Genomic DNA, 72,089 nt, shown 5'->3' with positions numbered 1-72,089 from the left:
GTGGCCCAAGAGGAAAAGAGACTTGCCAAGTGACATCAGGCACTACCATTCGTTCCAGGAGGAAATGAGTTTCCAGGACGGCATCGTTTTCCGAGGAGAAAGAGCCGTGATACCAGATGCACTCAGGGGTGACATCACATACAGGATCCACTCCTCTCATCTGGGAGTAGAAGGATGTCTGAGGCGAGCGAGGGAGTGTGTATACTGGCATGGGATGAACGAGGAGATAAAGACCTTCATCGCTAAATGTGGTATATGCAGGTCAGTGGACCCAAGGCAACAGAGGGAGACACTACACCCACATGACATGGCCAGCAGACCCTGGGCCAAGGTAGGGACAGACCTTTTCTCGTTCCACAACAAAGACTACCTGATCACTGTAGACTACTTCTCTAACTTTTGGGAGGTTGACTATCTGTCTGACACTAAGAGCAACACAGTAATCAGAAAACTCAAGGCCCACTTTGCCAGGCAAGGGATACCTGATGTCGTTATTTCTGATAACGGGCCACAGTATGCATCACAAGAGTTTCGACACTTCAGTCAGAAGTGGGGTTTTGAACACAGGACATCTTCGCCGGGATACCCACAGAGTAACGGGAAGGCGGAGTCGGCGGTAAAGACAGCCAAGGGCCTGATGCTGAAGGCTGCAGCGGCGAGAGAGGATCCGTACCTGGCTATGTTGGACCATCGTAACACGCCGAGCCAGGGCCTCAACACAAGTCCAGCACAGAGACTCCTAAGTAGGAGGACCAGAACCCTGCTTCCTACAAAAGACACTCTGCTGGAGCCAGTGGTAACGGACAATGACCAGGGACTGAAACGCAACAGACAGAGACAGGAAAAATACTACAATCGCACAGCAAAGGACATGGACACTCTGAAAAGAGGAGACAGTGTGAGAGTACAGCCTGGTGACACACACAGGACTTGGAGAGTGGCAAAGGTGATCCAACCAGTGAGCCACAGATCATATGAGGTGGAGTTAGAGTCGGGAGGTGTTCTGAGAAGAAATCGTCGCCACCTCAGACACGATCACACCACTATAGACACACCAGGTACAATCACACCTGCGTCACCAGTGACTGAGAAGGCCGGCCCGCCAGTCAACCCGGCAGGGAGCCAAGGTACGGTCACTACCAGGTCTGGTCGACAGGTTGTCAGGCCTCAATACCTGAAGGACTATACTTCGTGATTAGAGAATGGACTGGAGAGAGAGGGGGAAAAAAAGGAAAAATAATAGTGAAATGGGTTATGTGTGCACAATCATGTTGTTTGGATCTGGGGTAAGTAAGTAGAACACAGGTTAAGTAGCTGTAAGTTAAATATCGAGATTCTGTATATATCTGTACTTGGAAAAAGAAAAAGAAAGATGTAACAATAGGATTGTTCTATTTAAGTGCTGTTGCACGTAGGACTCTTTTAGAGGTGACACCGAGGGTTCACCTGGGGTGGAACCAAGCTTATGTTGTAACCATAACAACTGTGAATGAAGGACAAGTAAGCAAGTCTGCTTTAACCCTTCATTGTGTACAGTCGGGACACGGACAGAACACATTGAAACAGTATTCACTGACCTTTGGGAAGTATTTTGACATGTACATGGGTACCTTGGTCGCGTAGTGTATCTTGTAGACCAGGCCCATTGCAAGTTGCTGTACTCTGTCGTCTACTCTAAGCCATCCTAGGTTGTCAAAGTGGGCAGGGGTGAGGTGGGTTCTAGGAGTCAGGTCAAGCAGTAGTCTGATTAGCTTGTTTTGAGATGTTTGTAATTTGTTTTTTAGTGCCTTTGAGGTGCTTTGGTACCATGAGGTGCAAGCATAGTCGTAGTACCCTTGAATGAGTGCTCCTGCCAGAGTCTTCAGGGTATTCTTGTTTACCAGAGAGGAGATCCGGTACAAGAATCGAGTTCGTTGGTTCACTTTTTTTATTACATTGGATGCCATTTTGTCACAGGAAAGATTAGCCTCTAGGATGGAACCCAGGTAGGTAATTTCATCTTTCCTTGTGACAATATTGTCACCCACTGTAACCGAGAAGCCGTCGGTCTTGCTGAGTTTGTTATTTGAACCGAAGAGAATGGACTCTGTTTTGCCCATGTGTAATGATAGTTTGTTGTCGGCGAGCCATATGCAGATTTTGCCTAATTCTGAGCTGAGCTGTCATAAATGTTATGATGAATTGAAAATGGGGGACCCAGATGTAAACAAGACGAAAGTCTTTCTCTGGTCTGCATCCCCTTAACAATTGTTGTACTGTATTGTACCCATTCTTGATAGGTATATTCAGTTCAATCTGTTAATACAGTTTTCAATAAATTATTACGGATCTCTCTCTCTCTCTCTCTCTCCCTAACGGTTACCCTACACACACATTTATTTGTGTTGTACCTGCTCCCCTTAGGGCCTATACTTCGAAAACATGGCGTCTCCTCTCACTGCTACGCAGATGACAGCCAGATTTACATGGCATTGAAAAGAAACACTAGCAACCCGGTAAAACCACTGCTAGCATGCCTTGACGATGTTAAGGCATGGCTGGCATCAAACTGTCTTTGTCTCAATGACAGTAAAACAGAGGTCATGGTGTTTGGTCCCAGCAATGGTCATGTGCCTCCTCCTGGTGACTTGGGCCCTCTTGGGCTTTTTGTGAAGCCAACAGTCACCAACATAGGGGTAACATTTGATTGTGACCTAAAGTTGGACAAGCAGATCAATACTGTGGTGGGAAGGAGCTTTTTCCAACTTAGGAGGCTGTCCAAGGTCAAACCTTTTTTATCCCGTTCCATTTTTGAAACGGTTATCCATGCTTTTATGACCTCTCGCCTTGATTACTAATGCCCTGTACGTGGGCGTCAGTCAGGCCTCCCTCTCTCGTTTGCAGTTGGTGCAAAACGCCGCTGCCTGTCTGCTGACGGGAACGCGAAAGTGGGAGCACATTTCCCCTGTGCTGGCTGCCCTCCACTGGCTTCCTGTGCGTTTTAGGATTGATTTTAAGGTTTTACTGTTTGTTTTTAAATGTTTGAACGGCTTGGCACCGGGTTACCTCTCAGACCTGCTGTAACCCTATGTTCCTCCAAGGTCCCTCAGGTCCTCTGACCAGCTCCTCTTGGCCGTTCCAAACTCCAGGCTGAAGCTTAGGGGGGACCGTGCTTTTGCAGTGGCAGCCCCAAAGCTCTGGAATGAGCTGCCACTGCATGTTAGGCAGGCCCCCACTCTGCAGGTGTTTAAATCACGCCTCAAAACACACTTATTTGCTCTGGCTTTTGTTTTTTAAACCGTTTTTGAGAGACTGGCCTTTTTTATGTGACACATTGTACTGTCTTATTGTGTGCTTTTATTCAATTTTTTATGTTTTATGTTTTATCCTATGTTTGTGGACTTGTACAGCACTTTGGTCAACTTTGTTGTTTTAAATGTGCTATATAAATAAAGTGGATTGGATTGGATTGGATTCATATTACATACGTGGTGTTCAGCTCCACACTAAATGTGTGGAAAATTGTTTGTGGAAAAATAAAAAAAATTAAACAAAGTTTTTCCCTGTGTACCTTCCCTGTCTGTCTCCACCTTGTTTCATTTATATATTTCAAGACAAACATGATTTATTCCATTCATATCTTGATATCTCTTATCTTATAATGGATTATTTTCTCATTATGAACATCTGTTAACTTGTTAATCAAGTATTTTGACATAGATTGTTATGGCTTTATTCGCAAAAAAATATATAAAAAAATCGGAATACTGGTGGGTCCACCAGTCCCGCAAATATTGGGCAAGTGACAAAACACAGATCTTTGGCCGTTAAGTTGTATGAAATACTTGGAAGCTTTAGACAGGCAGCAAACAGGGATTCAGGTGTCACAAAACCCAAACCGTTTTAAGTTCCACAACACAACATGCAGGCAAAGGGTTTCCAACACAAAACCACAGTCCTCCTGCATTTAGATGTATTGATTACAGCTGTGTTACCTGTGAATCAGCTCCAGGGCGTAGTAATACACTGGCTTTTTTCAAGGAAAAGAGTGCTGCAGGACAATGATTTTGTGTTTAAAAACAGGTCACCCTTTTGCCTGCATGTCCTCACTTTCACTTTCAGAGCACTTCACGGTCAGGCCCCTATCTACATCACTGAACTCATCCATCCCTACACCAACACCCGCTCACTCAGATCTGCCGATCAGCACCTCCTGGTGGTCCCCAGGTCCAGGCTGAAAACAAGGGGTGATCGAGCCTTCGAGGTGACAGCACCAAGGCTCTGGATGGCTCTCCCCCTGGACCTGCGAACTGCCCCCTCTGAAAACTCTTTTAAAAAACAACCAAAAACACATTTGTTCAGACAGGCCTTTGGTCATACATAGGCACGTTTTCTTGTCCTCACTGTTCTATAGTTTTGTTTTAATTAGTGACTCATGATTTTATCCAAATTCTTTTATTCTACTTTTTCTATCTGGTTCACTGTTTTTAACTGCTGTTTGTTGTTGTTGTCATTTATTTCTGATTTTGTTTTATTGTGTTTTTATATTAAGCTGTAGTGTAAAGCACCCTGTGCATTTGTGCTGTGAAGGGTGCTACAGTATATAAATAAAGGTCATTCATTCATTCATGTTCTGGTGTGGATTAAAACGTTTTGGTTTTGTGACCCGGTTGGCTTCCAAAAATGTCCAAGAATCCACACTACCGTTGCTGCTATACCTACCTGTGCACGCTGGGAGGGGCAGGGACACTAGGCCTGTCCAACATGCTTGCTCGTGGGCATTTGTATCAGCGCTTCCTCGCCAAGTTCCCTATCCTCACCACGCCTACATTCTCCTCGGCAGTCGCCAAGCACGGCGTGGAGCACTGTATGGCCACCGTCGCCTCCCCCGGTCTATGCACGTGCTCGCCGCCTTGACCCAGCTATAAGCTCTCCATTGCCACCATGGAACACCTTGGCATTGTGCGTGGTTCGGACAGCCCGTGGGCCTCCCCCCTGCATGTGGTCACTAAGGCTGACGGCGGGTGGCCCCCTGAGGCGATTTCCGACTCCTGAACAATGCCACGACCCCTGACCGGTACGCGTGAATACTTTTGACAACAAATGTTTGTTTCCGCGTTCGAGTTTTGCGCTCTGATTGGCCAGGTCATGTGACATGTGCGCCAATCGTGGGACAGCAAGTTCGGCGCCTATTTCCGGGTCTAACAGCCTGCAAACTACCTGGCGTTCTATCGCCATGCTCTAAGACAAACTCTAACCTTAACCAACTTCGAAAGAGTGCCTAAGCTTAACCGTCGAAAGAAGGGCAGGCGTTCTATCGCCATGCTCTAAGACAGAGGTCAGCAACCTTTTTGACATGGAGTGCCTGTTTGAAATATAGTTGTAACTAGTGTGCCTCAACAATATTCCATGCATCGTACATTTTATTCTCATAATCAGGTCTTTTTAATGAACATTTTTACATTATTACATTATTATTGTTATTATTAACAATATTATTATGATGGTTGTATCAACCCTAAATCTGAGTTGGGGGGGGGGGGGGAATGCAATGCAGACAAACAGCTGCATACAGTGCGACCATTTCACTCACATTTGCCCATCCATTTTTGGACACATCACACCATCGGTGTGTACTGTACGTGTGCTGTCATAGCTCCACCTACAGGCCTAATGGAGAACACCAGGAGAACACCAGGATGTGAATGGAGGGTGAATGTGAGGTATATCGTATAAATACGGTTTGATTGATCGCAAGACTACACTGTAAAAAATTTTATAATAATAAGTTACCACAACTTTAAAATATTGAGTTCAGTTACTGTGCATTAAGATTTTCAGTTTTCAATCCATAATAAGTTAACAGAAAAATAAGTACACAACCACATTATTTCAACCTAATAAAACTATGTTTATTGTCATTGTTTTAAGAACACAAGTTGACTTGGTAATACTCACATTTTGAGTAAAAAAAATGGCTTTTAACATGTGCAATGTTCAATGAAATAGAAAAATAAATAATACAATTTGTTGATTAATCCCACTGGTCACAATGGTGACCGTAATAATGTTTTTGTTATAAGGCTCTGCAAATGTTACTGAATGATGTAGCAATGTATTTCCAGCTAAATTGAAATAATAAACAAATAAAGGGTCTCAATTAAATATGTGGTAGTATTGTCACCAGCTTGGCTGGCCGTTCACACTAATACAATTGGCAGTATTAGAGGGTGGGAAAGCTGGAGGGGTGGGTCCGGGTCGTTGTAAACAGCGACTCCTACAGTTCGGTCGGGGCGCCTGCTCAGCGCGGATAGGATCTAAGGGGGGTAGTGTGATCCTTCCACACGTTACACCCTCTCAGTGAGAGTCCGCCAGGTGAAAAGAAGCGGTTGATTGGCTAGACGTGTGTCGGAGGAAGCACGTGATAGCCTCCACTCTCCCAGACCGACTGTGGGGGGTAAGTGCGCAGCGACCAGGAAGGGGATTGGGAATTGGCATAACGACTAACATTGGGATGGGAGAAAATCGGAGGAAAAAGGAGAAAAAAAATAAAAAAAAAATATATGTGGTAGTAAAAAGAACCTGTGGGAGGATTTCAACAAGATAAATGCGACAACAGTGCAAAATATTTCACTATAATATTTCAAAGCAAAAAAAAATATATATATATATATTGTTTTTATGCTGCCCCCTGTGCCTATGAAAATGCCCCCGCGTGCCTATGCAGGCACGTGTGCCTAGGGTTGCCTACCCCTGCGCGTGAATATTTTAGGCAACCAACTTGTGTTTAGCGTTTCTCTGATTGGCCACTACGCCCATGTGACCGCGGCAGCGCGAGAGAGCTGCAGCGCGGAAATAGGCTGTCTATTGCCATTCTCTAAGACAAACTCTAACCATAACCAGCTCCTTAACAGCGCCTAAACTTAACCCTTCTAACCTTAACCAACTCCGAAACAATGCCTAACCTTAACCTTAACCAACTCCGAAACAATGCCTAACCTTAACCTTAACCATAACCAACTCCGAAAGAATATTGCCATTCTCTAAGACAAACTCTAACCTTAACCAGCTCCTTAACAGCGCCTAAACTTAACCCTTCTAACCTTAACCAACTCCAAAACAATGCCTAACCTTAACCTTAACCAACTCCGAAACAATGCTTAAAGTTAACACTATGATCGCAGGGAACGAGTTTTCACGTCATTCAGAGCCATGCTCATTCTGCCGAAGACGCCGTAACTCGTCTTTGATGTCAATATTTAAAAAATCTGTCATCGAAATCATATTTCCTTTCCGGAGCCCTGAGAACCAGTGCAAAGCTCCACTCAACTCTCTAGCGGTTCAAGAGCGCCATCTGGTGGCCGATCGGCAGATCGCCAGCCGGAAATTAACCTTTGAACCGGTAGTACTCATCCATATGTGGTCCGGCCACTCGCTATAGCTCCCGTGACTCCATCTTGAAACACTGGATAATAGATCGCTCGCCCTAACTCAATAAACAACGTTATTTGGACGTATATACTATTATACAACCTGGAAATGGATCGGGCATTTCTACATCCCATAATAGAAAAAAATCTGTTCCACGCTCATCTGCCAGCGGCGCGAGGAAGCCACGGTAAGATTCAGCGTTATTTTCTAAAGTCTTCTATACTAACTGATCTGGTGATGACCCACTCTGGATGAATCATCTAACGCTGCCCATGGAATTATAAACAATCCCCCGCCCATCCGGTCATCATCAGATGATGCGTAGAAACGTCTAGAACCACGTCCAGTTGAAACTTTTTATCTCGCACAGATTCCTACCAAACTGTATTTGATCATCAATATAATGCATTTGGGGCTATAAATCACGTTCTGAAGAAAACTGCAGAAAACGATAAAAACATACTTATACTTTAGACCATATTTTAGTATGAATATGTGAATGAAAAAGTTTAACGTTGCTACACCCTGAACAATACATATAGGACATTGAATGGGCCATAATAATGGCAATTTAGCAATAGAATTTAAAAAGTTATAGCCCTGTAAAGAAGGGGAACTTCTCCATAGACAAATAGAGCTGGCGAGGGATGGTAAATTATGAATTTAACCCATGGCGATCAAAGTGTTAACATGCCTAAACTTAACCGGCGAAAGAATGCACGTTAAAAAAAAAAAAAAATTTAAGGGAATCGAACTTGTCACCAACGGACCGCAGGATCCACAGCAAGGCAGCGCTACCAGTTGAGCTAGTCGATGTTAAAAAAGTTTGGTCAATGTCAGACCTTGCAATACACTGTAAGGCACTGTAAGGCTCTAACCCTCCCCCACTTCCAGTGATGAAGCTAAGCTATGCTAACGGAGCGTCTATTCCCAAAGCTAAAATGCACGCACAGAGACAAAAAAGGTATGTATCTTCTTGTCTAACTCCAGGGAAGATGTTAAATAAGCTAATTTCCCAAAATGTTGGAGTTCCCCTTTAACCAGTGTAGAAACTTGCGGTCCCACGATTGGCGCACATGTCACATGACCAGAAACGCACAGGCCAATCAGAGACGCGGAAACAAACATTTGTTGTCTAAAGTATTCAGGCGACCAGTACCCTGTCCCGCATATAGTACAGGACTTCTCCGCCCACCTGGCGGGGGACCACCATCTTTTCCAAGGTAGACTTGGTGTGGCGCTACCACCAGGTGCCGGTTCATCCACGGGACGTACCCAACATGGCGGTCATCACTCACGTTTGGACTCTTCACGTCCCTGCGTATGCCCTTCGGCCTCAAGGGGGCGGCGCAGACATTCCAGTGGCTGATGGACTTGGCGTTCTTGTTTGTGTATTTGGATGACATTCTCGTAGCCAGCACGTCTGCAGAGGAGCACCTGACATTGTCAACCCGGCCAAGTGCCAGTTCGACTTCCTCGGACACAGTGTCTCAGCAGAGCGAGCCGGTCCGTTCCCTGCCAGGGTGGACACCGTCGCCAGTTTTCCACGCCCCGCACCGTGAAGTCCCTGCAGGACAACAGGTTAATTCCCCTTGCTGCTCACCTGCTCACCTCATGCGGCTCTGCGGGTAAGGACCCCAAGGCTGATTTGGACTGGTCCCCGGGTACCGACAAGGCCTTTATGGGCGCCAAAACTGCGATGACCAACGCCGCTTTACTGGCACACCCATCTCCTACTGCCCCTATCGCCGTCACAACTACGCAGTGGGGGCAGTGTATGAACAGTGGGTGGGCGGGGCCTGGCAACCACTCGCTTTTGTTACAGCACCGTTGACCCTGAGCTTCTAGGTCTCTTCCTTGCCATCCGGCATTTCAGATTCCTGCTGGAGGGCCGACGTTTCACTGTCTTTGTGGACCACAAGCCACTCACCTTCGCCATTGCCAAGACTACTGAGCTGTGATCGGGGTGCCAGCAGCCTCAACTCTCCGCCATCTCCGAGTTCACCACAGACATACAGCATGTTGCGGTAGGGCGGGCCATACTTTTGTGCAAACATGAATTTTAAGGAAATCCTAACATGAGGGGTGTCTAAAATATGTGTTTTTTTGTGGGGAATTCAAATATGGGCTTATTTATCAGATAGGATAACTCTAACCTACATCATTTTGGATTTCAAATGGCCGATTTGACCATTTGTAACCCCTTGGCCATACATGGGTGCCAACATGAATCTGAAGGAAATCCTATCATGCAAGGTGTCTAAATTATGTGTTTCTTAATGGGGAATTCAAATATGAGTTCATTTTGGGGATAGGATAACTCATAGGATAAATCATTTTGTATTTCTAAATTGCCACATTCAAATCCCTTTTGAAGATTTTAAAAGATATGGGAAATCATTTATAATGACAAAGCCATAAAATGTATTAACAAGTGAACTGCATATAACTGGATACAACTCCAAAGTCTTTCAATCAATCAATCCCTTCAACCCTGCTCCTGTCAAACCTGCTCTTTCCATTCCCTCCATCATGTCCCCCCTTTCTGATGAATATTTCCTGCACTTAAGAGTCAGACACACATTCCTAGTAGTTGAGCTGTGATGAATGAAAACTTTATTTAACAGATTGCAGAATGGGTACAGTACAGTACGGCTCAATACATGCAATTGTTAAGGGGATGCAGACCAGAGAAAGACTTTCGTCTTGTTTACATCAGGGTCCCCCATTTTCAATTCATCATTCAGTATAACCTAGACCAGCCCAACCCAGCATCTTTCACTGCCCAGTTCAGCCCAACCCAGTCCAGAATAGTTCCCTCTTTCATGTTAATATGTGATTTAATGATGTAATATTTTGAAGAGTAGAGACAGTGTGATTAATTTACTATGATTGAAAATCAATTTAGACGAAGACGTACAAAGAAGTAATTATCACAATTAGCGATTTTTTTTGTCTGGTAAAAAATCTATTTGGCTGGTAAAAAAAATCAGATACCCGCCAGTTGGCTGGTAAGCCAAAAAGTTAGTTTCCTCCCCTGTCCAAAGATCAATAATAATAATATTACCAATAATAAATTGTATTTGTAATGCTCACAAAAATCTAAGTGCTAAATCTCTCATTTAATCGCCTGACTTCTTGAACTTTTGCCAGGTTTCAATGTCTTGCTTGGACTCATTCTTGGACAGCAAAGTCTTGCTGGTCTCTTACTGTACTGCTTTAGCCATCAACCTACAAACACAAACTTAAAGTCAACGTCAGCCATAAATAAGGGCATGGACAACTTTGTCGTTGACTGCCTCTCCCAGCCGCGTCTATATTAATCCCAGCCGAAGAGTGCAAGAGCGCTTCCGCATTCTTCCCCATTCGCCGGTAAGCAATGCGCATTTCCTTTTCCTTCGCCCAGGTGCTCGCCGCGCATGCGCATGAGGTCCTCGCTTGGTTCAGATCCCCATTCAACACGGTTAATCACAGATGCCAGAACGCTGGTCGCAACGCTGGTCAATCACATTAACAGGGAAAGCTTCAAGTACAGGAAGGAGACATTAGACTAATTGCAACACAGTCAGTCACGCAGGTTTCCATAGGCATATATGTCACACTGCTATAGTACGTAGCATCAATGGACTTGGAACTCCTATTGTACATTTGACTGCTTTTAATCCTTGCCAACTATTTACTGACTCATTTCTGTCTGTGTGACCCATTGTCTGGCAGTCAGTCCTGCTGAATATTTAGCTCTGCAAACACATGTTTACAAAGTACAGTTGCACGTTACAATGTACAGTTGACAGCTGGGCTACAATGTACAGTCGCGCGAAATAACGTTATGAATGCCCGAAATAACATAACGTTACAAAGTACAGTTGACAGCTGCGTTGTGTTAATGTACAGTGAAATAACGTTATGGCGTTATGAAAGTACAGTTGACAGCTGCGTTGTGTTAATGTACAGCGAAATAACGTTATGGCGTTATGTGGTCCTCGTTTGGATAATATGTAAAGTACAGTTGACAGCTGCGTTGTGTTAACGTTGCAATGTACAGGGAAATAACGTTATGGCGTTGCGAGTGAATCTGGTCCGCGTTGCGATAATATACATGTATTCCATTTCGGCGTCTGAGCGGGGAAAAAGAAAATGCGCATTTGGAGGGCGTTACCGGGGCCAATCAGAGCAAAATGCGGAAGCGCTCTTGCACTCTTCGGCTGGGATTAATATAGACGCCTCCCAGCCGGTGGTGGGGGCCGTCCACTTGGGACTTGACTATGGCTGCCAACCACGCCATTGACAAAGACATACAGGCCTACCGAACGGCCTACCGAACGGCCGATACTGGACTAAGGGTAGAGGATGTGGGGTTTGATAAGGCTCCCTGATCTGCTACCTCATCTCAGACTGTGCTCCGGGACGGCACCGGTGCCTTCACCCTTTAACCTCTAAACGTTCGGGGGCTCACATACGGGTCGTCGTTGCGTGCACATCGCAACACTTTGCCCTCGTCTGCCGGCTCAGGGCTGCGTTTCACCCGATCATTCAATACATTGTTGGAAAGTTGAATTTGCCGCCTTTCGATCGTCACCACACTCAACCTATTGTGTGCTTATTATGGGATGAGGTTGAGGTCAAACTTGGTAATATGATTAATTTGCATTAAGGTTTCCAGATTAATCAGGAGTGTTAACATTGACATTGCTAGTTAGTATACATGTATTGTTAAAATAAGTTGTTAAGTTGTACCTTTATTAATCCCCTAAACCTAGGGGAAGGTGGTCCTATGTGTTTGACCCATCCTAACGTTAGGAGCAGTGGGCAGCCACACGGGCAGGTGCCTGGGGGGGCAACTCCCAGCTGTAGTGCCAGTACTGCAGCAAACCTAGCAACCGTGTTACCTCTTGTGTGTGGTAGATAAACCTTATCAGTGGAATTCCGTTGCTAGGGGAACAGCTTGGGCCAAAGTACAGAGTACAGCAACTTGCAATGGGCCTGGTCTACAAGATACACTACACGACCAACATGTCAAAATACTTCCCAAAGGTCAGTGAATACCACGATCACAACACCAGAGGGAGCTCCACAAATCATGTTAAACCCAGATTCGGCTCAAACAAGGGACTAAACACGTTTAGCAATTATGCCACATCAATGTGGAACGCCCTACCCACAGCTGTAAAGGAATGTGAATCACTACCCACTTTCAAAAACACTCTAAAAAAACACCTACGGGAGACTGCAATTCGAAACTGGCCCCTGTAAATGTCCTAACCCAACCCAATGTACAGTAAATGACCAAGTATGGTTGTCAATATTCCAATGTACAGTTTTGCTTGTACAGTTGTACAGTGTCCCCCCACCCCACCCACCCAACCACCTCCAATCTACAGTCCCCCCCCCCCCACCCCCCCCTCCAAATGTACAGTTTCGACGTCAAATGTATATACTCTCTTTTCTGGACTCTTTTTGTATCACAAACAGTACTGTATTTGCAAATCTGATATGTCATAAATGTATAGATGTAGCAGTACTGTCTATCTGTATCTCGTGCATGTCATATATGTTATGATGAATTGAAAATGGGGGACCCTGATGTAAACAAGACAAAAGTCTTTCTCTGGTCTGCATCCCCTTAACAATTGTATGTATTGAGCTGTACTGTACTGTACCCATTCTGTAATCTGTTAATAAAGTTTTCAATCAATCAATCAAGTGTATTTCTTGTCAGCTATTGATATTGGCCATGGTCAAGTTTGAAAATGTCTATTCTGCAGTTTTGTGCATAATACAATAAATACTATAGATATAGAAAGTTTCACTACAGTACAGTACTACAGATAACAAACTATCATTACACCTGGGTAAAACAGAGTCCATTCTCTTCGGTTCAAATAACAAACTCAGCAAGACCGACGGCTTCTCAGTTACAGTGGGTGACAATATTTTCACAAGGAAAGATGAAATTACATACCTGGGTTCCATCCTAGAGGTAAATCTTTCCTGTGACAAAATGACATCCAATGTAATAAAAAAAGTCAACCAACGAACTAGATTCCTGTACCGGATCTCCTCTCTAAGAATACCCTGAAGACTCTGGCAGGAGCACTCATTCGAGGGTACTACGACTATGCTTGCACCTCATGGTACCAAAGTACCTCAAAGGCGCTAAAAACAAAATTACAAACATCACAAAACAAACTGGTCAGACTACTGCTTGACCTTACTCCTAGAACCCACCTCACCCCTGCCCACTTTGACAACCTAGGATGGCTTAGAGTAGACGACAGAGTACAGCAACTTGCAATGGGGGACCCTGATGGAAACAAGACAAAAGTCTTTCTCTGGTCTGCATCCCCTTAACAATTGTATGTATTGAGCCGTACTGTATTGTACCCATTCTGCAATCTGTTAAATAAAGTTTTCATTCATTCATTCATTCATTCATTCATTCATTCATTCATTCATTCATTCATTCATTCATTCATTCATTAATTCATTCATTCATTCATTCATTCATTCATTCATGGGCCTGGTATACAAGATACATTACACCACTAAGGTACCCATGTACATGTCAATACTTCCCAAAGGTCAGTGAATACCACGACCACAACACCAGAGGGAGCTCCACAAATCATGTTAAACCCAGATTTGGCTCAAACAAGGGACTAAACACGTTTCACAATTATGCCACATCAATGTGGAACGCCCTACCCACAGCTGTAAAGGAATGTGAATCACTACCCACTTTCAAAACTACTCTCAAAGAGCACCTACGGGAGACTGCAATTCGAAACTGGCCCCTGTAAATGCCCAATGTCCAGTTTCCCCCAGCCCACCTACCCAACCGCCCACTCCACCCACCTCCAATGTACAGTTTCCCACCCCACCTACCCAACCCCCCCACCCCACCTACCCAACCTCCTCCAATGTACAGTTTCTTCCCCCTCAAATGTATATACTCTCTTTTCAGACTCCTTTTGTACACATAAACAGTACTGTATATTTGTAGATCTGGTATGTCATAAATGTCTAGATGCAACAGTACTGTCTACCTGTATGTCATGTATGTCATATATGTTATGATGAATTGAAAATGGGGGACCCTGATGTAAACAAGACGAAAGTCTTTCTCTGGTCTGCATCCCCTTAACAATTGTGTGTATTGAGCCGTACTGTATTGTACCCATTCTGCAATCTGTTAATACAATTTTCAATCAATCAGTACCTGCTATTACCATTCCCTACATCATAGAGTAGAGCGTAATACAGTAAATACTATAGATATAGACAATTTAACTACAGTACCTACTATTACCATTCCCTACATCATACAGTAAATACTATAGATATAGACCATTTCACCACAGTACCTGCTATTACCATCCCCTACATCATACAGTAGAGCCTTAATCCATAGTATGATCTCAGCTCTGATAAATCAATGTATTTTTCTACACCCCGTCGGCATTATTGAACAGCTTGGCCTAATTAGGCCCTACAGCCTTTTACGCAACATTAGTTTTTCCAATATTAAAACCCAAGTTGAATCCCTCTGTATTTGACATGCTCAGGGAAGCACAGTGTACAAGCCGATAGCTACAGTGACTTACAGTACATTCCAATGTTACAACACTGCGTTTTGACAGTCTGTCAACGGGGAGGGGTGGGGATAGGGGTGATGGAGACTGTGGATAAGGTTTAACCCTTTCACTACCGCACTACGGCGACCGTCGGTTGTGTGATAGTAAAGGGTTAACCTTCTGTCGTGTGGCAGTGAAAGGGTCAAAGGAAGGCAACGGCGTAAGACAAAATGCATCTCTGTAGGCGAGCCAATCAACTACTAGAGAATAAAAACATTTCTCCACGTTTTTTTTTTTTAAATTTATTTATAAATATTATTGTTGGTGGTGGGGCTACCCACTTGTTTACGTTTGGATCACTGGTCGAGCCTTTAATCTACGATCTATAGTAGAAGCTGAGGGAAGTCCACTTCACAAGCTTTAGCCAGTGGGTGCGTTTTTTACATGCACGTTAATACTCTGATAACCATCTGGGATACTGTAGTATTCTTATATTCTTAATTTTTTTTTAATCTTTTCCCCCCTCCTTTTTCCGTTTTTCTCCCATCCCAATGTTAGTCGTTATGCCAATTCCCAATCCCCTTCCTGGTCGTTGCGCACCTACCCCCTACAGTCGGTCTGGGAGAGTGGAGGCCATCACATGCTTCCTCCGACACATGTGTAGCCAATCAGCCGCTTCTTTTCACCTGGCAGCGCGGACTCTCACTGGGAGAGTGTAACGTGTGGAAGGATCACACTACCTCCCCCAGGTTTCTCCCTCGCTGTGCAGGCGCCCCGACCGAACTGTAGGAGTCGCTGTTTACAACGACCAGGACCCACCCTCGCCGGGTTTCCCACCCTCTAACACTGCCAATTGTGTTAGTGTGGACGGTCGACCCCAACAGCTGGATTCGATCCCACTGTCTCTGTGGTGGTGGGCAGACGCTTAGTCCGCTGCGCCACCCGGCCGCCCCCGATACTGTAGTATTCTATGTATGAATCGGCACATGAAATGTTGTCTCCTGAGATAATTTCGTATAATAAAAGTCAGGATATGATAGCTGGGACACTCATAGGCATGTAAACTCTTTATATTGCGTTTACTGTCGAGTTTTATGGTCTGTGGTGGTTCAGTTTCCATGGTTCCACTCATATAATCCTTGCACTCGTGTATGTACATGGCCCTTCCAAAAGCTACTGTAAGCAGGGCTAGAGGTATAATTTTTATTATTAAGAGTAGATCTAATTTTCTTGTTGGACGACGTACTACTGCTAAGACACTGACATTGATCAACAAAAATATGAGGGGGAGGACACGGGAAAGTGCCTTTTGGACACGTCTTAACTCCACTGTTAAGTCAGCAGGAACCAGGAAGGATACTGGATATAGATTGTATATACTGTATATATGTATATTGAACATTTTTGTTTTGTTTACGTACTTGACTTTCTATTTTATACTTATTTTATACTATCTTTTTATTTTATCTAGCACACTCTCAGGAGCAAAACAGAAAGAAGCATTTCATACAAAGTATTCTGTATTTCTGTATGACAACTAATAAAGAAACTTGAAACTACAACTCTGGCAGCTAAGTAACGATGTTCATCAAAGTCTGAAGGGGGCGGGAGGCTGGCGGCTGGCAGGGTCCCTCTCCATGATACTTGGTAGGTGAAACCGTGGTATTTTAGCCCAATGTTATCATACCATCAAAATGTCATACCGGCACATGCCTAGTGTAGACTACCGCATGCTGCGCTACTGTCTGGCTAGGGAGGGTGTAGACTACCGCATGCTGCCCTACTGTCGGGCTAGGGAGGGTGTAGACTACCACATGCTGCCCTACTGTTGACCTGGGGAGGGTGTAGACTACCACATGCTGCCCTACTGTCAGTCTGGGGAGGGTGTAGACTACCACATGCTGCCCTACTGTTGGGCTAGGGAGGGTGTAGACTACCGCATGCTGCGCTACTGTCTGGTTAGGGAGGGTGTAGACTACCACATGCTGCGCTACTGTCTGGCTAGGGAGGGTGTAGACTACCACATGCTGCCCTACTGTTGGGCTAGGGAGGGTGTAGACTACCGCATGCTGCGCTACTGTCTGGTTAGGGAGGGTGTAGACTACCACATGCTGCGCTACTGTCTGGCTAGGGAGGGTGTAGACTACCACATGCTGCCCTACTGTTGGGCTAGGGAGGGTGTAGACTACCGCATGCTGCGCTACTGTCTGGCTAGGGAGGGTGTAGACTACCACATGCTGCGCTACTGTCGGGCTAGGGAGGGTGTAGACTACCACATGCTGCCCTACTGTGGGTCTGGGGAGGGTGTAGACTACCACATGCTGCCCTACTGTCTGGCTAGGGAGGGTGTAGACTACCGCATGCTGCCCTACTGTCAGTCTGGGGAGGGTGTAGACTATGCTGCCCTACTATCAGTCTGGGGAGGGTGTAGACTACCACATGCTGCCCTACTGTCTGGCTAGGGAGGGTGTAGACTATGCTGCCCTACTGTCAGTCTGGGGAGGGTGTAGACTACCACATGCTGCCCTACTGTCTGGCTAGGGAGGGTGTAGACTATGCTGCCCTACTGTCGGGCTAGGGAGGGTGTAGACTACCGCATGCTGCGCTACTGTCGGGCTAGGGAGGGTGTAGACTACCACATGCTGCGCTACTGTCTGGCTAGGGAGGGTGTAGACTACCGCATGCTGCGCTACTGTCGGGCTAGGGAGGGTGTAGACTACCACATGCTGCGCTACTGTCAGGCTAGGGAGGGTGTAGACTACCACATGCTGCGCTACTGTCGGGCTAGGGAGGGTGTAGACTACCACATGCTGCCCTACTGTCAGTCTGGGGAGGGTGTAGACCAGTGGTCAGCAACCTCAGGCACGAGTGCCACCATTGGCACGCGGCATCTAAACCAATGGCACACTAGCAAGTGTGTAAGAGAGGAACCATTTTAGAAATGTTGAAGTGTCCTCTCATCCTTTCACAGCCACTGGCACAGTCTGTTATTTATGGTAGGTTGACCGACATCAGGGATATTTCAGGGTCAGAGCCAATCAGAAGGGTCAGTCTGTTCGTTGTTTGCCGAACATTGAGTGTTAAACGCCATTTTGACACCAAACATGAGAAAACTTTAAAAGCTGATGCAGACAAGGCTGAATGTGTCCAGGTACAGCAAGCAAGCATCTCATAAAGACGGCAGCATTATTGTATAGCATTCTTATATAATGAGGACAATTGTTAATAAAACTATTCCTATGCACGTTGCTTATATGGATGGAATAGAATTACAGATCTGTTGGAGATTTACATTTTGATGTGGTGTCATAATTGAACTTAATGCCAACCTTAATGTTGATATGGCACACTGATTAACGAGAACATTTTAAAATAGCACTTCATATCAAAAAGGTTGCTGACCCCTGGTGTAGACTACCGCATGCTGCCCAGAATATGCTTGTTTTTCAACAACTCCCGTTCCTTCCACCCCCTGGTTTTCAGACTCCTCCCATTCGATTGTGTAAGACTCATAATTATCTTAAAACACACCCATTCCCCAGAGACTTGGACAGTGGAGTTCCGGATCACTGGTTAAGCTGATGAAGCTAATAGTAGAGAGGCTGACTATCAGTCCTAGCTTGGACCGATCAATGTGTGTGAGAGAGGGAGAGAGAGGGAGGGGAGAGAGAGAGAGAGGGGAGAGAGAGAGGGGAGAGCGTGTGTGTGAGAGAATCCCAGCTTTACTTGGCTGCGTGACCTCTTTAGTAGGGTAGTGTGGTTACCTACCTTGGAAGAAGTTGAAGATTGTATGGGAATCCAGGGCAACCGGTCTAAAGAGAACTGTTGTTTCAATAAGAGGGGACTGGACTCTGCTCTGACGGGTCTCCATGCGCCAAGGGCCTCATTTATCAAAGTGTTCTTTGACTTCATCCCAGGTCCCTTCATACAATCTTTTTTTTTTTAAATAGAATTGATATTTTGGGAGTTAATTGACTTTTTCTTTTTGCTTTTGATATAACAGAACATTTGAGAAAATGTATGTAAACCTCTCATTTTGAAATCAAGATAACCTGGTAAATAAATCACAGCTTTGGATTGTATTTGTTCATAAGCACACAATTAGTTTAAGAACCTTTTTTAGAAATGTTAATTGATCTATAATCAGGGGTGACAGTGGCTCAGGAAGTAGAGCGGTCATCTAGTAATCAGAAAGTTTGTGGTTCGATTCCGGCTCCTCCCGGCAACGTGTCGGAAGTGTCCTTGAGCAAGACACTGAACCGATGAGCAGGTCGGCACCTTGCATGGTCGCCTCTACCGTCTGTGTGTGAACGTTTCAGTTTCCCGCTTGCTATGACTCCAGTTTCCTAGAGTGCTGAAATCTGATGCAGTGTTTTATTAGCCTGTTAAATTAACAATTGGGGGGTAGTCCCAAATCCCTATTGAAGATATTAACTGAATTTGACTACTTGAATTTGCAGTATGACTACTACCATAGTGTCTTTATACCTGTATCACTGTACATATTAATACTACAACTCTGTACATCTAGCACTATAGTATAAATTTATATATTTTATACCCGGTTTAATCATCTGTACATTGTATATTACTATTGCACTTTACTGTTACATTTGTTCTCTGGTTGGATGCCAAACTTCCTTTCCTTGTACTGTCTGTACTTGTGCTGTATAATGATGATACATTTTAATCTAATCAGCCAAATATATCAAATGTAGGACCTATGATCTGTGCCGACCATGAGCTGAAAACATTTAATACATTTTTAGTCATGTAGCTGATGCTTTTATCCAAAGCGACTTACAAGGTCTGTACGACGAGTCAGCAGGAAGGGTACAACTCTTAGCGGAGTAACAATGTTCATCAAACAGTGCTGAAACTTGGGTGCTGCAGTGTTGAGGGCATAGTGATATATTAGTAAAGTAGGAAGAGTGCATGATAGTAGAAGATGGTAAGAAGGTTAGTGTTTTTACATCAACTCATATCTCAAATTTGTGAAATTTAAAGCCACTGGTTGCTCTTAATATTATTTGTTGCTAGTAAAATGTTGGGGAGGACTACTCTAGCCAGCCTCACAACTCCTTAAGAGCTCTAGTCACTTATCGTGTGGCTTTGGCATTGTCACTATCCGCATTAACAGGGCCTGGGTCTGTTCAGGTTGAATTCTAGAAATGTTGTTGCTGTATTTTATTTTGTAGTAGTATTGCTGGCAGACAAGGAAACTATAAAAGAAGGAAGTGTCATCACGTCAGAATACCAGTGTTGTATGCTCTGCTTGGTGCCAGATCTATTGAAGTCTGTATTAAAATTCTAAATATACAATCTAGCGGACTAAGCGTCTGTCTACCACCACAGAGCTAGTGGGATCGAATCCAGCTGTGGTGCTTCCGGGTTGGCCGACCGTCCATACTAACACCCGGCGAGGGTGGGTCCTGGTCGTTGTAAACAGCGACTCCTACAGTTCGGTCGGGGCGCCTGCACAGCGAGGGAAGGATCTAGGAGAGGTAGTGTGACTTTCCACACCTTACACTCTCCCAGTGAGAGTCCGCGCTGCCAGGTGAAAAGAAGCGGTGGGCTGGGTACACATGTGTCGGAGGAAGCATGTTATAGTCTCTGCCCTCCCGGACCGACGGTAGTGGGTAGAGTGCGCAACGACCAGGAAGGGGATTGGGAATTGGCATAACGACTAACATTGGGATGGGAGATAAATCGGAAAAAGATCATTCAAAAATAAAAGAGGGGATGGCTGATCCCATTCAACTCAATGTCGGGCAAAAAGTTATATAAAGGGGACAGAAAAGCAAATACCACTGTCAACACAATTACAAAACATCAAATAAAAGGCATTATTTGATGTGTCAAATGTTATTGATCAGGTCAGAATCAGAAATATAGCTGAGATGCAACAGAATGTTCATGTTTTTAATGTCACCTAAACAAACTGACATAATACATATCAGGGTATGCAACATTTATATAGATTGAATACCATTAACATACAGTAGGAATCAAAAAGCCCAAAAGCAATTATCATAACATGTCAAATTCACACAATCCAAAAAGAGATGCCAAAATAAAGTGTCAAAAAGGTCTAAAGCAATTTATCAAATAAAAATTAAAATAACATTTTTAAATACAATATCAGTATCACTTTTGCATTATTTGTCATTCATTTTGTATTAATCATCCTGAAAAACGGTTTGTGATTGCAGTCGAAAAATATTCCCCTGATCGGACAATTCGTTATAAGGTCATTATCATTATATGGAGAACTCATTTTAAATGGCATCCAAGATGGCTATATCCAAATGACTATTCACCCTAGAAAGTTGGTTTTGGTGTCTAACTTTAGGCCTCAAGGAATATGATTGAATCAGTGAAATTACCATCAGTTCATTATTTACTGACAAATTCAAGATGGCGCCATTTAATGTAGTCAATAGCCTACAGTATTATCCACAAAAAGTGTATTCAGTCAATAAAAATAAAATTGGACACATCGTCCATAGCATATAAACAAGAAAGTAATTACAGAACACATACTGAACTAGCAAAGCAACATATTGGCATGAGCTTCAACACTGCCGCTAAATATCTCTGTTATCCATCTAATCATCAGTGAGAAAATGGCCATGGTATTTTATTTTCACAATATCACAAACTTGATGTCCTATACTCTATACCAGGACACAGTTTAACCATGAATACAACATATCAGTGTAATATTTATAAATTATTTAAAAAGAATACATGTTTACCTAAATAACCACAAAGTAATCAGATAAGCCAGGTGTACCAGCCAATTAGGCATTTGTTGTGTCCTTGCACGTGTGTCTATGGGCATAACTACTGTAAGTAGCTATAGACCTTTTCTAACTTAACAACATACAGTAAACATTCTAAATGGGCCCCCTTGTATTTCCTGTTGTAATGTTTGTCAATACAGTAACTGACGGGGCGCCCTCGTGAGTCGTGGCGCACCGCAGAGTGCCTCGCACACCCATGCGGCCGCCCTGTGGGATCATTTGTCGCATGTCTTCCCAACCTCCTCTCCCGTTCACCCTCTCCTCCTCTGTCGGTCATGTCTGACCATGAAGAAAGCTGGAAAAACGCTAAAAATACAGTAACTGACAGGAAATAAACGGGGGCCAGAGCTATTCCCATAGCAACAGAATACTTCTGAAAAGGTCTATACCGGCTGATTTTTAAAGTGTTACAGAACGTTCAGATACAATACAAAGAGAAGTATTGTCTTGCTTTACTCACATGAATGAATGAATTGTTTATTTCGAACAACAAAAGAATCAAGAAATAATGTAAAAAAAGAAAATCAAAAGATAATTTGCTGTGAAAAATAATCGCTTTACTCAGCTTGAGTTGCTAACTACTGTAGCAAAAGTGGTGTGAAAACATGCTAGTGCATTTGATGTAGTGCTAGTAGCATTGTTGACATGACCATTTCTAAATGTAACTTACAGTATTAAATGTATATGCCACAGAGCATTCATAGCAGTATAATTTCCTATTCATTGTTAAATTGACTCGTTCACAGCCAACAACCACCAGTTCTAGAAAAGGGAAACAATATGTCACTCAACTTGACAAATCTTCATTAGCCCTCTCCTAACTCTCGTCCATTTTCTCGTCTTGGAACAGTTCATACAGATATGGGTTCTTCTTTACCTCCTCGTCAACTTTCTCCAAAAGCTCTACTTGTCCGTTTGCCTTCAGCTTCCTCATAAATTCTCTATTATCGAAGTCAGAGGGTGGGCAAACTCAATTACACTGTCAACATCGGGAAAGCCAGCGGTGTGCAAACCAAACACACAACCTTTATCATCAAATACTGGAGAGCCAGAAGAACCATGATACATAAAGGTTTTGTAGGTCACAACCTCTTTCTCTTTGTCCCCTCCCTTCATAATGTTGTTAATGCCATCCGTCATGATCAACTTATTGCTGATTGCCCACAACATTAAGAACTCGTCCTTGTGGCGCTTTCTTAAATCTCTTGCCACGCTCTCCTCCCTCATCTCTGCCTCAATGACACACGTCAGATCCAATTTTTTCAACTCTCCTTTTGGGTGTCCAATTATGCAAACCCCACCACTCGTGGGCACTGGCCCACATTTGCTGAAGAGACCTTCTGGAATGTTTTCTGTTTGATCAAGCTCAAGTATGGCGTAATCCAGTTCTTGTTTTTTGAAATCATCAGTAAAATTGCAGTCAATGATTACATTCTTTGCTTTCAACACATTCATCTCTGAAGATTCCTTTTCAAAATTGAATATTGCCTCTACTTCTGAAGTCAGCTGCCACTGATTGTTCAAAAGCTGCACACAGTCTTTGACGAGATGTGCATTTGTCAGGATGAAGTTATCAAACAGAACAAAGCCTGTACCACACATGTCTAAAACCTTGTCTCCCTGTGTGACTCCTTTGACTTTGAGTTGGCAAACTGATTTGCCCCGTTCAAGCAACTGTCTGAGTCTGTGAACTTCTGAGAATGCCTGTTGGATCTCTGGAAATTCCTCCCTCTTTGATTCCACAGCATCTTGAAATGTATTATTTGGGAATCTACTCAGCAGCAACTCCTTCAGAGCTGGACACTGTTTGCGTAACTGCTCTAAAACTTCCTCTAGAAATTGCTCCCTCTGTGATTCCACAGCATCCTGAAATGTATTATTTGGGAATCTACTCCGCAGCAACTCCTTCAGAGCTGGATACTGTATGCGTAACTGCTCTAAAACTTCCTCTAGATCTTCTGTGTTTTCAGGCACCCCGCAGTTTCTTTTCTGCCTTGTGTCTGTGCTCATTTTGGCTTTTGTTTTCGTAGCACTAACGGGTGGACCGTTGTTTTGATCATCTCTGACTTTTTTCTTCAATGAGATTCCACGAGGAATACATATATCAAAATGTTTACCATTGTGTTCGTCAACATCTTGAGCACAGTCAACACTGCAATCACTCTTTGACTCATCATACAGGCTGAACTCGCCATCAGTAATATATTCAAGAAAGCGGCCATCTCTTTTTAAGGCATCTCTCAGTGTGGTCCCTTTCTCTGCATAGACACATACAGATGTAAACTTTTTCAAGGTTGGATTTCTAAACAGACTTTTTGATCTTGAATCTGTTCCACCCTCTTTGTTAATGTGGAAAGTTACACAACTTGTCCTTTGGGGTTCACGAGGTTGTGCATTTTCAACCTCTTTAGATGCAAATGATATGGTGAGTGTTTCATCTTTCCTAATCAAATGACAAGGGAAGTGTGTGGCTATAACGCTACTGTCGTTTGCTTTTCCCATTTTAATAATGGGATATTTTTCACCTTTACCTTCATTACCCTTCAAATAATTACATCTTTGAAGTGCCTCCAGGACTGTGCCAGGATCCTTGCAGGTAACACTTTTTTTCCCCTGTTCTTTCTCAAATTTAAAGAAGAAGCTGTGAGAATGTTCCTCCTGTAGAAAATGTAATAGAAGCAGATCAAGTGAAACATGTTATAATACGGTTAAAGAATCCTTTCCGGTATTTTTTCAACCGGGACCCTATTTTTCCATAATAATTGTTTACGTCAGATGTTATGTCATGTCATGTTTATGACAGTGTTATGTAAAGCGTTATGAACACCCCTTCAAATAAAGTGTTACCAAACTGTGTGGCCTGCTTACTTGGTTAGAAGTGTCCTCTTTCTTCACTTGCACAGGATAGGCTGTATCATTGGCCTGAGAGGTGGGTGAGGTAAAACATACAAAACATTACACATGGGCATATTAAATTAATTATAGCCACCAAACTGTGTGGCCTGCTTACTTGGTTAGAAGTGTCCTCTTTCTTCACTTTCACACGATAGGCTGCATCATTGGCCTGAGAGGTGGGTGAGGTAAAACATACAAAACATTACACATGGGCATATTAAATTAATTATAGCCCTCATCTAGAATTCATTTGAATTATTATGACAGATTTGATACAGTGTCCGACAGTAAATGAAAATAAACAGCAACGTGAGGCAGATTGTTTGGCATCAAGCTAAAGAAAAAGGTAAATCAAACATATGTCAGGTTACCTGGCTTCTGCTCGCCTCTGCCATGTCTTGGGCTCTGGTAATTTCACCTTTTTTGTAGAGAAATTAGAAAAGGGGCAATAAGAGAATCCCATAGACCAGCAATATCACTAACTCACGCAGTAATTCTTTCATTCATTCATTCAGGAATTCATTCACAGCTCACAGGCATGACAAAGTTCATGCCAATCTCGGGTTGACAACGTTTGATAACAAACATACTTCTGCGTACAATCCTTACATAGCATGTGTTTAACATTATAGGTGAAGTATTCTTAAGTTTACTTCTGTGGGAACTCACCAAACAGGACAGGACACAATATAATTCAAATCCGGAGGAGGAAGTGGAAGTGGATAGGTCACACACTCCGAAGAAAGAAATCAATCACAAAGCGGGCGCTGACATGGAACCCACAGGGCAGGAGGAAGAGAGGCAGACCGAGAACCACCTGGAGAAGAACCACAGAACAGGAGATGAAGAAAGAAGGGTTGTCCTGGCAAGATCTGGAGCGGAGGGCACAAGACCGGAGAGGATGGAGGAGCTTCGTCGATGGCCTACAGCAGTGATTCCCAACCTGGGGTCCGCGGACCCCCTGGGGGTCCGCCAGGGGGCGCAGGGGGTCCGCCAGACCACAGATGGATTTTTTTTTTATTATTATTAAAAAAAATAAAAAAAATCAGATAAATATTTAATTAGCATATTTTTATCATCAGAAGCATGAATAGTCTCTCCACTACAATAAAAAATAAAGATAAATAAATAAACATCTAGACATGATTTTTGAACGTTAACAGTAGGCTACCGGGTAGCCGCTAAAACGCGAATCAGTTGACTATCAATTTCCATAGCTAGCCTAGCACGCTAGTTAACTTTCTCGGCTTGTCTGCAGTCAGCCGCCAGAGGCGAAAATGTGTGACAAACGAAAAGGAGATGACGGCAGCTCATCTGCAAAAAAAGTTAGGACCTACAGCAATCGCGAATATTACATCACCATGGGCTTCACTGAGGGACCAGACAAACGACCTGAGTGTGTGATTTGTGGAGAAAAGTTGGCAAACTCGAGCCTGAAGCCCAGCAAGCTGAAGAGACATCAGGCGTCTAAGCACCCAGAAACCATTGGGAAGGATCCGGACTTTTGCCGGACAAAGCTGATGAGTTGTGCCCTTCCTGATGGCTTGTCGTACAGAACTTGTAAGTCGCTTTGGATAAAAGCGTCAGCTAAATGACTAAATGTAAATGTATTCCCCTTCAAATGTATATACTCTATTATTACTAGATCTGGTATGTCATAAATGTCTAGATGTAACATTACTGTCTATGTACCTATAAGTCGCTTTGGATAAAAGCGTCAGCTAAATGACTAAATGTAAATGTATTCCCCCTCAAATGTATATACTCTATTATTACTAGATCTGGTATGTCATAAATGTCTAGATGTAACATTACTGTCTATGTACCTATGTAAACGAGACGAAAGTTAAGTTGAAAATGGGGGATCTATGTAAATGAGACGAAAGTGAAGTTGAAAATGGGGGACCCTGATGTAAACGAGACGAAAGTTAAGTTGTGTGTGTGTCGTAAACGAGAGAGGGAGCGAGCGAGAGAGCCCCCCCCCCCATCCGCGCAGTAGTGCAAATACTTGTCCAGGTCACTAATACTTGTCTACGCCACGAAGCCCCGCCTCAAACCCGTCCACGCCTGGCTGCGTGTAGCATAATGACAAGCAAGCAGTGCAAAAATGCGGAAGCATTCGTCACCGCACGCCACTACGGTAAAGCGCCTTTCTTTTCAGGCCCGCTTTGGGAGCTGTCGCGCGGAAATAGGCTGTCTATTGCCATTCTCTTTGACAAACTCTAACCTTAACCAGCTCCTTAACAGCGCCTAAACTTAACCGTTCTAACCTTAACCAACTCCGAAACAATGCCTAACCTTAACCTTAACCATGCCTAACCTTAACCATAGAAAGAATATTGCCATTCTCTTTGACAAACTCTAACCTTAACCAGCTCCTTAACAGCGCCTAAACTTAACCGTTCTAACCTTAACCAACTCCGAAACAATGCCTAACCTTAACCTTAACCATGCCTAACCTTAACCATAGAAAGAATATTGCCATTCTCTTTGACAAACTCTAACCTTAACCAGCTCCTTAACAGCGCCTAAACTTAACCGTTCTAACCTTAACCAACTCCGAAACAATGCCTAACCTTAACCGGCGAAAGAATACATGTTAAAAAAAAAAATCACGTTAAAAAAATCATATTTGATGGGATTCGAACTCGCCAGCAACGAGCCGTAGGATCCACAGCCATGCAGTCTTGCCAATTGAGCTATTTCTGGATACTGAATAAGGGGCGGTTTCTGGCATCCGCTCGTGTCGAACCAAGGCGGGATCTCATGCGCATGCGCGGGCACCTCGCGAGCACGCCGGCGCACGCACGCACCTGAGCGAGCACGCCGCCGGCGGTGCACGCACCTGGGCGCTGGGCGAAGGAAAATGAAAGGCGCATTACCGCACGCCACTACGGTACCTGCGGTGACGAATGCTTCCGCATTCTTGCACTGCTTGCTTGACATTAAGGAATAGGCCGCCTGGCTCTGCGGCTCTGCAGATACCCCCTACTCCTTCTGTCTGGTTGAGCTTCATCGTAGAGTAGAGGTACGAGAAACCGTCATCCAAAACATAACAAGGAGAAAATGTGCGCAAAATCTCTTTTGCTTACTGTATTGACGAGGGCTCCGGGAGCTCAGGAATTTGTTCAACGGTGGTTTAACAGAAATGATTTATATTTCGAACGGGATTCATTCATTCACTAGTTAGATGACATGTTGCGCATGTTATTATCACTTTGAACGTCTGCCATGGCGGAGTATCGAAAGCCAATGCAAGGCTTTATCGACATTCAAACTTTGTAAACAAAACAGTTAGCACGGCAGCATACCAGAACACACACATTTCCCTTTTCAGGTTTACAAGGACTAGCCCAACAAATTCCCACAAAATAATATGATAAAGCTGTAGCTGAAGTCCTAAACTAACGTGCCACTTACCGATAATTCCACATGAAAGGCTATTGACGAAGATGTTGTAGAGCAGCTCAACACCCTGTCGTCTTCATGTTTGAGGATGGCATGAATGATGGTAGATAAGACAACCGAAGCCCAATATAATAGAAGCTGACTCACTGACACGCTGCCCGGGCATGTTCTCTACTAAAAGGGAAGTTGCCTAGTTAATGAGTCCTTATGTCTAAACAGACTTCCTTCTTCTCCTTCTTCCCTTTCAGATTTAAATATATAGATATATATCTATGTTTAAATACGCCGTCCTCCCTCTCCTGCTCTCCTCCCTTTCCTCTCTCTCCTTTCCTCCGCTCAGTTATTGTTAGTTAGTTAGTTAGTTTGATTGATTGAAAACTTTATTAACAGATTGCAGAATGGGTACAATACAGTACAGCTCAATACATACAATTCTTAAGGGGATGCAGACCAGAGAAAGACTTTCGTCTTGTTTACATCAGGGTCCCCCATTTTCAATTCATCATAACATATATGACACACATGACATACAGATAGACAGTACTGCTACATCTATACATTTATGACATACCAGATTTGCAAATACAGTACTGTTTGTGATACAAAAGTGTCCAGAAAAAGAGTGTATATACATTTGACTTAAAAACTGTACATTGGAGGAGGTTGGGTGGGTGGGGGCTGTACATTGGAGGGGGGGGGGGGGGTTGGGTAGGGGGGGGGGGCACTGTACATTGGAATACTGACAAAGCCATACTTGGTCATTTACTGTACAACTGAGTTAGGACATTTGTAGGGACCAGTTTCGAATTGCAGTCTCCCGTAGGTGTTTTTTGAGAGTGTTTTTGAAAGTGGGTAGTGATTCACATTCCTTTACAGCTTTGGGTAGGGCGTTCCACATTGATGTGGCATAATTGCGAAACGTGTTTAGTCCCTTGTTTGAGCCGAATCTGGGTTTAACATGATTTGTGGAGCTCCCTCTGGTGTTGTGATCGTGGTATTTGTAACAATAGGATTGTTCTATTTAAGTGCTGTTGCACGTAGGACTCTTTTAGAGGTGACACCGAGGGTTCACTTGGGGTGGAACCAAGCTTATGTTGTAACCATAACAACTGTGAATAAAGTACAAGTAAGCAAGTCTGCTTTAACCCTTCATTGTGTACAGTCGGGACACGGACAGAACACATTGAAACATGGTGACAGCTGGGTACAGATCGGGAAAGTAATTCGCGCGGTAGCTGGAGAAGTAAAGAGTTTAGCTGGCAAGCTGTGGCTAACACGGACTTCGGGGAGAAAACTCTTACTAGCTATCGGCGATGGAAGGGCTAAATGCGCTGAGACCTCCTGGTCTACTACTTTTGGACTCCAGCAACTTGGCGAAGGCATGGAAAAGTTGGAAGGAGGAGTTCACATTGTATACAGATCTTACCATGCCCGACGCCGAAGAGACAACAAAAGTCAAGCTATTTAAATATCTCGTCGGAGAAAAGGGCAGAGAATTATGGTCAACTCTGCCGAGTCCGTCGGCGAAGACAACAGTGACAACTATCATCAAGCAGTTTGACGAGTACTGCAATCCAAAGGTAAATGAAACAGTGGAAAGATACAGATTCTTTATCAGGAACCAAGGATTGGATGAAAACGTGGACAGCTATGTAACAGACTTAAGAATGCTTGCTAGTAGTTGCAGCTTTGAGGACATTAGAGATTCCCTGATCAGAGATCGAATTGTATGTGGTACAAATAGCTCAGAACTGAGAGAGAGACTGCTCAGGGACGATAGGCTGACTCTGGAAACATGCCTGAAAATATGTAGAGCGTATGAGCTGTCAAGGGCTAATAGCAGGACACTGCAACAAGAACAGGCAGTGGAAGAAGTACATGCGCTAAAACAGTCAGAAGAGTGGAAAACAGACAGAGAGGTTGACTGCATGTTTTGTGGGAAAACACATGAGGAACAAGAAGAAATGCCCAGCTTTTGGAAAAAAGTGTAAAAAGTGTGGGAGAGAAAATCACTTTGCGGCTAAATGCAAATCAAAACAGGAGAGCAGCAAGAAAACTAGGAAAGTGCATGCAGTAGCAGAACAGCACAGTGATAGTGATTCTTATGAGGAAGACCTCTGCTGCATAACAGAAGTAAATAGAGAGGATGAAAATGTTAATCAGGTAAAAGACAGCCACAGGCAGGGCCAACAGCTTTTTGCAGGGATGATGTTGGGGGAAACTATAGTTAACTTCCAAATAGACTGTGGGGCCACCTGTAATGTCATCCCCATACATTTGTTAAACCCTGACACACAGCTAGAACACACTGAGAAAGTGCTGGTGATGTATAATAAGACTAGGGTGATTCCTCTGGGTACATGTAAGGTTAAGACAGAAACCCCAGAAACAACAAGCGTTACAGGCTAGAGTTTCAAGTGGTAGACCAGAGTAGCAGAATCCCTTTACTGGGCAGGAAAGACAGTGAGGCTATGAAGTTGATAAAGGTACAGTACGAAAATATCCTAGCTATAGACAGCATAGTGAGGAAAGAGCAGAGTCCAGTGACAGGGGGAGAAAGTGACAGTCACATGACAAGGGACAGAATAAATGCTGAGTTTGGGGATGTGTTCACCGGAGATGGATGCATGGAGGGGGAGTATAAAATAGAGATAGATGACAGAGTGCCGCCAGTGAAACTGCCAAAGCGCAGAGTGCCTGTAGCTATGATCATACCGATACAGGAGGAACTCAAGGATCTGGAGAGAAGAGGGATTATCACACCAGTGGAACGCAGCACTGACTAAGGCTGTGCATAGACCCGAAACCTCTGAATCGGGCACTAAAGAGAAGTCACTATCCACTCCCGACATCCATAGATGACATCCTGCCGGAGATGTCAAAGGCAAAAGTATTCACAGTCTGCGACGTGAAGCACGGTTTCTGGCACGTCAAGCTAGAAGAGGAGTCAAGCTACCTGACCACATTCGCCACTCCATTTGGTCGCTACCGTTGGCTCCGGATGCCGATGGGAATAAGCCCAGCACCGGAAGTGTTCCAAAGAAAGCTCATGCAGGCCCTAGAGGGCCTACCAGGAGTCTACGTCATAGCAGATGATATGTTAATCACAGGGGAAGGAGCAACGCAGGAGGAGGCAGAAAAGGACCACGACAAGAAACTCAGAGGCTTTCTAACCAGATGCAGGGAGCGCAACATCAAGCTGAACGCGGATAAGTTCAAGCTTCGACAAAAAGAGGTGCCCTACATAGGTCATCTGCTCACGGCTAAGGGGCTGAGAATTGACCCGGAGAAAGTACGGGCGGTCAGAGAGATGCCGAAGCCAACAGATGTAAAAGGAGTACAAAGACTGGTTGGGATGGTCAACTACCGAAGTTCTTTGACCACCTGTCAGATGACTGCGAGATTCTTAGACAACTCACACGGAAGGAAAACATGTGGGAATGGGCAGATGTCCAAGAGGAAGCGTTTCAAAGGCTGAAAGACAAAATAGCCAAAGCACCAGTCCTACAGTATTACAACAGAGAAGAGGAGTTGACGCTACAATGTGATGCGTCCGACACAGGACTGGGGGCCGCCCTGACACAGAAAGGTAAGCCTGTAGCATTTAGTAGTAGGGCGCTCACACCAACTGAAAAGGGCTATGCCCAAATAGAGAAAGAGTGTTTAGCCATAGTGTTTGGTATGGAAAAGTTCCATCAATATACGTATGGTAGACCGGTGACCGTTCAAAGCGACCACAAGCCTCTAGAAAATATCCACTGCAAGCCACTGCTTAGTGCACCGAAGAGATTACAAAGGATGCTACTCAGACTGCAGCACTATGATATTAGTGTGACATATGTGCCAGGAAGGGATATGTTGCTTGCAGACACGTTGAGTAGAGCATACTTGCCAGAGAGCACTAAGGGAGACAGTGAGACAGAGGTAGAGACGGTAAACATGGTTAGCTATTTGCCCATCTCAGCAGAGAGGCTGAGCGCTATCAGAGCTGCAACAAAGGATGACCTAAAGTTACAGAGTGTGGCAAATAGAATACTGTCAGGGTGGCCCAAGAGGAAAAGAGACTTGCCAAGTGACATCAGGCACTACCATTCGTTCCAGGAGGAAATGAGTTTCCAGGACGGCATCGTTTTCCGAGGAGAAAGAGCCGTGATACCAGATGCACTCAGGGGTGACATCACATACAGGATCCACTCCTCTCATCTGGGAGTAGAAGGATGTCTGAGGCGAGCGAGGGAGTGTGTATACTGGCATGGGATGAACGAGGAGATAAAGACCTTCATCGCTAAATGTGGTATATGCAGGTCAGTGGACCCAAGGCAACAGAGGGAGACACTACACCCACATGACATGGCCAGCAGACCCTGGGCCAAGGTAGGGACAGACCTTTTCTCGTTCCACAACAAAGACTACCTGATCACTGTAGACTACTTCTCTAACTTTTGGGAGGTTGACTATCTGTCTGACACTAAGAGCAACACAGTAATCAGAAAACTCAAGGCCCACTTTGCCAGGCAAGGGATACCTGATGTCGTTATTTCTGATAACGGGCCACAGTATGCATCACAAGAGTTTCGACACTTCAGTCAGAAGTGGGGTTTTGAACACAGGACATCTTCGCCGGGATACCCACAGAGTAACGGGAAGGCGGAGTCGGCGGTAAAGACAGCCAAGGGCCTGATGCTGAAGGCTGCAGCGGCGAGAGAGGATCCGTACCTGGCTATGTTGGACCATCGTAACACGCCGAGCCAGGGCCTCAACACAAGTCCGGCACAGAGACTCCTAAGTAGGAGGACCAGAACCCTGCTTCCTACAAAAGACACTCTGCTGGAGCCAGTGGTAACGGACAATGACCAGGGACTGAAACGCAACAGACAGAGACAGGAAAAATACTACAATCGCACAGCAAAGGACATGGACACTCTGAAAAGAGGAGACAGTGTGAGAGTACAGCCTGGTGACACACACAGGACTTGGAGAGTGGCAAAGGTGATCCAACCAGTGAGCCACAGATCATATGAGGTGGAGTTAGAGTCGGGAGGTGTTCTGAGAAGAAATCGTCGCCACCTCAGACACGATCACACCACTATAGACACACCAGGTACAATCACACCTGCGTCACCAGTGACTGAGAAGGCCGGCCCGCCAGTCAACCCGGCAGGGAGCCAAGGTACGGTCACTACCAGGTCTGGTCGACAGGTTGTCAGGCCTCAATACCTGAAGGACTATACTTCGTGATTAGAGAATGGACTGGAGAGAGAGGGGGAAAAAAAGGAAAAATAATAGTGAAATGGGTTATGTGTGCACAATCATGTTGTTTGGATCTGGGGTAAGTAAGTAGAACACAGGTTAAGTAGCTGTAAGTTAAATATCGAGATTCTGTATATATCTGTACTTGGAAAAAGAAAAAGAAAGATGTAACAATAGGATTGTTCTATTTAAGTGCTGTTGCACGTAGGACTCTTTTAGAGGTGACACCGAGGGTTCACTTGGGGTGGAACCAAGCTTATGTTGTAACCATAACAACTGTGAATGAAGGACAAGTAAGCAAGTCTGCTTTAACCCTTCATTGTGTACAGTCGGGACACGGACAGAACACATTGAAACAGTATTCACTGACCTTTGGGAAGTATTTTGACATGTACATGGGTACCTTGGTCGCGTAGTGTATCTTGTAGACCAGGCCCATTGCAAGTTGCTGTACTCTGTCGTCTACTCTAAGCCATCCTAGGTTGTCAAAGTGGGCAGGGGTGAGGTGGGTTCTAGGAGTCAGGTCAAGCAGTAGTCTGACTAGCTTGTTTTGAGATGTTTGTAATTTGTTTTTTAGTGCCTTTGAGGTGCTTTGGTACCATGAGGTGCAAGCATAGTCGTAGTACCCTTGAATGAGTGCTCCTGCCAGAGTCTTCAGGGTATTCTTGTTTACCAGAGAGGAGATCCGGTACAAGAATCGAGTTCGTTGGTTCACTTTTTTTATTACATTGGATGCCATTTTGTCACAGGAAAGATTAGCCTCTAGGATGGAACCCAGGTAGGTAATTTCATCTTTCCTTGTGACAATATTGTCACCCACTGTAACCGAGAAGCCGTCGGTCTTGCTGAGTTTGTTATTTGAACCGAAGAGAATGGACTCTGTTTTGCCCATGTGTAATGATAGTTTGTTGTCGGCGAGCCATATGCAGATTTTGCCTAATTCTGAGCTGAGCTGTCATAAATGTTATGATGAATTGAAAATGGGGGACCCAGATGTAAACAAGACGAAAGTCTTTCTCTGGTCTGCATCCCCTTAACAATTGTTGTACTGTATTGTACCCATTCTTGATAGGTATATTCAGTTCAATCTGTTAATACAGTTTTCAATAAATTATTACGGATCTCTCTCTCTCTCTCTCTCCCTAACGGTTACCCTACACACACATTTATTTGTGTTGTACCTGCTCCCCTTAGGGCCTATACTTCGAAAACATGGCGTCTCCTCTCACTGCTACGCAGATGACAGCCAGATTTACATGGCATTGAAAAGAAACACTAGCAACCCGGTAAAACCACTGCTAGCATGCCTTGACGATGTTAAGGCATGGCTGGCATCAAACTGTCTTTGTCTCAATGACAGTAAAACAGAGGTCATGGTGTTTGGTCCCAGCAATGGTCATGTGCCTCCTCCTGGTGACTTGGGCCCTCTTGGGCTTTTTGTGAAGCCAACAGTCACCAACATAGGGGTAACATTTGATTGTGACCTAAAGTTGGACAAGCAGATCAATACTGTGGTGGGAAGGAGCTTTTTCCAACTTAGGAGGCTGTCCAAGGTCAAACCTTTTTTATCCCGTTCCATTTTTGAAACGGTTATCCATGCTTTTATGACCTCTCGCCTTGATTACTAATGCCCTGTACGTGGGCGTCAGTCAGGCCTCCCTCTCTCGTTTGCAGTTGGTGCAAAACGCCGCTGCCTGTCTGCTGACGGGAACGCGAAAGTGGGAGCACATTTCCCCTGTGCTGGCTGCCCTCCACTGGCTTCCTGTGCGTTTTAGGATTGATTTTAAGGTTTTACTGTTTGTTTTTAAATGTTTGAACGGCTTGGCACCGGGTTACCTCTCAGACCTGCTGTAACCCTATGTTCCTCCAAGGTCCCTCAGGTCCTCTGACCAGCTCCTCTTGGCCGTTCCAAACTCCAGGCTGAAGCTTAGGGGGGACCGTGCTTTTGCAGTGGCAGCCCCAAAGCTCTGGAATGAGCTGCCACTGCATGTTAGGCAGGCCCCCACTCTGCAGGTGTTTAAATCACGCCTCAAAACACACTTATTTGCTCTGGCTTTTGTTTTTTAAACCGTTTTTGAGAGACTGGCCTTTTTTATGTGACACATTGTACTGTCTTATTGTGTGCTTTTATTCAATTTTTTATGTTTTATGTTTTATCCTATGTTTGTGGACTTGTACAGCACTTTGGTCAACTTTGTTGTTTTAAATGTGCTATATAAATAAAGTGGATTGGATTGGATTGGATTCATATTACATACGTGGTGTTCAGCTCCACACTAAATGTGTGGAAAATTGTTTGTGGAAAAATAAAAAAAATTAAACAAAGTTTTTCCCTGTGTACCTTCCCTGTCTGTCTCCACCTTGTTTCATTTATATATTTCAAGACAAACATGATTTATTCCATTCATATCTTGATATCTCTTATCTTATAATGGATTATTTTCTCATTATGAACATCTGTTAACTTGTTAATCAAGTATTTTGACATAGATTGTTATGGCTTTATTCGCAAAAAAATATATAAAAAAATCGGAATACTGGTGGGTCCACCAGTCCCGCAAATATTGGGCAAGTGACAAAACACAGATCTTTGGCCGTTAAGTTGTATGAAATACTTGGAAGCTTTAGACAGGCAGCAAACAGGGATTCAGGTGTCACAAAACCCAAACAGTTTTAAGTTCCACAACACAACATGCAGGCAAAGGGTTTCCAACACAAAACCACAGTCCTCCTGCATTTAGATGTATTGATTACAGCTGTGTTACCTGTGAATCAGCTCCAGGGCGTAGTAATACACTGGCTTTTTTCAAGGAAAAGAGTGCTGCAGGACAATGATTTTGTGTTTAAAAACAGGTCACCCTTTTGCCTGCATGTCCTCACTTTCACTTTCAGAGCACTTCACGGTCAGGCCCCTATCTACATCACTGAACTCATCCATCCCTACACCAACACCCGCTCACTCAGATCTGCCGATCAGCACCTCCTGGTGGTCCCCAGGTCCAGGCTGAAAACAAGGGGTGATCGAGCCTTCGAGGTGACAGCACCAAGGCTCTGGATGGCTCTCCCCCTGGACCTGCGAACTGCCCCCTCTGAAAACTCTTTTAAAAAACAACCAAAAACACATTTGTTCAGACAGGCCTTTGGTCATACATAGGCACGTTTTCTTGTCCTCACTGTTCTATAGTTTTGTTTTAATTAGTGACTCATGATTTTATCCAAATTCTTTTATTCTACTTTTTCTATCTGGTTCACTGTTTTTAACTGCTGTTTGTTGTTGTTGTCATTTATTTCTGATTTTGTTTTATTGTGTTTTTATATTAAGCTGTAGTGTAAAGCACCCTGTGCATTTGTGCTGTGAAGGGTGCTACAGTATATAAATAAAGGTCATTCATTCATTCATGTTCTGGTGTGGATTAAAACGTTTTGGTTTTGTGACCCGGTTGGCTTCCAAAAATGTCCAAGAATCCACACTACCGTTGCTGCTATACCTACCTGTGCACGCTGGGAGGGGCAGGGACACTAGGCCTGTCCAACATGCTTGCTCGTGGGCATTTGTATCAGCGCTTCCTCGCCAAGTTCCCTATCCTCACCACGCCTACATTCTCCTCGGCAGTCGCCAAGCACGGCGTGGAGCACTGTATGGCCACCGTCGCCTCCCCCGGTCTATGCACGTGCTCGCCGCCTTGACCCAGCTATAAGCTCTCCATTGCCACCATGGAACGCATTGGCATTGTGTGCGGTTTGGACAGCCCGTGGGCCTCCCCCCTGCATGTGGTCACTAAGGCTGACGGCGGGTGGCCCCCTGAGGCGATTTCCGACTCCTGAACAATGCCACGACCCCTGACCGGTACGCGTGAATACTTTTGACAACAAATGTTTGTTTCCGCGTTCGAGTTTTGCGCTCTGATTGGCCAGGTCATGTGACATGTGCGCCAATCGTGGGACAGCAAGTTCGGCGCCTATTTCCGGGTCTAACAGCCTGCAAACTACCTGGCGTTCTATCGCCATGCTCTAAGACAAACTCTAACCTTAACCAACTTCGAAAGAGTGCCTAAGCTTAACCGTCGAAAGAAGGGCAGGCGTTCTATTGCCATGCTCTAAGACAGAGGTCAGCAACCTTTTTGACATGGAGTGCCTGTTTGAAATATAGTTGTAACTAGTGTGCCTCAACAATATTCCATGCATCGTAAATTTTTTTCTCATAATCAGGTCTTTTTAATGAAAATTTTTACATTATTACATCATTATTGTTATTGTTATTATTAACAATATTATTATGATGGTTGTATCAACCCTAAATCTGAGTTTTGGGGGGGGGGGGGGGGGGGGGATGCAATGCAGACAAACAGCTGCATACAGTGCGACCATTTCACTCACATTTGCCCATTCATTTTTGGACACATCACACACCATCAGTGTGTACTGTATGTGTGCTGTCATAGCTCCACCTACAGGCCTAATGGAGAACACCAGGAGAACACCAGGATGTGAATGGAGGGTGAATGTGAGGTATATCGTATAAATACGTTTTGATTGATCGCAAGACTACACTGTAAAAAGATTAATAATAATAAGTTACCACAACTTAAAAATATTGAGTTCAGTTACTGTGCATTAAGGTTTTCAGTTTTCAATCCATAATAAGTTAACAGAAAAATAAGTACACAACCACATTATTTCAACCTAATACAACTATGTTTATTGTCATTGTTTTAAGAACACAAGTTGACTTGGTAATACTCACATTTTGAGTAAAAAAAATTGCTTTTAACATGTGCAATGTTCAATGAAATAGAAAAATAAATAATACAATTTGTTGATTAATCCCACTGGTCACAATGGTGACCGTAATAATGTTTTTGTTATAAGGCTCTGCAAATGTTACTGAATGATGTAGGAATGTATTTCCAGCTAAATTGAAATAATAAACAAATAAAGGGTCTCAATTAAATATGTGGTAGTATTGTCACCAGCTTGGCTGGCCGTTCACACTAATACAATTGGCAGTATTAGAGGGTGGGAAAGCTGGAGGGGTGGGTCCGGGTCGTTGTAAACAGCGACTCCTACAGTTCGGTCGGGGCGCCTGCTCAGCGCGGATAGGATCTAAGGGGGGTAGTGTGATCCTTCCACACGTTACACCCTCTCAGTGAGAGTCCGCCAGGTGAAAAGAAGCGGTTGATTGGCTAGACGTGTGTCGAAGGAAGCACGTGATAGCCTCCACTCTCCCAGACCGACTGTGGGAGGTAAGTGCGCAGCGACCAGGAAGGGGATTGGGAATTGGCATAACGACTAACATTGGGATGGGAGAAAAAAAAAAAGGGGGGCCCATCTGGGCTAAGCCCCGGATCTCCTACAATCCTAGATCCGCCCCTGCTGTGCCTATGGAAATGCCCCTGCGTGCCTATGCAGGCACGCGTGCCTAGGGTTGCCTACCCCTGCGCGTGAATATTTTAGGCAACCAACTTGTGTTTAGCGTTTCTCTGATTGGCCACTACGCCCATGTGACCGCGGCAGCGCGGAAATAGGCTGTCTATTGCCTCGCGCTGCAGCGCGGAAATAGGCTGTTTATTGCCTCGCGCTGCAGCGCGGAAATAGGCTGTCTATTGCCATTCTCTAAGACAAACTCTAACCTTAACCAGCTCCTTAACAGCGCCTAAACTTAACCCTTCTAACCTTAACCAACTCCGAAACAATGCCTAACCTTAACCTTAACCTTAACCAACTCCGAAACAATGCCTAACCTTAACCTTAACCATAACCAACTCCGAAAGAATATTGCCATTCTCTAAGACAAACTCTAACCTTAACCAGCTCCTTAACAGCGCCTAAACTTAACCCTTCTAACCTTAACCAACTCCGAAACAATGCCTAACCTTAACCTTAACCAACTCCGAAACAATGCTTAAAGTTAACACTATGATCGCCGGGAACGAGTTTTCACGTCATTCAGAGCCATGCTCATTCTGCCGAAGACGCCGTAACTCGTCTTTGATGTCAATATTTCAAAAATCTGTCATCGAAATCATATTTCCTTTCCGGAGCCCTGAGAACCAGTGCAAAGCTCCACTCAACGCTCTAGCGGTTCAAGAGCGCCATCTGGTGGCCGATCGGCAGATCGTCAGCCGGAAATTAACCTTTGAACCGGTAGTACTCATCCATATGTGGTCCGGCCACTCGCTATAGCTCCCGCGACTCCATCTTGAAACACTGGATAATAGATCGCTCGCCCTAACTCAATAAACAACGTTATTTGGACGTATATACTATTATACAACCTGGAAATGGATCGGGCATTTCTACATCCCATAATAGAAAAAAATCTGTTCCACGCTCATCTGCCAGCGGCGCGAGGAAGCCACGGTAAGATTCAGCGTTATTTTCTAAAGTCTTCTATACTGATCTGGTGATGACCCACTCTGGATGAATCATCTAACGCTGCCCACGGAATTATAAACGATCCCCCGCCCATCCGGTCATCATCAGATGATGCGTAGAAACGTCTAGAACCACGTCCAGTTGAAACTTTTTATCTCGCACAGATTCCTACCAAACTGTATTTGATCATCAATATAATGCATTTGGGGCTATAAATCACGTTCTGAAGAAAGCTGCAGAAAACGATAAAAACATACTTATACTTTAGACCATATTTTAGTATGAATATGTGAATGAAAAAGTTTAACGTTGCTACACCCTGAACAATACATATAGGACATTGAATGGGCCATAATAATGGCAATTTAGCAATAGAATTTAAAAAGTTATAGCCCTGCAAAGAAGGGGAACTTCTCCATAGACAAATAGAGCTGGCGAGGGATGGTAAATTATGAATTTAACCCATGGCGATCAAAGTGTTAACATGCCTAAACTTAACCGGCGAAAGAATGCACGTTACATTTTTTTTTAAGGGAATCGAACTTGTCACCAACGGACCGCAGGATCCACAGCAAGGCAGCGCTACCAGTTGAGCTAGTCGATGTTAAAAAAGGGGGGATTACTGCTACATAATGCTGCCGCGACAGAGCTCCGCGTACGCTCTGCTGCTGCCGCGTCGCCGCGGGGGCGTGGCTAGGCGCAAGTTGGGCGTGGCTAGACACAAGTTGGTTGCCTTTAATATTTAGGCTACCCCTGCTCTAAGACAAACTCTAACCTTAACCAACTTCGAAAGAGCGCCTAAGCTTAACTTGCGGTCCCACGATTGGCGCACATGTCACATGACCAGAAACGCACAGGCCAATCAGAGACGCGGAAACAAACATTTGTTGTCTAAAGTATTCAGGCGACCGATACCCTGTCCCGCATATAGTACAGGACTTCTCCGCCCACCTGGCGGGGGACCACCATCTTTTCCAAGGTAGACTTGGTGTGGCGCTACCACCAGGTGCCGGTTCATCCATGGGACGTACCCAACATGGCGGTCATCAGTCACGTTTGGACTCTTCACGTTCCTGCGTATGCCCTTCGGCCTCAAGGGGGCGGCGCAGACATTCCAGCGGCTGATGGACTTGGTGCTGTGGGACATGGCGTTCTTGTTTGTGTATTTGGATGACATTCTAGTAGCCAGCACGTCTGCAGAGGAGCACCTGACACATCTCCGGCAGTTATTGTCAACCCGGCCAAGTGCCAGTTCGACTTCCTCGGACACAGTGTCTCAGCAGAGCGAGCCGGTCCGTTCCCTGCCAGGGTGGACACCGTCGCCAGTTTTCCACGCCCCGCACCGTGAAGTCCCTGCAGGACAACAGGTTAATTCCCCTTGCTGCTCACCTGCTCACCTCATGCGGCTCTGCGGGTAAGGACCCCAAGGCTGATTTGGACCGGTCCCCGGGTACCGACAAGGCCTTTATGGGCGCCAAAACTGCGCTGGCCAACGCCGCTTTACTGGCACACCCATCTCCTACTGCCCCTATCGCCCTCACAACTACGCAGTGGGGGCAGTGTATGAACAGTGGGTGGGCGGGGCCTGGCAACCACTCGCTTTTGTTACAGCACCTTTGACCGTGAGCTTCTAGGTCTCTTCCTTGCCATCCGGCATTTCAGATTCCTGCTGGAGGGCCGACGTTTCACTAGTTGGGTCAAGAACCAACATTCTGTGACCATTCTCTGGCTAAGATGTTTTGATGATTGATTTGATTTCTATGGACCTTTTATAAAATATTTAGCCCCCGTGTCCCTCCGAAAAATCCCGGCATTTTTTGTCAGATGGCCAAATCGAAAATATCTGCTGACGCCATCTTGAAAAATTTACTTTTGATCCAGAGCACCTAGAATCATGTATGAATACACTTTTTTGTGTAAGTCAACCATGACGATTCCAATTCTGACATTAGTTTGACTCTATGACATCAATTTAACCCAGAAATCCAAGATGGCCACCATCCAGTAGAGCAAAAATGTAGAAAGAGACAGCAGAGCGAAAATGTAACTTTTGAATGGGAAAGTAAGATTTGGTGTTTGGGCAGGGCTTCAGACTAACAACTTTCCCAATAGCTAGCTAGCTAGCAACAACAACTAGTTAGCTAATATAGTCATTGTAGCCCTGTGTTTGGGGTTTGTTAACCCTTGTGTTGTGTTCGAAAGCTGTTTCTTTCAGGAGTTATTTTGATGATGTTCTGAGCTTTTGCTCAGCCTTCTGTTTCAAAAGGTATCTTGGACCACGCCATCTCGCCATTCCTTGACATGAAGAACTCCTGTTGACCTCGCTCATCCAGGCCTTCTTCTTCAATAGACTGCGAGTGTGTTCTTTAATAGTTGTCATACAGAAGTACAGAATACTTTCATACAAAATGCTTCTTACTGTTACGCTCCAGAGACTGTGCTAGACAAGATAGTATCAAATAACATAATAACATAATATAGCATGAATTTAGAAGAAGAAAAAGAAGAAAATGAGGTCACAGTTGTTCGGTATAGACATATGTACAATGTTCTGAGTTACCATATAATATACAATACACAACTATGCAGTGTACTAGTGTACAGTACTATCTAGTGCAAAGCAGATGTACGAGTTGTAGTGCAATCCTTCATCCATAAATATAAAGTGTGGGGAGTGGGTGCTACAGTGTGTTTGTTTAAAGTGGGTGTGTGCTATAAAGTGTGTGTAGTGGGTGCTACAGTGTGTTTGTTTAAAGTGAGTGTGTGCGTGTGGATGTGTGTGCTATGTGTGTTTGGTGGTTGTTGTTGTGTAGTGTTCATTCATTGTTCGTTTAGCAGCCTGATGGCCTGGGGATAGAAGCTACTTCTGAGTCTTTCTGTGCTCGCCTTGAGACTCCTGTATCGCTTGCCTGACGGCAGCAGTTCAAAGAGGCAGTTGTTCGGGTGGCTCGAGTCCTTAATAATTCTCTTAGCCTTCCCCTTGCAACGCTTGTAGTAAATGTTCTGGAGGGTGGGGAGCCCCCCTCCGGTTGTGCGTTCGGCTGAACGTGTCACTCTTTGTAGTCTGCTTTGGTCTTTTGCAGTGCTATTCCCAAACCAGGAGGTGATGTTGCCGGTCAAGATGCTCTCTATTGTACATGAGTAGAAGTTCTTAAGGATCTTCTGGCTGACTTGGAACTTCCTTAGGCGCCTGAGGAAGTAGAGGCGTTGTCGTGCCTTCTTCACCACACTGTTAATGTGTATGGTCCATTTCAAGTCCTCGGATATGTGGGCTCCGAGGTACTTGAAGCTGTTGACTCTCTCAACCGGTGCCCCGTCGATGCTGAGGGGGCTGTAGTCCTTGACCCCCGACCTCCTGAAGTCCACAATCATCTCCTTTGTTTTGCTGACGTTCAGGGAGAGGCTGTTTTCCTGGCACCATCCCGCCAGGACCTTGACCTCTTCCAGGTAGGCCCTCTCGTCGTTGGCAGAGATCAGGCCCACCACCACTGTGTCGTCAGCAAATTTGACGATTGTATTGCTACTCCGCTGAGCCACACAGTCGTGTGTGTACAGGGAGTAGAGGAGGGGACTCAGAACACAGCCCTGGGGGGCCCCTATGTTGAGGGTGATGGATGAGGAGGTGCAGTTGCCTGCTCTCACCACCTGGGGTCTGCCAGTCAGGAAGTCCAAGACCCACTGGCAGAGGTCATAGCCCAAGCCCAGGTCCCTGAGCTTGGCTATGAGTATGGAGGGGACTATGGTATTGAATGCCGAGCTGTAGTCGATGAATAGCATTCTCACATAGTTCCCCTGCCTCTTGTCCAGGTGTGATGCTGCTGTGTGCAGCACATGGGATATGGCGTCCTCCGTGGACCTGTTGGGGCGGTATGCAAATTGCAGGGGGTCCATGTTGATGGGGAGGGAGGAGCAGATGTAGCCCTTTACTAGCTTCTCAAAGCACTTCATGGCTATGGAGGTGAGAGCTACAGGGCGGTAGTCGTTGAGGCAAGCAGGCTTGGATTTTTTGGGTACAGGGATAATAGTGGACTTCTTCAGGCAGGTGGGGATGACAGCCTGTTCTAAGGACAGGTTAAATATGTCAGTGAATACTGGGGCCAGTTGGTCGGCACAGACTTTTAGGACGCGGCCGGGGATGCCGTCCGGACCTGCTGCCTTCCTGATATTCACTTTTTTAAAGGTCCGCCTCACCTCATGCTCTGTTACCCTGAACACTGCGCCTCCATCAGCAGCCGACCCCCCCCCCCCCATTGCCGAGGCTTGTGGGCTGGTGTTGTTATTACCAGCATCAAACCTCGCATAGAAGGTATTGAGGTCGTTTGCTAAGGAGATGTCACTGTTCAGTTTGAGGGAGGCGCCTTTGTAGTCTGTCATCGTTTTGAGCCCTTGCCACATAGCTCTAGAGTCAGCTTGTTCAAACTGGAGTTCAATTTTATCCCTGTAGCGTCGTTTGGCCTCTGTCACTGTCCTCCTTACGTTGTGTTGCGCCACCTTGTGGTCGTTCATGTTGCCTGCCACTAGGCCGTCATTGTATGCTTTGGTGCGCTCTCTCAGAGCTTCACGGACGGATTTGTCTACCCAGGGTTTTTGATTTGGGTAAACTTTCATTTTGGTAGTGGGGATTGTTTCTTTCACCCTAGTACAGACATAGTCCAGCACTGTCTCCGTGTAGGCATTAATGTTATCTGTGTCGCGGAATACAATCCAGTCTGTGTTGTGAAACACTGACACTAGTGTATCCTCTGACGTCACATCCCATTTCTGCACCTCTCGCGAGACTACGGGAGTACTTTTAATTCTTTGTCTGTACTTTGGTGTAAGGAAAATGGATGCGTGATCTGACTTGCCAAAGCCACTATCAGAATGAGCCTTGTAGCCACCTTTAAATTGCGTGTAACAGTGATCTAGGATGTTACCGCCTCTGGTGTTGCAAGTCACATGCTGGTAGAAATCAGGCAATACCTTTCTCAGATTGGCGCTATTGAAATCTCCCAGTACTAAAATGGCGGCGTTAACGTTCGTCGCTTGTATATTGTTTACCTCGTCGTGTAGTCTGGAGAGCGCGGCGTTGTTGTTGGCTTGCGGTGGAATATACACTCCGACCAGGATGATCGCCGTTAACTCCCTCGGGAGGAAGAAAGGACGACACTTGATGGTTATATATTCCAGTTCTGGGGAGCAGTGATTGGATAATTCCTTCACATTCGTTGGATCACTCCAATTTTTGTTAAACATGAAGGCAATACCTCCACCACGTTGTTTACCGGACTCTGATTGTGTCCGATCCTTCCTATGGATAAAGAAATGATCCGCTGGTTGAATCGCGTGATCTGGAACCTCCGGCGTGAGCCACGTTTCGGTGAAGCAGAGAACGTTGCAGTCCCTAACGTCTCTTTGGTATTGAGTCCTTGCTCGGATGTCATCCAGTTTATTGTCTATTGATTGTACATTGGCTAGCAATATACTGGGAAGTGGTGTACGGTGTCGTCTGGATCTCAGCCTGTTTCGGATCCCAGACCTTTTTCCTCGACGTCTTTTCCTGGGGTCTAGGGACAAAGGATCCGGTCCTAGTCTCCGGAGGATTTCTTCCGGCCATTGATGTGGTTCGGAAAGTTGATCCAGCGAGTAATCCAGTTGGTAAGTTTCCCGTAATCCAATGTCAATGATTGACTGACGGTCATACACATATAATGCACCAACAGTTGGTGCAAATAAAACTCCTAATACTATAAAAATTAACAAAATAAAGCACAGTCTCGTCGGAGCGATCAGAAAGGCAGCCATCACAGCAGCGCCAAGTCACAAGAATTGTGTGTGTGTGTGTGTGTGTGTGTGCGCATACGTGCGTGTGCACATGTGTGTGTGCGTACGTGCGTGCATGCGTGCACTATCCCTTCATACAATGGGTTTCACGCTGGCTTGAATATGGAGCAGAGGAAGAGCAAGGCTTATTTTCATACATCTTACAATAAACCGCCCAACAAGTCAGTTGTGAATGACATCATGGAGAAGCTGTCTACCATCATCGCAACTAAGCACATGCCCTTCGCCTTCTTAGTGTGAGATCATCCTGTGTACGTCCTCATCACTCTGCTCAACGCCGAGAACCCAAACAAGTACCATGACATTGTACCCTTTCTTGGTCCCTTCCATACACAGTGTGTGATGATGAAAGCTATCTACAAGCGCTACAAGGGGAGTGAGCTAGGAGATGTACTTGTGGCAGGAGGAGTTATTGCAGAGGGCTCCGTCGACGTGCACTGAAAGGCAAGCATTACAAGAGGTGGCTGCGTTGCTTGAGGCTCATCTATGAGGCACTCATGAGTCAGCTGGTAAAGGGGAGGCTCATGCCCAACCTGGCTGATGAGACAAGGGAGAACCTTGAGATTCTGAGAGATATGAGTCTCTCCCAAGAACCCCGTGCAGCTGCACATGCGGCACTGGAGGATGATACTGACCTCGAGAGCCTCATCACCAATTTATTCACCCAGGTGGAGGCCAGTGACATGGCGGACTACTGACATGCCCGGATGCACTCATGCAGAATGTGCATGCAGTACATATCTGAAACTGGGATGAGTATGTCAGCTCTCTGCGTGCCATGCTGCCATGGATGGTAGTGTACGACAACAATAGGTATGGAAGGTGGCTGCCTGACTTCTGGGCAATGCTGACAGCTCTCCCTGCTGATCAGGTCGCCTTCCTTCGTACTGACTTCACTCAGTCCATCACAGGCAACCCCTACTCCAACATGGCCTGGGACATGTGGATCGAGTGTACAATGAACAAGGGCAGCAAAATGAAGTCTGGCTGGCTCTCCATCCTCCAGAATGAGAAGCAGCTGCTGGTGCACTCCAGAAATGTGAACAATTTGGCCAAGATCCGGGTGGCTCACAATGCCCTGGCCACACACAAAAAAGCCAAGAGGAAGCACATAGAATGTGGTCCGGAAAGGATGAGAGAAGATGAGCAGCAAGTGCAGGACCTGGTCGCATGCATGCATGAGTTTGATTCCTTCCCATTTGATCCAGCCTCACCCACCCTCCGCACCCTACAGTCAGCCATGCCTGCCTCTGATGAACTCATCGCAGACTTCAACTCAGCCTATGCTGTGGGAGAGGAGAAGTTGACCAGCTTCTTGCAAGACCGAGTGTTCAGTAAGAAAACCTCCCTCCATGCACCTGTCCCTCTGAGCAAACGCTTGACATTTGCCAAGCAGCCCTGCATGGAGAAGCCCGGGGAGGAACTCAAAGCAAGAGCTGCTGAGATGGAGCGGAGTGCTCTCAAGGCAGTGATCGACCTGGTTGAGGTCAGTCAACTTGTGAATCTCTCCGAGTTGCTGGAACATCGTGTTGTCGAGGAATGTGTGGCCTTATTCAACTCCAACGGCACATATAGGAAGACACAGAAGAGCAAGCTCATTCAGAAGCTCTCTCTCCAATCTGTAGATCTGCAAGAACCCTACACCGCTCTTGTCGACATGGGCATGATCTGGAGGATGGCAACCCCATCAGCAGACACAAGATGGCACCCCATACAAGTAGTTGGACTATGTCCACAAGGTATCATCCATCATCCTTGGCCGCCATGGTGATGCTGACCGTATTTTCTGTGTAAATGACCCGTACGACGCAGCATACTCAACTAAAGATGATGAGCGAGATCTGCGCGTACAAGGTAAGGTACATGTCCCCAACACCTACATGAAGCTGGGCGACCCCTTCCCCTCTGCCAGAGAGTTCAAAACACTGCTGTGTAGCGTCAGAAAGAGGGGGCGGCTACAAAAAGTAATATGCAGCTATCTGACTGACCTTGTTGCACAGGGTGTAGATACAGAGATCGTCTACTCTGTTGCCCACTGCACCAACTTGTCAACCCAGCAACCAATGCAGAACTACAGCTTTGACCAGTCTGAGGCTGACACCATCCTCTTCTCTGCTTACACAGTTCTACGTGAGTCAGGCTACAGTGGCCCTGTGGTCATTGATGCAGCCGACACCGATGCCTATGTCATGGCAGCGGTCATCTCTCAACAGCTGCCCGGTATGCTCTGCATCAAGAGAAAGCAGAACACAGTCTTTTTGTATTGTATTGTATTGTGCAGCTACACTGCATTACAGGCTGTGATGCCAATTCAGGCTTCTATGACAAGGGTAAGTCGTCGGTGTATGACAAGGTGGCAAAGAGCCCTATGGCACGACGGCTGCTCTCGCGGTGTGGAGATAGCCTTGACCTTGAGGAGGAGGTGCTAGAGGAGCTGTTCGAGTTCACACTACATGTTATTTATGGCGACAAGAAGAGTAGCACCATGGTTGAGGCCCGTGCCACAAAGTGGAAGAGAATGAAGAACAAATCATTCATCCATCTCCCTCCAGATGCAGATAGCCTACGCCAACACTGCCTCCGTGCCAACTACTTGGCATATCTAGTGCGCCACCCCTCCCTGAAGCGACACCCTTCGCCACTCGGACATGGCTGGGAGCTGGTGGGTGGTCGCTGTCGCCCTGTCCGCCACACACGACCTGCTCTCCCATCACATCTACCTGCACCAGGGCCAGCTGAAGAAAGTGAGGAAGAGGAGAGTGAGGAGGATGATGATGAGAAGGGAGATGATGATGTGAGGAGGGGTGATTCATTGGAATCTGATGATTCAGAATCTAGTGAGGCAGAATGCTCTGATTCGGACTGATCATGACATGTTTAAAGTGGTTTCATTGTTGGGGCGCTCCAGTAGCACACCACATAGCGTGCTGAGTCGCGAAGCGGTCGTCCCGGGTTCGTTTCCCAGTCCCGGCGACCATTTGCTGCATGTCTTCCCTACCTCTCCTCCCGTTCTCCCTCTCTCCCTCTATCTGTCCTGCGTGGCCAGAAAAAGCTGAAAATGCTATAAAGTTAAAAAATAATTAAGTAAAAAAAAAAGAAGAAAAAAAAAGTAGTTAATCTGTTCAAGTTACAGCTATTTAAGAGAGCGTATTTTGAAGTATAATTAGTTATCTTATCATACTGTACATTCATCAATTATTTTGCTGAGATCCTTATGAAGGTAGTTTGTTTAAAGTACAGCCGTACCATGGTAAAATTGGTTTTGACATTAAAAGTTACATTTTCGCTCTACTATATGGTGGCCATCTTGGATTTCTGGGACAAATTGATGTCATAGAGTCAAACTGATGTCAGAATTGGAATCGTCATGGTTGACTTACACAAAAAAGTGTATTCATACATGATTCTAGGTGCTCTGGATCAAAAGTAAATTTTTCAAGATGGCGTCAGCAGGTATTTTGGATTTGGCCATCTGACAAAAAATGCCGGGATTTTTCGGAGGGACACGGGGGCTAAATATTTTATAAAAGGTCCATAGAAGTCAAATCAATCATCAAAACATCTTAGCCAGAGAATGGTCACAGAATGTTGGTTCTTGACCCAACTACACTGTCTTTGTGGACCACAAGCCACTCACCTTCGCCATGGCCAAGACTACTGAGCTGTGATCGGGGCGCCAGCAGCCTCAACTCTCCGCCATCTCCGAGTTCACCACAGACATACAGCATGTTGCGGTAGGGCGGGCCATACTTTTGTGCAAACATGAATTTTAAGGAAATCCTAACATGAGGGGTGTCTAAAATATGTGTTTCTTAATGGGGAATTCAAATATGGGCTTATTTATCAGATAGGATAACTCTAACCTACATCATTTTGGATTTCAAATGGCTGATTTTACCATTTGTAACCCCTTGGCCATACATGGGTGCCAACATGAATCTGAAGGAAATCCTATCATGCAAGGTGTCTAAATTATGTGTTTCTTAATGGGGAATTCAAATATGAGTTCATTTTGGGGATAGGATAACTCATAGGATAAATCATTTTGTATTTCTAAATTGCCACATTCAAATCCCTTTAGAAGATTTTAAAAGATATGGAAAATCATTTATAATGACAAAGCCATAAAATGTATTAACAAGTGAACTGCATATAACTGGATACTACTCCAAAGATCAATAATAATAATATTACCAATAATAAATTGTATTTGTAATGCTCACAAAAATCTAAGTGCTAAATCTCTCATTTAATCGCCTGACTTCTTGAACTTTTGCCAGGTTTCAATGTCTTGCTTGGACTCATTCTTGGACAGCAAAGTCTTGCTGGTCTCTTACTGTACTGCTTTAGCCATCAACCTACAAACACAAACTTAAAGTCAACGTCAGCCATAAATAAGGGCATGGACAACTTTGTCGTTGACTGCCTCTCCCAGCCGCGTCTATATTAATCCCAGCCGAAGAGTGCAAGAGCGCTTCCGCATTCTTCCCCATTCGCCGGTAAGCAATGCGCATTTCCTTTTCCTTCGCCCAGGTGCTCGCCGCGCATGCGCATGAGGTACTCGCTTGGTTCAGACCCCCATTCAACACGGTTAATCACAGATGCCAGAACGCGCCATATTAAAGCCGTTGGTTCATATTAGCAACGCTGGTCGCAACGCTGGTCAATCACAACAGGGAAAGCTTCAAGTACAGGAAGGAGACATTAGACTAATTGCAACACAGTCAGTCACGCAGGTTTCCATAGGCATATATGTCACACTGCTATAGTACGTAGCATCAATGGACTTGGAACTCCTATTGTACATTTGACTGCTTTTAATCCTTGCCAACTATTTACTGACTCATTTCTGTCTGTGTGACCCATTGTCTGGCAGTCAGTCCTGCTGAATATTTAGCTCTGCAAACACATGTTTACAAAGTACAGTTGCACGTTACAATGTACAGTTGACAGCTGGGCTACAATGTACAGTCGTGCGAAATAACGTTATGAATGCCCGAAATAACATAACGTTACAAAGTACAGTTGACAGCTGCGTTGTGTTAATGTACAGTGAAATAACGTTATGGCGTTATGAAAGTACAGTTGACAGCTGTGTTGTGTTAATGTACAGTGAAATAACGTTATGGCGTTATGAAAGTACAGTTGACAGCTGCGTTGTGTTAATGTACAGCGAAATAACATTATGGCATTATGAAAGTACAGTTGACAGTTGCGTTGTGTTAATGTACAGCGAAAGAACGTTATGGCGTTATGTGGTCCTCGTTTGGATAATATGTAAAGTACAGTTGACAGCTGCGTTGTGTTAACGTTACAATGTACAGGGAAATAACGTTATGGCGTGTTATGGCGTTATGTGGTCCTCGTTTGGATAATATGTAAAGTACAGTTGACAGCTGCGTTGTGTTAACGTTGCAATGTACAGGGAAATAACGTTATGGCGTTGCGAGTGAATCTGGTCCACGTTGCGATAATATACATGTATTCCATTTCGGCGTCTGAGCGGGGAAAAAGAAAATGCGCATTTGGAGGGCGTTACCGGGGCCAATCAGGGCAAAATGCGGAAGCGCTATTGCACTCTTCGGCTGGGATTAATATAGACGCCTCCCAGCCGGTGGTGGGGGCCGTCCACTTGGGACTCGACTATGGCTGCCAACCACGCCATTGACAAAGACATACAGGCCTACCGAACGGCCTACCGAACGGCCGATACTGGACTAAGGGTAGAGGATGTGGGGTTTGATAAGGCTCCCTGATCTGCTACCTCATCTCAGACTGTGCTCCGGGAAGGCACCGGTGCCTTCACCCTTTAACCTGTTCCACCCCAGGTGAAAATCTGCATAAAATGTATACCTAGGTAAATGGAATATTGCTCCACTTCTACAAGGGCTATTTGCATATTCTTGGTATCTAGGAACATCTATGGACCTCAATGAATGTATTCTCAGTGTCAGAAATATTGTGTCTATTACTAGGCTTGCTTCAATTCTGATGAAACAAAGGAAAATATGAATTATGATTTTTCTTTTCATCTTTGACAGTGAATAAAACCATGATAATAATGACCAAACTTAAAAAACTGCCACTGGGCTAATTCAGTACCCTCTTGAGATCATGTGTACAAAAGATCTAAGGAAATTAATAAAGGGAAGATGATAAAATTGAAGGTTTTGTATATACAGTACTGAATTCTCCCATCCGGACCAATGCAATTTGAAATATTATTATAGAATATAGAATATATGCTTATAAATTACCTTATTATAGCCAATTCGCACATTTATATATATATACATATAGTATCTTTCAAATGGCCGAGTTCAATTTGGATATAGTATCACCAGGCATGCGTAATAACATATACAGTTATTTAATGTAATCGACTGTACTTTTTTATTTCTCCCACAGTGTAATCATTCTGTAACTAATTTCAGATCTGATTCTTCCTACATGATTACAATAGTGTGGAGAAACTGACTGCGTTTCAATATTTGTCAAAAACGTTACCTTTTGTAGCTTATTATCGCGAATCATAAGAATTATTGATATGATTGCTTCAGAACGCCGAACTTTGAACGACCATAGCGGACCACAGGAAGTGTAGTTTGGTGAAATTTCAACACTGCCAGATAGCTAGCGAGGTCCTCTTGAAAATTGGCCGCAAAAAGATTCCAATTCTGATCGTTCAACATTTTCATTTCCGCTTCCGGGTCAAGAAACGCGAGTTGAAAAAAAAACTTAAAATGATAAAAACTCACTTTTAACCTATTGCTAAACTATTGCCAACCTAACGTTTTACATTCTACATGTATTTGTGACATAGTAGTGATAATAATACTTGAAAACGTTTGATTTTAAAAAACGCAAATTTATTGCATCACTCATAAAAATATTAATATATGATAATAATGTCAAAAAGGGGTCGGTACCGACCCCGTGGGGGGGAACAGGTTAACCTCTAAACGTTCGGGGGCTCACATACGGGCCGTCGTTGCGTGCACATCGCAACACTTTGCCCTCGTCTGCCGGCTCAGGGCTGCGTTTCTCCTGATCGTTCAATACATTGTTGGAAAGTTGAATTTGCCGCCTTTCGATCGTCACCACACTCAACCTATTGTGTGCTTCGGGTCTCTATAGTACAAGACGAAATATTGAGCTGCATTTGACAAGCCATTCCGACGAGTGACTATGTCCGGTTGCAGTAGCGGCTCCTACTATCGCAGCCTGGTGGGTCGCAGCCGGGGGTTCACGTTAGGTCGAGTTTAAAATGTAATGCTCTGAGATGCTCTGGAGCAATCTCTCTCTCTGTCTCTCGGATCAATCCAATAAAATAATTAACACATGTATATCATTTTAAACAACTCACCATTCATTCATTCTGCATCAGCAGCAGCTAAATTAATGTTATAGTTCACAACACAGCAGCGCGTTTTGCATCGCTAGCCTATTATCGTCTCAGCAAGCACAGTCAATAATTTCCGTAGCCGCATTTCTCGGAGACAGCTGTGTAGCGAGAGCGAGAGAGAGAGAGCGAGAGAGACTTACTGTTTAGTTGAAACGTCCAGGGCAGGAGGGCTTGATAAAGTGTATAATCCACTGTTGATGTATATCCAGACCACTGTCCACTGTCCAGACTGCATCCGCCATATAGCTTGTTAGCCAAGTGTTAGCTGTTAGTGTTAGCACCACACCACACAAGCACAAGTACTTGATTTCTTTGTCCATTTCCGCGTCTAACAGCCTGCAAACTACCTGGCGTTCTATCGCCCTGCTCTAAAACAAACTCTAACCGTAACCAACTTTGAAAGAATGCCTAAGCTTAACCGTCGAAAGAACTTGCAGTCACGCTCTAAGACAAATAGCTGCATCTGATCTCACAACAACACAACTATCTTTACCACGCTAGAAAACCTAAAATTGGAACATAGAAAAGTGGCGTCGGCCAATCAGAGAGCGTCTCCGCGAAATGCTGCTACGGAAAAAAATACTGGCGTCGGCCAATCAGAGAGCGTCTCCGCGAAATGCGGCTAAGGAAATTCTTGACGCTGCTGCCTAGACCGCTTCAAATCGTGCCCGGGTTCCAACATAATAGTCATATTTCAACGCACACAGCGATCAAACAGTGACGCGCACTCAGAGCGCTATTGCGTCTAGCCCGGGCCGAGAAATACAAAAAAATAAAAAAATAAAAAAAGTGAGTCACTTCCTGTTCAGGAAAACGAGTATTTTTTATTTTATATATTAGTGTTATATTGTGCATTGGAAACACAAACATACTTAAAATAAGTAAATATTATTCATTTTAAACATGTTTATATTATTTATATGGCTATAAAACAAAAAACAAAAAAATTATTTTTCTTGTTCTTCTCTCATATAACCAGGGGCCTGAGGGGGGCGGCGCCCGAGCGCCCCTAGTGGCGAGCCGCCACTGTCCGGTTGTAAACAGTCCTGAACTGACCAGTCACCGCTGATGGCGAAAATGATTGACCACCATTGTAGCCAAGGAGCATCTGCTCCGAAAGCGATCCCAGACGAGCGCTGATTGCAACGAGAAGGGGGCAGAAGAAAACCAAAAAGTTCTTTGTTATGACTGGTGCGTCTGAATGAATGGAAGCAGACGACCAGTTAGGATAATCACGCTGATTTATTGCGGTACACATATTACAAAAACCTTTGTAAAACACAAATATTCTGTGTTTCTTTTTATAAACTTTGGCCCTGTATGACTATAAGACTTCAGGCTATGGACCCGTTATGTTTTCCAGCTACTACCTCTCAGCTGGAACCCAAAAACAGGCATCTGGCAACAAGTCCCCCCCCCACATTAGATCTGCCCAGAGCCTAGAGGCCTTTAAACCGCTCCTTAAAATGCACTTTTCTCCCTGGCCTTTGACCAGAGTTAGCCTGCCACCTGTACATTACATTTGCTGTTACTCTTGACTTTTTATCTATTTTTCTTGTCTCTTTTTATATTGCACCTTGCTCTTGTTTCTTAGTGTACTATACTTTTTACTGTAATACGTTTTTTTATTGTGTCCTACCTGTAAAGCACTTTGGTTAGCTTGTAGTCATTGTAAACGTGCTATATAAATAAAGCTGACTTGACTTGAAGTCGACACAAAAGTAAGGAGTAAATATTTTATTTCAGTGTGTTCAAACCTCTATTTCTCTATTACATTAGCACTCAAAGTGATTTTTGTTACCTTTCAAAAGAGACCAGACTCATGCATGTGCTATAAGTATAAAGTATAATAAATCGCAAATTACTTTGGGTATGCAATCGACAGGCGTTTTATGCTAAATGTGCCAGACTGTTAAGGGGTTAAGGCACAGGGTTCAGAGTGTATAAAGGGTGCATTCTGGGAAACGGGGAAGGCTGTGAATGTATCCATTGATCGAATCTATACTTCAGCCAGCCAGCGCGGACTCTCATTGGTGAGGTGTAACGTGTGGGAGGCTCACACTACCCTCACCATCTCCCTTCCTCGCTGTGCAGGTGCCCTGACCGGCCTGTAGGAGTCGCTGTTTACAACAACCAGATTACCACCCACCGGCTACCCTCCCGCTGACTCTGCCAATTGAGCCAGTATGACGGCCGGCCAAGCCGGAGGCAACGCTGACAGCCGGATTCGATACCAGTGTCTCTCGCGTTGGTGACGAGCGCTTAGTCTCTCTAACCATACCGGCCTTGCCTTCTGTTTTATTGTTAAATGATGTTTCTCAATTTCCGGCCTCTGTACATGTAAAGACACTCATTTTGGCTGGTCTGACGGCTGCCAAAAATCTGATTGCCTCACGCTGGATACAACCAGATAAGTTATGTCCGAAGGTATGGATTCTCACCTATCTTGATGTTATTTATTTGGAGATTTCCACTGCACGTGTCATAGGTGTTAATGAAGCCAATATCGCGGTCTGGTGGGCTGTGGTGGAAAAACTAAAAGAACGCACATGACTCTGGAAATTGAGTACTGAATAGAGTATTATGTGGATTTCTCACGTTGGGGTCCGGGGGCGAGAGGGGGGTGGGGGGGAGAACGAGCGAATATTCATGTATGTTGGTGGTTATGATGTTTTTTGTATTTTTGTTTGATTTATAATTTTTCATTCAATATTGATCCTATGTATATTTTCTGACCCCCTTCTGATCTGGGTCTGGTGATCGTGGGCTCTGGCTGGGGGGGGGCCGCGGTTCGGGGTCTGTGTGGGTCGAGGCACTAAAGAGGCGTGGTGCTTTGGCTCGCGGGGGGGCCGGGCTGGGGGTCCTCCGGGATGGTGGCTTGCGGTTGCCGGGCCTGGAGGTGGAGGGGGCTCGGTAAGCACTTTTTATAGTACATATTTTATTTTATTTTATTTTATTATACTTTTACTTTGTGACAACTTTATTGTCTAATCGTTGTTGTGTTAGTTTATGTTCTTGGATGTCTTTTATGTATTATTGTTATTATTGTGTTGTGAGTTGTGTTGTTTCGTGTTTGAAAATTGAAAATAAAAAAGATTTGTGGTCAAAAAAATATATAATATTCTGTAATTAATCATGATTAATCACAACTTTAAAATGCTAGTATTTATGTGAATCTTTGGGTTGACCTTGTCCGTAATCTCCCACTCCTTTGCAACTTAAAAGAAACTGGTCACGGCATGCCTCAGCAAAATGCTTTTTCTCTGTTTTCACCACATCTAAAGCCAACGAGTGCAGTTGCCATTTGTCATGGATTAGGTGTGCTGTCACACTGAGCTTGTTATGGTTGCCTACTGATGTCTAGTGGTCTCCAGTCAGTGCAATAAATGTAGATTGTGCCAACTGGATAACGCCTTGAAGCCCCTGGTCTTCAACAATGGTGATCCATTCAGCGATTGCATTGCTTAGCTTAGCTGTTGACTCTGTTGACAGACTTGCCCTGGCAGCACTCTCCAGTGTAGTTTGTCGAAAACGGCAAAAAGAAATTGCGAACATCAGCGAAGATGTGCTTCGTCTGAAGATGGTACTTCAGACTCATTGTGCGTATGGTGGGAAGACAGTTCATCGCTGCAATATGTGCAACGCAGCTTTTGTTTTATCTAAATGTCCCTCTGGAAGCTTTTTAAAACAACATTAGCTGTTCAGCGGTTCAGGGGATGTCTCCTCTGTCATTTTATTTGCCACGCCTTTCAGTAACTCAGCCAGGAAAACATCCACGCTGGAATTATGGGATGAGGTTGAGGTCAAACTTGGTAATATGATTAATTTGCATTACGGTTTCCAGATTAATCAGGAGTGTTAACATTGACATTGCTAGTTAGTATACATGTATTGTTAAAATAAGTTGTTAAGTTGTACCTTTATTAATCCCCTAAGCCTAGGGGAAGGTGGTCCTATGTGTTTGACCCATCCTAACGTTAGGAGCAGTGGGCAGCCACACGGGGAGGTGCCTGGGGGGGCAACTCCCAGCTGTAGTGCCAGTACTGTAGCAAACCTAGCCACCGTGTTACCTCTTGTGTGTGGTAGATAAACCTTATCAGTGGAATTCCGTTGCTAGGGGAACAGCTTGGGCCAAAGTACAGAGTACAGCAACTTGCAATGTCAAAATACTTCCCAAAGGTCAGTGAATACCACGATCACAACACCAGAGGGAGCTCCACAAATCATGTTAAACCCAGATTCGGCTCAAACAAGGGACTAAACACGTTTCGCAATTATGCCACATCAATGTGGAACGCCCTACCCACAGCTGTAAAGGAATGTGAATCACTACCCACTTTCAAAAACACTCTCAAAGAACACCTACGGGAGACTGCAATTCGAAACTGGCCCCTGTAAATGTCCTAACCCAACCCAATGTACAGTAAATGACCAAGTATGGTTGTCAATATTCCAATGTACAGTTTTGCTTGTACAGTTGTACAGTGTCCCCCGACCCCCCCTCCAAATGTACAGTTTCGACGTCAAATGTATATACTCTCTTTTCTGGACTCTTTTTGTATCACAAACAGTACTGTATTTGCAAATCTGATATGTCATAAATGTATAGATGTAGCAGTACTGTCTATCTGTATCTCGTGCATGTCATATATGTTATGATGAATTGAAAATGGGGGACCCTGATGTAAACAAGACGAAAGTCTTTCTCTGGTCTGCATCCCCTTAACAATTGTATGTATTGAGCTGTACTGTACTGTACCCATTCTGTAATCTGTTAATAAAGTTTTCAATCAATCAAGTGTATTTCTTGTCAGCTATTGATATTGGCCATGGTCAAGTTTGAAAATGTCTATTCTGCAGTTTTGTGCATAATACAATAAATACTATAGATATAGAAAGTTTCACTACAGTACAGTACTACAGATAACAAACTATCATTACACCTGGGTAAAACAGAGTCCATTCTCTTCGGTTCAAATAACAAACTCAGCAAGGCCGACGGCTTCTCAGTTACAGTGGGTGACAATATTGTCACAAGGAAAGATGAAATTACATACCTGGGTTCCATCCTAGAGGCAAATCTTTCCTGTGACAAAATGACATCCAATGTAATAAAAAAAAGTCAACCAACGAACTAGATTCCTGTACCGGATCTCCTCTCTAAGAATACCCTGAAGACTCTGGCAGGAGCACTCATTCAAGGGTACTACGACTATGCTTGCACCTCATGGTACCAAAGCACCTCAAAGGCGCTAAAAACAAAATTACAAACATCACAAAACAAACTGGTCAGACTACTGCTTGACCTTACTCCTAGAACCCACCTCACCCCTGCCCACTTTGACAACCTAGGATGGCTTAGAGTAGACGACAGAGTACAGCAACTTGCAATGGGGGACCCTGATGGAAACAAGACAAACGTCTTTCTCAGGTCTGCATCCCCTTAACAATTGTATGTATTGAGCCGTACTGTATTGTACCCATTTGCAATCTGTTAAATAAAGTTTTCATTCATTCATTCATTCATTCATTCATTCATTCATTCATTCATTCATTCATTCATTCATTCATTCATGGGCCTGGTATACAAGATACATTACACCACTAAGGTACCCATGTACATGTCAATACTTCCCAAAGGTCAGTGAATACCACGACCACAACACCAGAGGGAGCTCCACAAATCATGTTAAACCCAGATTTGACTCAAACAAGGGACTAAACACGTTTCACATGCCACATCAATGTGGAACGCCCTACCCACAGCTGTAAAGGAATGTGAATCACTACCCACTTTCAAAACCACTCTCAAAGAGCACCTACGGGAGACTGCAATTCGAAACTGGCCCCTGTAAATGCCCAATGTCCAGTTTCCCCCACCCCACCTACCCAACCGCCCACTCCACCCACCTCCAATGTACAGTTTCCCACCCCACCTACCCAACCCTCCCACCCCACCTACCCAACCTCCTCCAATGTACAGTTTCTTCCCCCTCAAATGTATATACTCTCTTTTCAGACTCCTTTTGTACACATAAACAGTACTGTATATTTGTAGATCTGGTATGTCATAAATGTCTAGATGCAACAGTACTGTCTACCTGTATGTCATGTATGTCATATATGTTATGATGAATTGAAAATGGGGGACCCTGATGTAAACAAGACGAAAGTCTTTCTCTGGTCTGCATCCCCTTAACAATTGTGTGTATTGAGCCGTACTGTATTGTACCCATTCTGCAATCTGTTAATACAATTTTCAATCAATCAGTACCTGCTATTACCATTCCCTACATCATAGAGTAGAGCCTAATACAGTAAATACTATAGATATAGACAATTTAACTACAGTACCTACTATTACCATTCCCTACATCATACAGTAAATACTATAGATATAGACCATTTCACCACAGTACCTGCTATTACCATCCCCTACATCATACAGTAGAGCCTTAATCCATAGTATGATCTCAGCTCTGATAAATCAATGTATTTTTCTACACCCCGTCGGCATTATTGAACAGCTTGGCCTAATTAGGCCCTACAGCCTTTTACGCAACATTAGTTTTTCCAATATTAAAACCCAAGTTGAATCCCGCTGTATTTGACATGCTCAGGGAAGCACAGTGTACAAGCCGATAGCTACAGTGACTTACAGTACATTCCAATGTTAATTCAACACTGCGTTTTGACAGTCTGTCAACGGGGAGGGGTGGGGATAGGGGTGATGGAGACTGTGGATAAGGTTTAACCCTTTCACTACCGCACTACGGCGACCGTCGGTTGTGTGATAGTAAAGGGTTAACCTTCTGTCGTGTGGCAGTGAAAGGGTCAAAGCAAGGCAACGGCGTAAGACAAAATGCATCTCTGTAGGCGAGCCAATCAACTACTAGAGAATAAAAACATTTCTCCACGTTTTTTTTTTTTTATTTATTTATAAATATTATTGTTGGTGGTGGGGCTACCCACTTGTTTACGTTTGGATCACTGGTCGAGCCTTTAATCTACGATCTATAGTAGAAGCTGAGGGAAGTCCACTTCACAAGCTTTAGCCAGTGGGTGCGTTTTTTACATGCACGTTAATACTCTGATAACCATCTGGGATACTGTAGTATTCTTATATTCTTAATTTTTTTTTAATCTTTTCCCCCCTCCTTTTTCCGTTTTTCTCCCATCCCAATGTTAGTCGTTATGCCAATTCCCAATCCCCTTCCTGGTCGTTGCGCACCTACCCCCTACAGTCGGTCTGGGAGAGTGGAGGCCATCACATGCTTCCTCCGACACATGTGTAGCCAATCAGCCGCTTCTTTTCACCTGGCAGCGCGGACTCTCACTGGGAGAGTGTAACGTGTGGAAGGATCACACTACCTCCCCCAGGTTTCTCCCTCGCTGTGCAGGCGCCCCGACCGAACTGTAGGAGTCGCTGTTTACAACGACCAGGACCCACCCTCGCCGGGTTTCCCACCCTCTAACACTGCCAATTGTGTTAGTGTGGACGGTCGACCCCAACAGCTGGATTCGATCCCACTGTCTCTGTGGTGGTGGGCAGACGCTTAGTCCGCTGCGCCACCCGGCCGCCCCCGATACTGTAGTATTCTATGTATGAATCGGCACATGAAATGTTGTCTCCTGAGATAATTTCGTATAATAAAAGTCAGGATATGATAGCTGGGACACTCATAGGCATGTAAACTCTTTATATTGCGTTTACTGTCGAGTTTTATGGTCTGTGGTGGTTCAGTTTCCATGGTTCCACTCATATAATCCTTGCACTCGTGTATGTACATGGCCCTTCCAAAAGCTACTGTAAGCAGGGCTAGAGGTATAATTTTTATTATTAAGAGTAGATCTAATTTTCTTGTTGGACGACGTACTACTGCTAAGACACTGACATTGATCAACAAAAATATGAGGGGGAGGACACGGGAAAGTGCCTTTTGGACACGTCTTAACTCCACTGTTAAGTCAGCAGGAACCAGGAAGGATACTGGATATAGATTGTATATACTGTATATATGTATATTGAACATTTTTGTTTTGTTTACGTACTTGACTTTCTATTTTATACTTATTTTATACTATCTTTTTATTTTATCTAGCACACTCTCAGGAGCAAAACAGAAAGAAGCATTTCATACAAAGTATTCTGTATTTCTGTATGACAACTAATAAAGAAACTTGAAACTACAACTCTGGCAGCTAAGTAACGATGTTCATCAAAGTCTGAAGGGGGCGGGAGGCTGGCGGCTGGCAGGGTCCCTCTCCATGATACTTGGTAGGTGAAACCGTGGTATTTTAGCCCAATGTTATCATACCATCAAAATGTCATACCGGCACATGCCTAGTGTAGACTACCGCATGCTGCGCTACTGTCTGGCTAGGGAGGGTGTAGACTACCGCATGCTGCCCTACTGTCGGGCTAGGGAGGGTGTAGACTACCGCATGCTGCGCTACTGTCTGGTTAGGGAGGGTGTAGACTACCACATGCTGCGCTACTGTCTGGCTAGGGAGGGTGTAGACTACCGCATGCTGCGCTACTGTCTGGTTAGGGAGGGTGTAGACTACCACATGCTGCGCTACTGTCTGGCTAGGGAGGGTGTAGACTACCACATGCTGCCCTACTGTTGGGCTAGGGAGGGTGTAGACTACCGCATGCTGCGCTACTGTCAGGCTAGGGAGGGTGTAGACTACCACATGCTGCGCTACTGTCGGGCTAGGGAGGGTGTAGACTACCACATGCTGCCCTACTGTTGGGCTAGGGAGGGTGTAGACTACCGCATGCTGCGCTACTGTCTGGCTAGGGAGGGTGTAGACTACCACATGCTGCGCTACTGTCGGGCTAGGGAGGGTGTAGACTACCACATGCTGCCCTACTGTGGGTCTGGGGAGGGTGTAGACTACCACATGCTGCCCTACTGTCTGGCTAGGGAGGGTGTAGACTACCGCATGCTGCCCTACTGTCAGTCTGGGGAGGGTGTAGACTATGCTGCCCTACTGTCAGTCTGGGGAGGGTGTAGACTACCACATGCTGCCCTACTGTCTGGCTAGGGAGGGTGTAGACTATGCTGCCCTACTGTCAGTCTGGGGAGGGTGTAGACTACCACATGCTGCCCTACTGTCTGGCTAGGGAGGGTGTAGACTATGCTGCCCTACTGTCGGGCTAGGGAGGGTGTAGACTACCGCATGCTGCGCTACTGTCGGGCTAGGGAGGGTGTAGACTACCACATGCTGCGCTACTGTCTGGCTAGGGAGGGTGTAGACTACCACATGCTGCCCTACTGTCTGGCTAGGGAGGGTGTAGACTACCGCATGCTGCGCTACTGTCGGGCTAGGGAGGGTGTAGACTACCACATGCTGCCCTACTGTCTGGCTAGGGAGGGTGTAGACTACCGCATGCTGCGCTACTGTCTGGCTAGGGAGGGTGTAGACTACCACATGCTGCGCTACTGTCAGGCTAGGGAGGGTGTAGACTACCACATGCTGCGCTACTGTCGGGCTAGGGAGGGTGTAGACTACCACATGCTGCCCTACTGTCAGTCTGGGGAGGGTGTAGACCAGTGGTCAGCAACCTCAGGCACGAGTGCCACCATTGGCACGCGGCATCTAAACCAATGGCACACTAGCAAGTGTGTAAGAGAGGAACCATTTTAGAAATGTTGAAGTGTCCTCTCATCCTTTCACAGCCACTGGCACAGTCTGTTATTTATGGTAGGTTGACCGACATCAGGGATATTTCAGGGTCAGAGCCAATCAGAAGGGTCAGTCTGTTCGTTGTTTGCCGAACATTGAGTGTTAAACGCCATTTTGACACCAAACATGAGAAAACTTTAAAAGCTGATGCAGACAAGGCTGAATGTGTCCAGGTACAGCAAGCAAGCATCTCATAAAGACGGCAGCATTATTGTATAGCATTCTTATATAATGAGGACAATTGTTAATAAAACTATTCCTATGCACGTTGCTTATATGGATGGAATAGAATTACAGATCTGTTGGAGATTTACATTTTGATGTGGTGTCATAATTGAACTTAATGCCAACCTTAATGTTGATATGGCACATTGATTAACGAGAACATTTTAAAATAGCACTTCATATCAAAAAGGTTGCTGACCCCTGGTGTAGACTGTCTACCGCATGCTGCCCAGAATATGCTTGTTTTTCAACAACTCCCGTTCCTGCCACCCCCTGGTTTTCAGACTCCTCCCATTCGATTGTGTAAGACTCATAATTATCTTAAAACACACACATTCCCCAGAGACTTGGGCAGTGGAGTTCCGGATCACTGGTTAAGCTGATGAAGCTAATAGTAGAGAGGCTGACTATCAGTCCTAGCTTGGACCGATCAATGTGTGTGAGAGAGGGAGAGGGGAGAGAGAGAGAGAGGGGAGAGCGTGTGTGTGAGAGAGGGAGAGAGAGGGGAGAGAGAGAGAGAGGGGAGAGCGTGTGTGAGAGGGGAGAGAGAGAGAGAGAGGGGAGAGCGTGTGTGAGAGAGGGAGAGGGGAGAGAGAGAGAGAGGGGAGAGAGAGTGTGAGAGAATCCCAGCTTTACTTGGCTGCGTCACCTCTTTAGTAGGGTAGTGTGGTTACCTACCTTGGAAGAAGTTGAAGATTGTATGGGAATCCAGGGCAACCGGTCTAAAGAGAACTGTTGTTTCAATAAGAGGGGACTGGACTCTGCTCTGACGGGTCTCCATGCGCCAAGGGCCTCATTTATCAAAGTGTTCTTTGACTTCATCCCAGGTCCCTTCATACAATCTTTTTTTTTTAAATAGAATTGATATTTTGGGAGTTAATTGACTTTTTCTTTTTGCTTTTGATATAACAGAACATTTGAGAAAATGTATGTAAACCTCTCATTTTGAAATCAAGATAACCTGGTAAATAAATCACAGCTTTGGATTGTATTTGTTCATAAGCACACAATTAGTTTAAGAACCTTTTTTAGAAATGTTAATTGATCTATAATCACGGGTGACAGTGGCTCAGGAAGTATAGAGCGGTCGTCTGGTAATCAGAACGTTTGTGGTTCGATTCCGGCTCCTCCCGGCAACGTGTGGGAAGTGTCCTTGAGCAAGACACTGAACCGATGAGCAGGTCGGCACCTTGCATGGTCGCCTCTACCGTCTGTGTGTGAACGTTTCAGTTTCCCGCTTGCTATGACTCCAGTTTCCTAGTGCTGACATCTGATGCAGTGTTTTATTAGCCTGTTAAATTAACATTTGGGGGGTAGTCCCAAATCCCTATTGAAGATATTAACTGAATTTGACTACTTGAATTTGCAGTATGACTACTACCATAGTGTCTTTATACCTGTATCACTGTACATATTAATACTACAACTCTGTACATCTAGCACTATAGTATTAATTTATATATTTTATACCCGGTTTAATCATCTGTACATTGTATATTACTATCCCCCCCCGACACTCAACTAACCGCCTCGGACAGTCCTTCATACCAGCGGCCATCAGGCTCCACAACAGTGGGCAGCGACTAGCAGCCTCCAGGCCCCACAACAGGGGGCAGCGACAGCGACTGCTACCAGACATTGACCTGGGACTTATAGGAACCCAAGGGGGACAAAGTAGACTACCCTGGTACTTTGATTAATGTATACTCAGTAGATAGTAAATTATTATAACACTACCTCCTGCATACTGCACCTCATGTGACACTGTGAATAATGTGAATATTCCTCAGCTAGTCAGATAGTAAATTATATTGACCATATTGATCAAATTGTTTACACTGCCTGTGTTGTCTTTTACTACCTGTATACTGTGTTGTTTTACTACCTGTACCCCTCCCCCCCTCCCCCCCATGCTGCTATGATGCCTGAATTTCCCCAAGGGGATCAATAAAGGAATATCTTATCTTATCTTATCTCTTATCTTATTGCACTTTACTGTTACATTTGTTCTCTGGTTGGATGCCAAACTTCCTTTCCTTGTACTGTCTGTACTTGTGCTGTATATAATGACGATACATTTTAATCTAATCAGCCAAATATATCAAATGTAGGACCTATGATCTGTGCCGACCATAAGCTGAAAACATTTAATACATTTTAGTCATGTAGCTGATGCTTTTATCCAAAGCGACTTACAAGGTCTGTACGACGAGTCAGCAGGAAGGGTACAACTCTTAGCGGAGTAACAATGTTCATCAAACAGTGCTGAAACTTGGGTGCTGCAGTGTTGATGGCATAGTGATATATTAGTATAGTAGGAAGAGTGCATGATAGTAGAAGATGGTAAGAAGGTTAGTGTTTTTACATCAACTCATATCTCAAATTTGTGAAATTTAAAGCCACTGGTTGCTCTTAATATTATTTGTTGCTAGTAAAATGTTGGGGAGGACTACTCTAGCCAGCCTCACAACTCCTTAAGAGCTCTAGTCACTCAGCATGTGGCTTTGGCATTGTCACTATCCGCATTCACAGGGCCTGGGTCTGTTCAGGTTGAATTCTAGAAATGTTGTTGCTGTATTTTATTTTGTAGTATTGCTGGCAGACAAGGAAACTATAAAAGAAGGAAGTGTCATCACGTCAGAATACCAGTGTTGTATGCTCTGCTTGGTGCCAGATCTATTGAAGCCTGTATTAAAATTCTAAATATACAATCTAGCGGACTAAGCGTCTGTCTACCACCACAGAGACAGTGGGATCGAATCCAGCTGTGGTGCTTCCGGGTTGGCCGACCGCCCATACTAACAGTGTTAGCGGGTGGGAAACCTGGCGAGGGTGGGTCCTGGTCGTTGTAAACAGCGACTCCTACAGTTCGGTCGGGGCGCCTGCACAGCAAGGGAAGGATCTAGGAGAGGTAGTGTGACTTTCCACACGTTACAGTCTCCCAGTGAGAGTCCGCGCTGCCAGGTGAAAAGAAGCGGTGGGCTGGGTACACATGTGTCGGAGGAAGCATGTGATAGTCTCCGCCCTCCCGGACCGACGGTAGTGGGTAGAGTGCGCAACGACCAGGAAGGGGATTGGGAATTGGCATAACGACTAACATTGGGATGGGAGATAAATCGGAAAAAGATCATTCAAAAATAAAAGAGGGGATGGCTGATCCCATTCAACTCAATGTCGGGCAAAAAGTTATATAAAGGGGACAGAAAAGCAAATACCACTGTCAACACAATTACAAAACATCAAATAAAAGGCATTATTTGATGTGTCAAATGTTATTGATCAGGTCAGAAATATAGCTGAGATGCAACAGAATGTTCATGTTTTTAATGTCACCTAAACAAACTGACATAATACATCATATCAGGGTATGCAACATTTATATAGATTGAATACCATTAACATACAGTAGGAATCAAAAAGCCCAAAAGCAATTATCATAACATGTAAAATTCACACAATCCAAAAAGAGATGCCAAAATAAAGTGTCAAAAAGGTCTAAAGCAATTTATCAAATAAAAACAACATTTTTAAATACAATATCAGTATCACTTTTGCATTATTTGTCATTCATTTTGTATTAATCATCCTTAAAAACGGTTTGTGATTGCCGTCGAAAAATATTCCCCTGATCGGACAATTCATTATAAGGTCATTATCATTATATGGAGAACTCATTTTAAATGGCGTCCAAGATGGCTATATCCAAATTACTATTCACCCTAGAAAGTTGGTTTTCGTGTCTAACTTTAGGCCTCAAGGAATATGATTGAATCAGTGAAATTACCATCAGTTCATTATTTACTGACAAATTCAAGATGGCGCCATTTAATGTAGTCAATAGCCTACAGTATTATCCACAAAAAGTGTATTCAGTCAATAAAAATAAAATTGGACACATCGTCCATAGCATATAAACAAGAAAATAATTACAGAACACATACTGAACTAGCAAAGCAACATATTGGCATGAGCTTCAACACTGCCGCTAAATATCTCTGTTATCCATCTAATCATCAGTGAGAAAATGGCCATGGTATTTTATTTTCACAATATCAAACTGATTTCCTATGCTCTATACCAGGACACAGTTTAACCGTGAATACAACATATCAGTGTAATATTTATAAATAATTTAAAAAGAATACATGTTTACCTAAATAACCACAAAGTAATCAGATAAGCCAGGTGTACCAGCCAATTAGGCATTTGTTGTGTCAAAAGAGAATACAAATAGAAGTATTGTCTTGCTTTACTCACATGAATTAATGAATTGTTTATTACGAACAACAAAATAATCAAGAAATAATGTAAAAGAAAAAAAATCAAAAGATAATTTGCTGTGAAAAATAATCGCTTTACTCAGCTTGACAGTTGCTAACTACTGTAGCAAAAGTGGTGTGAAAACATGCTAGTGCATTTGATGTAGTGCTAGTGGCATTGTTGTCATGACAATTTCTAAATGTAACTTACAGTATTAAATGTATATGCCACAGAGCATTCATAGCAGTATAATTTCCGATTCATTGTTAAATTGACTCGTTCACAGCCAACAACCACCAGTTCTAGAAAAGGGAAACAATATGTCACTCAACTTGACAAATCTTCATTAGCCCTCTCCTAACTATCGTCTATTTTCTCGTCTTGGAACAGTTCACACAGATATGGGTTCTTCTTTACCTCCTCGTCAACTTTCTTCAAAAGCTCTACTTGTACCTTTTCCTTCAGGTTCCTCATAAAGCTCTTTATTATAGAAGTCAGAGGGTGGGCAAACTCAATTACACTGTCAACATTGGGAAAGCCACCGGTGTGCAAACCAAACACACAACCTTTATCATCAAATACTGGGGAGCCAGAAGAACCACCATACATAAAGGTTTTGTAGGTCACAACCTCTTTCTCTTTGTCCCCTCCCTTCATAATGTTGTCAATGCCCAACGTATTGATCAACTCTTTGCTGATGTCATACAACATTACAAACTTGTCCTTGTGGCGCTTTCTTAACTCTCTTGCCACGCTCTCCTCCCTCATCTCAATGACACACGTCAGATCCAATCTTTTCAACTCTCCTTTTGGGTGTCCAATTATGCAAACCCCACCACTCGTGGGCACTGGTCCACATTTGCTGAAGAGACCTTCTGGAATGTTTTCTGTTTGATCAAGCTCAAGTATGGCGTAATCCAGTGCTAGTATTTTGTAATCAACACTCAAATTGTAGTCAATGATTACCTTCTTTGCTTTCAACACATTCATCTCTGAAGATTCCTTTTCAAAATTGAATATTGCCTCTACTTCTGAAGTCAGCTGCCACTGATTGGAGCTTTTGTTCAAAAGCTCCACACAGTCTTTGAAGAGATGTGCATTTGTCAGGATGAAGTTATCAAACAGAACAAAGCCTGTACCCCTGAAGTCTAAAACCTTGTCTCCCACTGTGACTCCTTTGATTATGAGTTGGCAAACTGATTCGCCCCGTTTAAGCAACTGTCTGAGTCTGTGCACTTCTGAGAATGCCCGTTGGATCTCGGGAAATTCCCCCCTCTTTGATTCCACAGCATCCTGAAATGTATTATTTGGGAATCTACTCAGCAGCAACTTCTTCAGAGCTGGACACTGTTTGCGTAACTGCTCTAAAACTTCCTCTAGATATTCTGTGTTATCAGGCACCCCGCGGTTTGTTTTCCGCGTTGTGTCTGTGCTCATTTTGGCTTTTGTTTTCGTAGCACTAACGGGTGGAGCTTTGTTTTGATCATCTCTGACTTTTTCCTTCGAGCTGATTCCACGAGGAATACATATAGCAAAATGTTTACCATTGTGTTCGTCAACATCTTGAGCGCAGTCAACACTGCTATTCTTCTTGTTCATATCAAGCAGGCTGAACTCACCATATTCAAGAAAGCGACCATCTCTTTTTAAGGCATCTCTCAGTGTGGTCCCTTTCTCTGCATAGACACATACAGATGTAAACTTTCTCAAGGTTTGATGATTTCTAAACAGAAGTTTTGTTTTTGAATCTGGTCCACCCTCTTTGTTAATGTGGAAAGTTACACAACTTGTTACACAACTTTTCCTTTGTTGTGCATTTTCAACCTCTTTAGATGCAAATGATATGGTGAGTGTTTCCTCTTCCCTAATCAAATGACAAGGGAAGTGTGTGGCTATAACGCTACTGTCGTTTGTTTTTCCCATTTGAATAATGGGAAATTTTTCACCTTTACCTTCATTACCCTTCAAATAATCACATCTTAGAAGTGCCTCCAGGACTGTGCCAGGATCCTTGCAGGTAACACTTGTTTCCCCCTTTTTGTCCTCAAATTGAAAGTAGAATGTGTGAGTAGAATGTTCCTCCTGTAGAAAATGTAATAGAAGCAGATGAAGTGAAACATGTTATAATACGGTTAAAGAATCCTTTCCGGTATTTTTTCAACCGGGACCCTATGTTTCCATAATAATTGTTTACGTCAGATGTTATGTCATGTCATGTTTATGACAGTGTTATGTAAAGCGTTATGAACACCCCTTCAAATAAAGTGTTACCAAACTGTGTGGCCTGCTTACTTGGTAAGAAGTGTCCTCTTTCTTCACTTTCACAGGATAGGCTGTATCATTGGCCTGAGAGGTGGGTGAGGTAAAACATACAAAACATTACACATGGGCATATTAAATTAATTATAGCCCTCATCTAGAATTCATCTGAATTATTATGACAGATTTGATACAGTGTCTGACAGTAAATGAAAATAAACAGCAACGTGAGGCAGATTGTTTGGCATCAAGCTAAAGAAAAAGGTAAATCAAACATATGTCAGGTTACCTGGCTTGTGCTCGCCTCTGCCATGTCTTGGGCTCTGGTAATTTGACCTTTTTTGTAGAGAAATTAGAAAAGGGGCAATAAGAGAATCCCATAGACCAGCAATATCACTAACTCACGCAGTCATTATTTCATTCATTCAGGAATTCATTCACAGCTCACAGGCATGACAAAGTTCATGCCAATCTCGGGTTGACAACGTTTGATAACGACAACAAACATACTTATGCGTACAATCCTTACATAGCATGTGTTTAACATTATAGGTGAAGTATTCTTAAGTTTACTTCTGTGGGAACTCACCAAACAGGACAGGACACAATATAATTCAAATCCGGAGGAGGAGGAGGAAGTGGATAGGTCACACACTCCGAAGAAAGAAATCAATCACAAAGCGGGCGCTGACATGGAACCCACAGGGCAGGAGGAAGAGAGGCAGACCGAGAACCACCTGGAGAAGAACCACAGAACAGGAGATGAAGAAAGAAGGGTTGTCCTGGCAAGATCTGGAGCGGAGGGCACAAGACCGGAGAGGATGGAGGAGCTTCGTCGATGGCCTACAGCAGGATTAGGCAACCCTAGGCACGCGTGCCTGCATAGGCACGCGGGGCCATTTGCATAGGCACAGGGGGCAGCATACATTTTTTTTAATTTTTTTTAAAAAATATTATAGTGAAATATTTTGCACTATTGTCGCATTTATCTTGTTGAAATCCTCCCACAGGTTCTTTTTACTACCACATATTTAATTGAGACCCTTTATTTGTTTATTATTTCAATTGAGCTGGAAATACATAATAATAATGCAGGACCTGTTCAGAGGTCTTTAATTGGCATGCAATTATCCTCAACACACACACACCGGAACACACACACATGCATTTGCTACATCATTCAGTAACATTTGCAGAGCCTTATAACAAAAACATTATTACGGTCACCATTGTGACTAGTGGGATTAATCAACAAATTGTATTTTTTATTTTTCTATTTCATTGAACATGTTAAAAGCAATTTTTTTTACTCAAAATGTGAGTATTACCAAGTCAACTTGTGTTCTTAAAACAATGACAATAAATATAGTTTTATTAGGTTGAAATAATGTGGTTGTGTACTTATTTTTCTGTTAACTTATTATGGATTGAAAACTGAAAACCTTAATGCACAGTAACTGAACTCGATATTTTTAAGTTCTGGTAACTTATTATAATAAATTTTTTTACAGTGTAGTCTTGCGATCAATCAAAACGTATTTACACGATATACCTCACATTCACCCTCCATTCACATCCTGGTGTTCTCCTGGTGTTCTCCATTAGGCCTGTAGGTGGAGCTATGACAGCACACGTACAGTACACACACCAATGGTGTGTGATGTGTCCAAAAATGGGCAAATGTGAGTGAAATGGTCGCACTGTATGCAGCTGTTTGTCTGCATTGCATCCCCCCCCCCCAACTCAGATTTAGGGTTTATACAACCATCATAATAATATTGTTAATAATAACAATAACAATAATGATGTAATAATGTAAAAATTATCATTAAAAAGACCTGATTATGAGAAGAAAAAAAATACGATGCAAGGAATATTGTTGAGGCACACTAGTTACAACTATATTTCAAACAGGCACTCCATGTCAAAAAGGTTGCTGACCCCTGGCCTACAGGTATGTTCCTTTGGGAATTTAAAGGCCTAAGTAAGTAAGTAATTCTTATTTGTTATTGCCTATTAAAGAAAAGGAGAAGAGCTTCTTAACTCTGCCAGGAAATCGCAGTTACTTATGTCTATTAGGGCTATCTATTAAAATATGTAATCACGATTTATCACATGATTTGCTTTAAGCAAATGTATGTTTATTCAATACAATAAATAACCGAAAAGATAAATATTGTCCAGGAAAACAAAGGTACTGCATTTAGCATAAAATAAATGTAATGCAAGTAATCATAACATGGCAAAGGAAACAATAGATGGTCATGAATGTGACATTAATCAGTAATGAGTACTCACACAATGTAGTGTCCAACTTTACTTGTGTAAAATATAAATAACTTCTGTTAAACCACTGTTCCGTGATTCTGCATAAAGACAGGACTCGAATGTGTGCATTTCACTCTCATTTGATACGTTTCGTGGAGTAGAGACGTTCACTCCACTCCAGCTGCAACGGTGAGGAGTGGGAGGGGCTGAACTGCACTTCCGCACTCACCCCCCATCCCCCAAAATGCAGGGATATCTGGCTTTAAATCAACAGTACACCATAGCAGATTTTTTGAGCATGGCGACTGATCAACAACTAAAAAGAACCTTGACGAAATACACACCGAGTGAGCACAGCCTCGCTGTGCTGCCATTGCATCAATTAGCCTGAAACAAATGTGAAAAATATAAATATCTTAGAGAAACACAGTATTAATA

The 72,089-nt window shown here is 44.2% G+C and overlaps 2 protein-coding genes across 4 annotated transcripts in view; both read right to left on the bottom strand.

Annotated features, from left to right (window-relative positions):
* Positions 1 to 20,892: 20,892 nt before the first annotated feature.
* Positions 20,893 to 52,155, bottom strand: LOC311241735 (serine protease FAM111A-like). Of its 3 annotated transcripts, none has more exons than XM_084330627.1 (6): positions 52,049 to 52,155; positions 25,355 to 25,502; positions 25,057 to 25,103; positions 24,801 to 24,854; positions 24,659 to 24,712; positions 20,893 to 24,448 (listed from the first exon to the last, which is right to left on the bottom strand). In XM_084330627.1, exons 3-6 carry the CDS (start codon positions 25,078 to 25,080, stop codon positions 22,721 to 22,723), a joined length of 1,860 nt encoding a protein of 619 aa, XP_084186753.1. In that variant the 5' UTR covers positions 25,081 to 25,103; positions 25,355 to 25,502; positions 52,049 to 52,155; the 3' UTR covers positions 20,893 to 22,720. The 3 variants fall into 3 exon arrangements, with proteins under 3 accessions (XP_084186753.1, XP_084186752.1, XP_084186754.1); XM_084330626.1 differs by lacking the exon at positions 52,049 to 52,155 and adding an exon at positions 28,106 to 28,312; XM_084330628.1 differs by lacking the exons at positions 24,801 to 24,854; positions 52,049 to 52,155 and adding an exon at positions 28,106 to 28,312.
* A 14,018-nt stretch (positions 52,156 to 66,173) lies between these two features.
* LOC311241709 (serine protease FAM111A-like) overlaps positions 66,174 to 72,089 on the bottom strand; it is a 17,873-nt gene continuing 11,957 nt past the window's right edge. Inside the window, exons 2-5 of the mRNA XM_084330587.1 lie at positions 69,973 to 70,120; positions 69,673 to 69,719; positions 69,417 to 69,470; positions 66,174 to 69,206 (exon numbers count right to left, since the gene is read on the bottom strand). Of these exons, the coding sequence (XP_084186713.1) occupies positions 67,482 to 69,206; positions 69,417 to 69,470; positions 69,673 to 69,696 (1,803 nt within the window). The 5' untranslated portion in view covers positions 69,697 to 69,719; positions 69,973 to 70,120 and the 3' untranslated portion in view covers positions 66,174 to 67,481. The remainder of the gene's footprint in view (positions 69,207 to 69,416; positions 69,471 to 69,672; positions 69,720 to 69,972; positions 70,121 to 72,089) is intronic.

The sequence above is a fragment of the Notolepis coatsorum genome (assembly GCF_963971535.1).
Source record: "Notolepis coatsorum genome assembly, chromosome: 15".
Lineage (NCBI taxonomy): Eukaryota > Metazoa > Chordata > Actinopteri > Aulopiformes > Paralepididae > Notolepis > Notolepis coatsorum.
Note: the sequence above shows the minus strand (reverse complement) of the source record. Positions and strands in the feature narration are given on the sequence as shown.

Bases quoted from the DNA above. Each gene is read 5' to 3' on its own strand.
- LOC311241735 (XM_084330627.1), bottom strand. From the start codon at position 25,080: ATGGCAGAGGCGAGCAGAAGCCAG. The intron at 24,855-25,056 runs GTAACCTGACAT...CCCACCTCTCAG, and splicing joins CAGAGGCGAGCAGAAGCCAG to GCCAATGATGCAGCCTATCG. The intron at 24,713-24,800 runs GTAAGCAGGCCA...CCCACCTCTCAG, and splicing joins AAGAGGACACTTCTAACCAA to GCCAATGATACAGCCTATCC.